At 43.3% G+C, this 72,089-nt stretch overlaps 2 protein-coding genes and 1 long non-coding RNA gene across 3 annotated transcripts in view; 2 read left to right on the top strand and 1 right to left on the bottom strand.

Moving 5' to 3' along the window:
• Positions 1 to 3,871, top strand: part of LOC103351871 (uncharacterized protein CXorf49 homolog) — a 5,387-nt gene extending 1,516 nt beyond the window's left edge. The window contains exons 2-7 of the mRNA XM_051826900.3: positions 476 to 632; positions 1,168 to 1,244; positions 1,529 to 1,574; positions 1,992 to 2,006; positions 2,167 to 2,208; positions 2,320 to 3,871. Of these exons, the coding sequence (XP_051682860.1) occupies positions 476 to 632; positions 1,168 to 1,244; positions 1,529 to 1,574; positions 1,992 to 2,006; positions 2,167 to 2,207 (336 nt within the window). The 3' untranslated portion in view covers position 2,208; positions 2,320 to 3,871. The remainder of the gene's footprint in view (positions 1 to 475; positions 633 to 1,167; positions 1,245 to 1,528; positions 1,575 to 1,991; positions 2,007 to 2,166; positions 2,209 to 2,319) is intronic.
• A 10,476-nt stretch (positions 3,872 to 14,347) lies between these two features.
• Positions 14,348 to 18,184, top strand: LOC103351870 (uncharacterized protein CXorf49C). Its single transcript, XM_089323940.1, has 2 exons — positions 14,348 to 15,530; positions 18,138 to 18,184. Exons 1-2 carry the CDS (start codon positions 14,348 to 14,350, stop codon positions 18,182 to 18,184), a joined length of 1,230 nt encoding a protein of 409 aa, XP_089180066.1.
• Positions 18,185 to 48,950: 30,766 nt separating this feature from the next.
• On the bottom strand, positions 48,951 to 62,056 carry LOC149119638 (uncharacterized). Its single transcript, XR_016228198.1, has 3 exons — positions 61,953 to 62,056; positions 60,506 to 60,645; positions 48,951 to 49,137 (listed from the first exon to the last, which is right to left on the bottom strand). It is a non-coding gene; the product is annotated as an uncharacterized LOC149119638 (long non-coding RNA).
• Positions 62,057 to 72,089: the final 10,033 nt, after the last annotated feature.

The following is a 72,089-nucleotide window of genomic DNA, read 5'->3' as shown; positions in this document are numbered from 1 at the left end:
CTCTCCACCTCTGCTACATATATCACTTATTCAGTTGTAGTTTGGGAGCCCTTGGTCATTATGATGCCAAAATTGGGTACTGAAGGTTGGAACAAAGTTTAGAGTACTCTTGGTATTCTGCAAGCCCTGTTCCTGACACTTGCATAATTCCTGCCTCTGCCCCAAGGAATAGATGGGATGGAAGGCAGAAAGCTGATTTTGCACGGGTCAGGTGACATCTGATGCACTCATCTGCAAAGCTTCAATGTTTGGTTTCCTTGGCTCCTTGCAACCCTGTTTTACAGGGGGCCTGGGCTTATTATCCCCATACTTCTCCCTGGCTCAGCTGTATCTCCTGGTCTTGAGCTCACTGAGTGACAAAGAGCTGATGAGATGAGATTCTAAATTGCCCTCCCTATTACAGAAATATCTCACCTCAGATCCAAATACACTGACTCCCACACACTAGCCTGATTATGAGAAATTTCTTTTTTAGCTTCCAGCTCGCAGGTCAGGGAGGCCTTGTTGGTATGTACCTCATGGAGAATTCAGCACTGGGGACTCTGACACCCAAGATCCACAAGTCGCAGCAAATTTTCAGCCTTTATCCCCAAGCCAGGGAGGTGCCACATCTAGAGGTCCTACAATCTCTGGTGAGTCCAGGGGGGTTTGATTCTAGTGAAGGGGCAGGGTGGAGGAGGAAAACCTCTGGATATGTCACTTTTGGGGGATCAGCCTTGCTCCCAGGATTCCCTGCCTACCCGGGCAGCTCACCCACTGGAAACAGATGTCATCAGTGTTTTCCTTAGGTCAAATCATTCTAACAGTATGGTTGTGAGGTAGGGGAAGGCTTTGGCAGTGCCCCAAGCTCCAAAATCAGTAGTGGGTCAATACAGCAGAGCATTTCCTACAATGACTTGTACAGCAATGTGGCTCCTCCCTGGAGCTGGCTGGAGCTGTGACTCTGCTAGCATGCAACCCATATTCACAGTCTTAGGGGTCCATAGTCACATGCACATTGACACTAGGGGAACATGGAAGGCAGGCCCAGAGAGAGGGCTGAAGTCCCTGGGCAGAGCTGGGGCAACAGGTTGCCAGGAGAGGATGAGGCTGCCTCACAATAGAACCGGCCTGGTCCTTTCCACCTCATGCCTGGTCTGGGAAGCTGGATTTTGCCTTCTCTTTCAGGTGAACAGGAGCCACCTGTCCCTCTTCAGAGACCAGAAATGGAGCAGTTACCACCTGGAATCGAGGGCTGTCCTCGGGTAATGCTGTCTCTGATTTCTAGAAATGCAGGTCCAAATTAGATGGTGGGATCTGTGTCCAGGTCAGGCTGATTCCAGGGTCCCCTACTCACCATCCCATACTCCATGGAGAAAGGGCAACTCTTTTTATTGAGGATTCCAATCCAGCATGGCCACTGAGCTGTGGGAGGTGCTAAATATAAGGGCCAGGGGCATGGATGGGGAGAGAGGAGGCCATAATATCCTCTCTCTCTCTCTCTCTCTCTCTCTCTCTCTCTCTCTCTCTCTCTCATTCGTTGTGCCAGTGTGCCGTGCTACAGCAGGAAATAGAAGACCTTAGAGAAGAAATAGGTATGACAAACCACAGGCAGGGGATTGGACTGGGGAAGACCAAGTAGTCGTTGTCAGCTGCCAAGCATCGGGTGGAGATGGGTTGCAGGTGTGGGCAGAATCACTGGGAACTTAGTTTCTGTGGGGAGGAGAACTAATCAGGCTTGCCTTGAAACCTAGTGTGCATTTGTTGCTAGGTGGTGCACAAGAAGTGCATTGTCTGAGCTGCACGTGCACTTCGCCAAAGAGTCCCAGAGATCTTTTTCTTTAGGACATTTAGAGCTACTACATGTGTTTGCCATGGAAGTGTTGCTTGCTATGGCTTCTGTACTTTTTTCTGTTGTTTGATTGTTTGCTTTTTTTTTTTTTAACATGTTCTGAATGGTTCTGATCTAACCCAACGTTTGAAAACAACTTTTACATTTTGTTCCTCTTTAGAAGACGCTACCACATGTAATTCAGGTGATGGGTGGGTGGGTCTGTCTCAGTGCTGTTTGGATGGGAGCGCAGCATTTGTAGCTGGAGGGGCAAGGTGAATCCTCTCCCCAGGGGCACAGGTGCAGGTTTCCATAGGCCTATGTCTGAAGTGCTGTGTTGTGTTTCTGTGTTTCAGTGCTGATACAGTCCTTCATAGAGAAGTTCCAGGGGCTATGAAGTGAGTGTTACACATACCATGCCCCTTTGCCACAATCCTAGCTGTTTAGGAGGGATGTGTGCAGGCCCTGGCTCTGTCATGGCTTTGACTTGACTCTGCTTTGCTTCATAGGTTGAACTGAACATCTTCTACCAGACAAGATATCAGTGGACCCCAGGAGCTGCGTTCCAGCTGCTTCCCTCCTCTTCCTCTTCACCAGAGCTTCTTTTTATAAGAACGTTTTATTGAAACACTGTGTACACAATAAGAAATACACAAAATTGTATAGATAAATGTGTTTTTATTTTCTGATTCCACTCACAAGCAACCCCCAAATTTATTAGAAAACATTAGGAGTACCCCAAGAATCTTCACTGTTCTCCCTCTACACTTTTTCTTTTAATGTGAGAAATTGTCATTTACATGGTATGATTCGGGGAAAAAATATTCATAACTATACCAAAGGATAAGATGTCAACACAATTTTTTTTTGGTTTCTTCTGTGTATTAACTACCACAGATGAGAGAAAACCTATGACATTCTTCCTTTTGGATCTGGTTTATTTAGCTTAGCATAATCTTCAGTTGCATCTGTTTTGTGTATATATACCATATTTTTTCCTTTTTGTTTTTTAAAGATTTATGTATTTATTTGAAAGTCAGGGAGAGAGAAAGAGAGAGAGAGAGAGATCCTCCATCAGCTGGTTCACTCTCCAAACAGCCGCAATGGCGGGGCCAAAGCCAGGAGCCAGGAGCTTTATCCAGTCTTCCACATGGGTGCAGAGGCTGAAGGACCTGGGTCATCCTCCACTACTTTCCCAGGTCATTATCAGGGAGCTGGATTGGAAGCGGAGCAGCCAGGACTTAAATCGGTACCTATATGGGATGATGGCACTACAGGTGGCAGCTTTACCCACTACCAGCTCCTCTTTCTTTTTTTAAAGATGTGTTTATTTATTTTGAAAGTCAGAGTTAAAGAGAGGGAAAGAGAGACAGAATTTTCAATCCACTAGTACACTACCCTGATGATTGCAATGGTGTGGCTGAGCCAGTCGAAGCCTGGAGCCTGGAGCTTCATCCAGATCTCCTCTGTGGGTGGCAGGAGCCCAAACACTTGAGTCATTATCCACTGCTTTCCCTGTCCATCAGCAAGGAGCTGGATTGGAAGTGGAGCATACGGGACAGAAACCAGGGCCCATGTGGAATGCCAGCATTGCAGGTGGTGGCTTTACCCACTGTGCCACAAACCTGGCCCCCATATTTTCTTTATCCAGTTATCAGTTGATGGACATCTAAGTTGGTTCCATATCATTGCTATTGGGAATGACCATAAACATGGAAGTGCAGGAAGCTCTTTGGTATGCTGATGTTACTTCATTTGGATATATTCCAAGAAATGGGATTGCTGGGTCATAGGGTTGATCTATTTTGAGAATTCTGAGTACTCTGCATAGAATCTTCCTTAATAGTTGTTTGTTCCAGTTTTCATTCCCAATAAGAGTGTATTAGGGGGGCCGGCACTGTGGTGTAACAGGTAAAGCTGACGCCTGCAGTGCTGGCATCCCATATGGAGGCTGGTTTGAGTCCCGACTGCTCCACTTTCAATCCAGCTCTCTGCTGTGGCCTGGGAAAGCAGTGGAAGATGGCCCAAGTGCTTGGGCCCCTGCACTCACATGGGAAACCTGAAAGAAGCTCCTGATTCCTGTGTTTGGATAGGCTCAGCTCCAGCCATTGCAGCCATTTGTGGAGTGAACCAGTGGATAGAAGATTTGTCTCTCTGTATCTCCCTCTCTCCTTCTGTGACTCTGCTTCTCAAATAAATCAGTTTTAATAAAAGACCTTGACTAAGTCTTTCTATTATCTCAACTTTAAAGTTTCTGATGAGAAGTCAGCTGTGAGTATAATTGGAGATCCTCTGAAAGTAATCTGATGTTTCTATTGTACACATTGTAGAATCTTTTCCTTATGTTTTACTGTGGAGAGATTGACTATAATGTGTTAAGGAGAAGACCTTTTCTGGTCATGTCCATTAGGAGTGCTATGTGCTTCCTGTATTTGGACATCTCTTTATTTTTCCCAATTCGGGAGTTCTCTGTAATTATTTAACTAAATAGTCCTTCTTATCCATTTTCTCTTTCCACACTTTCAGGAGCTCCTAAGACCCATATATTGGGTCGTTTTGATAGTACACCATAAATCTCCAACACTGTTTTTAATTTTTTCTAATTTCTTCTTTTTTTTTGAACTGACTGAAGAATATCCAAAGATTTTTCTTCTCTCTCAGATATTCTTTATTCTGCCTCTTCAAGTCTGTTGTTAAGGCTTTCCACCACATTTTTTTATATGATCTATTGATCTCTCCATTTTGAGTGTTTTAGTTTGATTTTTCTTTGAGACCTGAAATTCATAGAAAAATTTTTCATTCATTTCATGTATGGTTTTCTTGAATTCTTGGATTTACTTCTGATTGATTCTGAATTGTCCTATGATTAATTTTTTGAATTCCATTTCAGGAATTTCATCCATCTCTTCAACTTCACATTCTAATAGTGAAATATTATTGTGTTCCCTTTGGGGCATCATGTTGTCTTCCTTAATGTTGTTTCTTGAGTTCCTGCATTTTTTGACATTTGTGGAGTTATTTGTTGATTTTTTTCTCCGATGGCTTTTTTCTTTGATCTCTGCCTCTGTGGCTTAGTGGAATGTTTGCTCTTTCAGTGAATACTCAGAGGTGCGTGCTGGTTGCGGTCAGGGAGCTCTCGTTAGTGCTCCATGGTGGGGCAAGTATGGAGGGTGATACAGAAGTTGGGCATGGTAGATCTCCTCTTGTTAACAGAAGAGGTGGTATGTTCGCCTCTTTTGGTTTGACCATACCCTCTTCTCCTCTCTTCTACGATAATTAGTGCCGAGTGTTAGTCTATGGTGGGTGTAGTACTCAACTGTGCTTCCACATGGACTGCACCAAGGAACTGTGCAGTCCTCAGTGTGAGCCCAGATCTCATTCCATTGACCCACCCTAGGCAATCAGGGAGCTGTGAGGATATTTAGCGGGTCACAGTGATTGCCCTGTGCCCTCTCACACAGTCACAGTGTTTTCACATTCTCAGCACCCAGGGCTCCTATGCTCAAAGAGTGCAAGAAGATCCACTCCACCCCACTAACCTGTCCCATCCACAGAGTGACTGAGAGGCTCCCAGAGCTGCTGGCCATGTGTGTTCCACCAAGGTGGTTTGAGACTGATCCTTCTAGCTGGACTCAAAGTAGGGAACACAGATTTTATCCTATGGTAAAATCCCTGGATCACACGCATGCACAATGCCCACCGGCTTTAGCCCCACTCATTTCACAATTGTGTACCAGAGTCCTCACTGACAAGATGGAAACAGTTCCCACCAATTGCAACGAAATTGCTATGGTTGCCCCTGGCAACAGGATGGAGACTCTCGCTACTAGTTGCTGGGTTCACAAACAAGAGCTGCAGCAGCTGCTACCTGCTTATGTCCAAAATGGTACCAGCCCTCCCACAGCTGTCTGCAGGACAGTGCTGTGGAGGGGGCATGGAGAGAGAGAGAGAGATGTGCTGCTTTTTTATTCCCTCTGGGTGAGCAGTCACCCTGTTCTCCTCAGGGTTCTGGGCCAGACTCAAAGACAGTGTAGTCCACTAGGCTCTCCCTCCAACTGTTTCAAGAGTTGTGTGGGCCTGTGCAGTCTGACCTCACCATCTTTGCCAGAGCAGGCACCTTTCTGGATTTAGGCTGCTGAGTCCTTTGTTGTGTCTGCTCGTTGCTGTACTTCTGCACCTTCCACACAGGTCCAGGCCTTTGCCACTGCTTCCAGTGGACCTCTCCCTGCAGTTTTCCGAGCAGCTTTCCCCTGAGCATGCACTTTCTCCACTTTTTTTCTACTATCTTCTCTTAGCCTAGAGCAGAATGTCCCATCACTGCTCTGTCATATTGGAACCTCCCTTCTGCCTCTTAAAAGGCAGATCCGCTACTTTCTGATCCTGGGTTCCACCAGTTCCGATGGGAGGTGCTCCTTTATCTTGTTCCTGTGCCCCACTGGGTTCTTTGTATTTCAGGGATGTGTTCCCAGGCAAGCTGGGATGGGCTAGCCACCCACAGGGCAAGTTGTTCAGTGGCACCTTATGAGGCCACCTATCCTGAGATGTTCCAGGATGAAAAAGGAAGCAAAAATATCCATCTCTGAATCCCGGGCATGATACCACAGAAATGTAGCAAGAATATTGGATAGAGCCATGGGACACCAAGGATCTTAATAGGAAAACTACATTTATTTTTGCTTGCAATCCCAATCAATTTGGTATCCAGAGTATGGGCCCCAAACAAAACAGGGCATTGTCTTATATACCCTGGCGCAAATGACTTTAAGGTTTCTAATAATCAGTTATACAACATTTGATTGGCTATCTTAGAGGTACACATTACCCTCACAACCATCACACAAAGTCATACCTGCTTGCACCCAAATTTCTGCAGCTGACCTAACTCCATCACTTCAGTTGACCTAATTGCAATTGCAGTATTTCTCAGAAAGCTCTGTCAATCCCCTGTTCCGAGAAATCCCCCACTTAAAAGCCTCCAGCATTTTTGCCTTTAGTCAGTTTTTTCTTCCTCTACACACTGATACAAAAATTCCTAACTTATCATACCCCAAATCCTGTTACAAGATCACTTAGGGTTATACATTGTGGCACAGTGGGTTAAAGCACCACTTTGGAAGCTGGCAGCCCTTACCAGTGCCTGTTTCAAGTTCTAGTCACTCTTTGTTTCCCATCTAGTTTCTTCTGAATATTCTTGGAAATTCATAGATGGTGGCCCAAGTGCTTTATTTCCATTCACCTATGTGGGAGACCCAGATGGATTTCTGAGATCCTGGCTTCAGTGACTTAGCTGGGGCTGTTGTGAACATTTGGGGAATCAAGAACAGATGAATGATCTCTCTATCCCATATATATATATATATATATATATATATTTATATATATGTATAGTATATATACATATATATAATATATTCTGTTACATTGTCACTGTGGCTTTAAAATACATAAATAAATCTATTAAAAGTATCATTCACCATGATAAAGAGTGATTTAACCCAGTGATGAATGGATGGGTAACATATGCAAATAAATAAATGTAATATATCACATCAACAGAATGAAATTTAAAAATCATCTGGTGTAGAAAAGGCATTCAATAGCCTTCATCAGTAACATTCATCAGTAACATTTATAATAAGAAGGAAACAGTTGACAAAATTAGATATAGAGGGGAAGCACCTCAACATAATAATGACTATAAATGATAAACATACAGTCAATATTCTGCTGAGTAAAGAAAAGCTGTTATCATTTTCTGTAAGATTTGAACAAAATAGGGATGTCCATTCTCTCTGCTCTTATTCCATATGGCACTAGAAGTTTCATCCAGAGCCAATAGTCTAAGGCAGGAAATAATAGGTAGACAAATAAGAAAGGAGGAAATCAAATTATCTTTGTAGATTACATGACTGCATATATAAAGAAACCAAAAGGCTCCATGAAGAGACTGTAAAAACATAAAGTTGCAGAAAGCAAAAGCAATACACATAATTCAGTAGCATTTTTGTTGCAACCACAGGTACTTTAATTTTTAAAAACAAATCATATATTTAAAAATAAACAGATGGCAGGATTCTACTCTAAAGTTGATACAAGTAAAATAAGAGTTACAGTTCTGTCTTAGATAATCTCAATGTCTACATGCACTTCAAAGTCAGTGTTTTTGTAGGTAAAAACACTACTATCAAAGATAATATTCTACTGGTAAACTAATTTACCTGAAAAGGTTACACAACCCAGTTTAGTTTTATTTTCAAAAACAACATTACACAGCACACTTTTTCACAACAAAATTGCAGCACACAAGTCTGTGTTTCCTGACTCCTTAAATTGTCAATATAATGCCCCTGCTAACAGCAAAACAAAGGTATGCAATTCCTTAGGATTAGAGGTCATCAAGTTACACTGTCAGTGGTCTTGGGGAAACAAGAAAACTAGAGCAAGTATCTATTATCTTTGTATTTGGACCCAACTTTGCCACATAAAGTAAAGCCACGAATAAGATAAAATGTCTAGTCCCTGAAAACAGTCATTTACATAGAGAAACCCACCCAATGTAGACATACCAGTGTTAATATTTGTGGGAACAAGTTTACTTTATGTGAGCTATTAGGGGTAAGAAAGTACCCTTCCCCTCTGCCAAAATGTAGAGCTATAACACTGCATCTTTGCTCCCTTGCTGAGCGATCAGAAGGCAGGTGCAACTTATGTTACAAATAAATCATCAAGTTTAAGGTCGTAGAACAGCGGCACACTCCCGACATATCTGTCACATATGCCCAACATTAAGGAAAAAGTCAGTGTGGGGTCTCCTCCAGCTAACTAGTGTTGTGAGTGGCTGCAAAGGAGGAGGCCCCACCAGGCCACAACAGCTGGGGGTCAAGGCCAGGGAGGTGGAGGGACTGTTAGGAAACTGGCAGTTTTAGCCAGGTGGCTGCATGGCCCAGCTACCTGAGCCAGGCTCCACCCCCAACCTAATGGGATTCACTGCTCCAGCTTCCCTGCCCGCCCTCAGGCGAAGTTTTAAAAGGGCCTGTTCCTGCACAGGTGCTCTCTTGGTATCTTCTCTCCTTTGCTCTCTTGGCCTCTCTTGGCTTCTCTCCTCGCTCTTCTCCCTCCTCTGTCTCTCTCTCACAGTCTCCTTCTCTCTTTTTCCTTTGCCGCCCCTTCACTCTGGTCTGTAGGGTGTTCCCCAATAAACCCTTTCCCTTACTCTGCTGTCCGGTGTGTTTTGCGACGGCTAACAATATATAACAGGGATGGCTGGTCAGCGACCAACAGTTGGCAACAAGAAGATGTTGTGCCGGCAAGTGGTGGTTCCAGCCGCCAGGGAATCGTGCACCTTGAGGCAGTGCAAGTTCCGCCCTCCACACAGCCCCAGGAGAGCCAAGCGTGGGTCCATAGTGCAAGGAGAGGGCTCAGCTGGAGGCAACACGTGCCATGCAGTAGTATAAACATAAGAACTTATTCTGATAGAAATCACAATAGCAGTCTCATTCTCAATGGCTACTCACACACACACACACACACACACACATTTACCCAAGAATATGAAGACCTCTACAAATAAAATTACAAACTGTTGATGAAAGCAATTTAAGAAGAAAGCAGTGAAAAGACTTAGCATACAGATTAGTAAAATTAATAATGTAAATATGTCCCCAAGTTGACTTACAGATTCAGTGCAATCTCCATAAAAATACCAGTGACATCCTTCACAGAGAAAGGAAAACAATTATTGTTTTCATATGGAAGCACAAAAGATACCAGTTAATGAAAACTTGAGGGAAAAAACCTGCAGGGATCACAATATCTGATTTCAAGACATAGTACAGCAGCTACAGCAACCAGAACACCATGGAATTGGCATAAAAAGAGTCACAGAACAATGCAACAGAGATACCAAAATATATCCAAACATCAATAGGAAATGGGTTCTCAGCCAAGGCTCGAAAGATATACTTTAGGTAAATGAAAGCGTTGTCAATTATGGTGCTGAGGCATAGCAAGTAAAGGTGCCACCTGAAGCGCCGGCATCCCATATGGGAGCCTGTTCAAGGCCCAGCTGCTCCTCTTCTGATCCAGCCCTCTGCTATGGCCTGGGAAAGCAGTGGAGGATGGCCCAAGTCCTTGGGCCCCTGTACCCACGTGGGAGATCCGGAGGAGGTTCCTGGCTCCTGGCTTCATATTGGTGCAGCTCCTGCTGTTTCAGCCATCTGGGGAGTGAACCAGTGGATGGAAGAACTCTCTCTCTCTCTCTCTCTGCCTTTTAAATAAATAAATCTTTAAAAAACTGGTTCTAGAGAAAGTGGATCATCACATGTAATATTCATGTTTCCTTCTGTTGTGGGGAATGAATTTCTAACTTTTTATAAACCAGGTTCTTGTGTTTCACAGAGACAGAAATACTAAGTAGAAATTGGTATTGCATACAAATACAGTTTATTGGACAGTGAGGGACTAAATAAATACTCATTTTTGATTTTAACTTTATATTTGTATAAGGGGAACAAATTTCATATACACGAAGCATAATGATACTTCCCACCATATCCTTCCTTCTACCTATAATCCCACATGCCCTCCTCATTCCTTTCTTATTTTTCTCTTAATTCTTACAATGCCTTCAGTTTATTTTATAAATCACAAGATTAATCCTAGACATGTAAATGAATGGAACATGATAGAAACCCAAATATTAATCTACACATCTATAACCAACTAATAATTGACAAATGAGGTAAAATCAATCCCTGGAGAAAGGAAAGTCTGTTCAACAAATGGTGCTGTGAAAATCGGATCTATGCTTCAGAAACAATGGTAGGTATGAAACAATACCTCTACCTTACAATTTCTACAGAAATCAACTTTACATTCATCAGGGATCTAAATCTACATCCTGATGCCATCAATTAGTAGAGGAAAGCATAGGGGAAACTCTGCAACATACTGGCATAGGCAAAGACTTCTCAGAAAAAAACCCAGAAGCACAGGGAATAAAAGCCAGAACACACAAATCAGATTACATCAAGCTAAAAAGCTTCTTCACTGCAAATATACATTCTTGTGTGAGTGTGGCTGCTCTACATACAAAACTATAAAACATGAGTGTTTCAAAGTGTTGCCCACAATCTAGGGAGGAAATGAAAACAAAAAAATGGTACCCTGATAGGGAAAGTCTGTCTCTAAATAGGGAGGTGGGAATGAGTACATGTTCCACTGGAGTCTGGAAGTAACAACAACAACAACAAAAAAATCAAAAGTGAACGCTGAAATGACAAGCTCTGAAAAGACAGGCACCTTACCTTTGATGGAATACACAGTGAGGGATGGGAGGTAAGATCACTCTCTACCCATCACAAGGAGAACCAGGGGGGAGAAGATGAAAAGGAGGAAGCAAACTTGACCAAATGACAACAGGAAGTGAGTGCAGCTTAAAGGGGGTGGAGAGGTAGTGTGTGCTTGTTTCACTTGCCCTGAAGCTGTTCTGTGGGTCAGAAATTCTACAAAGTAAACTCTGGGGTAAACAACGATATGATGCGCCCTCCATTCGAATCTAGTTGAAAATGCAGACAAGGGTCACCAGTGTCTAGAAAAACAGAAGTTGTCAAAAGTGACACAAGAGTATCCAAAACAAATAACTGCATAACCATTGCAGAGAGATATAAGTCAAAATGCCTTCCACAAAAATCAGGCTTCTATACCAGATTCTGTCAAATATCCTAGAAATGCATAATATCAATTTGACACAAGCTGTTGCAGAAAGTTGAAATTTGGAAAACTACTCAACTCGTTTTCTGAGATTTGAATCATTTGTACATCAAATCCAGAAAAGGAAAATTTGAGAGAAAAATGGGGTGAAGCACACATTGATGGCATAGTAGCCAAAATCAGAAACAGCACATTAATACAGTGACTCTTACACAATATGAAAAGGAAAGTCCACAATTTTCTATGACTGAATTGGGTTCATCTCAGGAGTATGCACTGGGTGGAACTTGAGGAAATATATACAACACCACACTAGAAGTGAAACATACAATCCTCATACTGAGAAAAGCTAACTAGTAAATTTGACTTGTATGCCCTGGTCCAATTGCTGACAAAAAGTTGGGATGATGACAGGATAATGTCTGCACTTGCCTATGGACTTGGTACATGCCTACTGCTACGGATCCAGTACCACAATGCTGATACCTTTACATCACTCCCACAATTTACTTCTTACCATATGGTAGCTAACTCCTTCTCTCATGCCCTGAACCTAACAACTAGAGATCTACCTTTTGCTCAATAGTTTTCTCTTTTCAGCTTGTCATAAATGGAATCAGAGTTTGTAGCATTTTCCACATGGCTTCTTTTCCTGACAGAGGCACAGATGGCACTTCTGAAGGTGTAATGCACTGTCTCCTGGCTGGGGTAGTCGTAACCAGACTTGAACACATTGTAATTACTCTCTGAATTGTAGGCTCTTGTTTTATGCACTTGTACATGTAAATTGTATACAATGGATACAGTTTATGTTTAGCCTCATCTAATTAAATTTTATATCTCCATAAGGCGAATTTATTAATGAACAGTTGCTAATCCTTTAAAGAAAATGGGTAATGAATGTTGGAACGTCAGGTGACATCTGATAGGATTCGAGGGGCAGGTAGTTAGGGTGAGGCTGCTACACTTCGCACCTCGCCCTAAGTGGTGGTCACTAGACTTCAGCCCTGTGTAACTGCAAGGGAGCCAATCACACTGTGGTTATGCCAATGACAACCCTAAGATCTCAGAAGGATATCTCCCATGGCCACACTGGCAGTCAAAATACACAGGGTCTAGCTAAGCAAACAGGGCTGTTGGCTTTACCACTAGAGGAAATGGACAATGATGAAGCATGGAAGGGAAAGAAGGTGAGCTGATGAGCATCAGGATTGATTCCATATCTTAGCTATTGTGAATTGAGCTGAAAAAACGTGGGAGTATAGATCACTCTTTCATATGCTGATTTCATTTAATCTGAGTAAATTCCCAGGAATGGAATGGCTGGGTCATATGGTAGGTCTACATTCAGCTTTCTGAGGTATTTCCATATTGTCTTCCACAGTGGTTATACCAGTTTACATTCACACCAACAGTGGATTAGGGTATCTTTTCCCCCACATCCTCACCAGCAATTTTTTTATTTTTGGATGATAGCTATTCTAACTGGGGTGAGGTGGAACCTCACTGTGTTGTTTTATTTGAATTTCCCTGATGGCTAGTGATCCTGAGCGCCTTTTCAAGCATCTGTTGGCTGTTTTTATTTCATCCTTTGAAAAATGCCTGTTCATATCCTTAGCCCATTTCTTATCTGAATTACTTTCTTTGTAGTTGTTGAGTTTCTTAAGCTCCTTATATATTCTGGATATTATTCCTTTATCAGGCATAGAGTTGGCAAATATTTTCCCCTATTCTGTTGATTGCCTCTTCATTGATTGTTTCCTTTGCTGTGCAGAATCTTCTTAGCTTGATGTAATCTCATTTGTCTATTTTCACCTTTATTGCCTGTGTTTCTGGGTTCTTATCCAAGAAGTCTTTGCCTATGCCAATATATTGCAGCATTTTCCCTATGATTTGCTCTAGAACTTTGATGGTTTCAAGTCTTAGGTTTAGATCCCTTACCCATTATGAGTTGATTTCTTTAGAGGGTGTAAGATGGGGTAGTTTGTCAAACTTCAGCATGGAGAAATCCAATTTTCCCAATACCATGTGTTGAAGAGACTGTTTTCCCCAGGAAATAATTTCATCTCACTTGCCAAATATTAGTTGGTTTTATTGCGTGGGTTACTTTCTAATCTGTTCCATTGGTCCACACTATTTTTGCGCCAGTACCAAACTGTTTTAATTATAACTGTCCTGTAATATCCTGTAATATGTCTTGACACCTGGTATTGTGGTGCCTACAGCTATATTTTTGTTTGGGATTGCTTTAGCTATTCTGGATCTCTTTATGATTCCATATGAATTTTAGGGTCATTTTTCTAGATGCTTGCAATCCTTTCTTCTCTCGGATTCACAGTCATCATGACCTTAAATCTCCTATGACTTTGACTCAGATATTGTCATCTCCCCTAAACTCCTAGCTGCACAATGGGGAAACAGACTCCAATACCCGACTGTCCTTTGAAAGTGGGTGCTGAGACAGAGGCAGCTGGAAAGGAAGAGGTGCTACAAGGACTAGACACTCAATGTCCACTACCTGATTGGCTTGTGACCTCCCTGTCAGACACCATGCTTGGCAGTGCAGCCAGCAACTTTGTCCCTTTCAGGTGGAGGCTTGAGGGGTGGCCCAAGATGGCGGTCACTGATTGGCTGGGGCCGACCAATGAGAGGGCCACTATGTGCCGTGGAATGCACAGACGCAGTCCTTGTGTTTGAGGAGGTTCCTGTGGTAACGGCCTTTACCAGACTTTGCTGCTCCTATAACGTGCCTTCCCCCAGCTCTTGGCGCGGATATCATGACCAGGTGGAAGGCTCCCTTCTGCCGGTTCTGCCCAGACTCGAAGCATGAGCTCCAACAGTAAGGAATGTGGCTTTAGTGATGGTATCGGCCCAAAGATCAAGGAGCCGGCCGGCCCTGGTGGCCCTAGTGCCCCGTGGGCACCTGGGCTAGACTTGGATTTGGATCCTGTGGGAAGGGGTGAGGGCCAGAGTCAGGACCAGGACCAGGACCAGGGAGCAGATGGAGGGGAATGCAGGCCTTCAAGCCCACAGGCCCTCACGTGGCCATTGGAGTTGGACTCTGGCCCTGAGACCGATGTAGAAATGACCCAGGCAGAAACAAGGGTGCTTTGGGGCTGCCAGGCCTGGCGTGGCACTCCTGCCCTGGACGGGAAGCGCACTGCCAGTTCTGAGCCCCAGTTCGCTGAGGTGTGTGCGGCCTTCGGGCAGCCGCTGCGTGGCCCAGGTGAAGGGGCGGTGCCCCAATTGCCAAGCATAGAAAGCGGCAGCGCCCAAGCGGCTGGCATATGGGCGTGCCGCCAGGCAGACTGCACCTGTAGTGGTGCGCTGTGCTCACACAGTGTGGAGTCGCTGCAGGCTTATGCTGTTCCTCCGCACGTGAGTGCCCGGAAAGAAGGCTGGGTCTGGGGCCCCAGTAAGACAAGAGGCACCACGCAGGGCTTGAGTATTCGCACCGATATCCAGCGCAGCTGTGGAGAAGGCTTTCTCCTGCTGCCTTCTGACACTGAGTTCTCTGATGAGCTCAGGGACATGCATCCCATGAGTGTGAGTTTTCACCAAGAAGGAGGAGGCCAAGCCAAGGGCAGCAGCTCCGAAGAAGCAGCAGAAAGTTTTGGACACTCGACTTACCATGACAGGGCTGATTTCCCTCACATTTCAGACCCTCTGTTGACCTCTATTCTGCAGGGGCTCAGTTGGACCATGGAAGGGCAGCCAGTGGGGGAGATGGGTCCCTCTTCCTCTAAGACATTGCAGAGTGTGATTCCCTGCACAGGATGGGATAGGTCCAACCTCTCGGGTGTTGCTGCTGCTGCTGCACCTGCTAGTGCATGGTGCCTGCCCCAGGCCAATCCTGGGAGGAATCCAGGTGAGAAGAAGAAATCCCTAGGGGTTGACCCAGAAGTTCTCCTGAGGACAGCCTTTGCACCATGGGGGCACAGAGAGTCAGCAGCTCTCATGGAACCAGATAGCTTCCCTCCACTCTCTGTTTCACTGCTTGAGAAACCCAGTACGTCTTCCCCACTTCCTTGGGGAGCCAAACAGTCCAGGCAGGGAGGCACTGTGAAGAAATCTGGGGCCAGGAGGAAGAGGGAAGCCCAGCCCATGGCCAGAGGAGGTGGTGGCCCAAACAGAGATCCTGTTCCAAGGACCCAAGTGAGTAGGCCTTCCTCTTCCTCTCCCTCTCCCTCTTATTCCTCTTTGCCCCCATTTTCCCCATTCTCAATCCACATCCCTCTAGGCCACCTCCCTCCATCCCTTACCCTCTCATAGTCATTGGGAGTCCCTAGTAACTAGGATGCAAAGTTGACATCTTCAGGTAAGATATAAAGGTTTAGAGAGCACTGGGTATGTGTCAGGCACTGTTCTTGACAAGTTTCCTGCTTCCTACTAGAGAAGAACTGGTTGGAAGACAGGACTACCAGTTGATTTTTAAAAGATCAGGGGACCCCCTTGCAGATTAGGCTGCAGAGCCTTTATGTTTATTTCTGTCAGGCTCCTGATTACTCTCTCCCAGCTGTTCACCAATACTGTCTGTCATGGGCTGTGCTTCTTACAAAACCCTCCCCTTCTCCCTGGCTCAACTCTGCCTCCTGTCCTGTGGCTGAATGAGAGAGAAAGAGCTGATGAGATGAGCCTACAGTTCTCTTGTTAACTCATGATCTCACCTCACCATGGTGCTGCACACACAACCCACACTGGCACTGACACCCTACCCAAACTCTGAGAATATTTCTGTTTTAGTTTCCAGCATATAGACCACGGATGCCTTCTCAGTACAGTCATCACAAAGAATTCATCAGCGGGGACCCTAATATGAGAGAACACCAAGTTGGGGCAAACTGGCTATCTTTGTCCCCAAGCCAGCGAGATATCATACCCAGAGACCCTGCACACTCCCGTAAGTTCAGTGGGTTAGATTCAATGGAGGGGAGAGGAGTTGAGGAGAGAAACCTTTGACTCTGTCACTTTTTGTGGCTCAGGCTTGTTCCCAGGTTTCCCTTCCTGTCCAGGTCAATCTTCATAGGAAACTGGGCATAAACAGGGCTGGTATTAGTCCACATCACCCTCTGAGTGGGGTTTATGAGGTGAGGGTGGTTTGTGACAGTGCCCCAAGCTCAAAACCAGAAGTAGATGATCAGTGGAAGAGAACTTTTCCCTTTGTGTCCTGCACAGCCGTGTTGCTTCTCCTTTGATCTGGCTGTGCCTGTGGCTCTTGTAGTGTTTAACCAAGAGCCATAGCCTTAGGGAGGTACTATGGCACATTAGCTGAAACTTTTCTAGCTCAGAGAGCGGTTTGGAGCTCCTGGGCAGAGTAGGGGCAACTTGTTGTCAGAGGGGTTGAGACAGACTCATATTAGTCCCTGCAAGGCCCTTTCCACCTCATTCCCAGGCTGGGAATTTCGCATTCTGTTTCAGGTGACCTGGAACCACCTGTCCGTCCTTGGAGATCAGAAAGGTAGCACTTGCCAAGTGCAATAGAGGGCTGTCCTTGGGTAGTGCTCTCTGGCTCTTAGAAAGGCAAGCCCAAACAAGATGGTGGAATACATGTCCAGGTCAAACTGACGCCCATGACCCTTACTCACCATCCCACACCACAGGAGAGAGGCCGCCTGCTTTCCAGTTAGGATTCCAAGCCAGTCTGGGTACTGGGCTATGGGAAGTGTCAGATGAAAAGGATGGGGGCATGAATGGGTGGGAGGAAGCCAATATATACTCACCATTCTGCGCTCTCTCTCTCTCTCTCTCTGGTGACTACTGGGCTATTGTCTTGTGCTACAGAACGAAACAGAAGATCTACGAGAGCAACCAGGTTTGTTGAATTCTAAGCTGGGCTGAGGTTGGGACTGGAGCAGTCCATGGAGAATTTGTGCAGGTGCCATGACACGGGACAGTGGTAGGCTGCAGCTGTGGGTGGCATCATTAGGACCCACATTCTTGTGAGGAGGAAAACCAAAGAGGCCTACCTCTGGACACTTAACTGCATTTACAGCAGTGGTGGGGAAACTTTTTTATGCCAAAGGCCATTTGGATATTTACAAAATCAATCACAGGCCATACAAAATTATCAACTAAAAAATGAACCTGCTATACATTTATTGAATTTAAAATCCTGCCTCTGTTGCCTTGGCAGGACTGGACCAAATGATTTCACTGGCTTTATACAGCCCATGGGCAAGAGGTTCCCCAGCCATGATTTATTATCTGTCAGTGAACACAAGGGGAAATGCATTGTCTGAATTGTGCCTGCACTTTGCCAAAGAGCCCCAGGGATCACATTCTTTACCATGTTTAGAAATATTGCATGTGTTATCACTTCAAATGCTGTTTGCTGTGATTTGTGTGGTTTCTCTTGTTGTTTGATTATTTGCTTTTTAACATGTTCTGGATGGTTCTGATATGACCCAACGTTTGAGAATGGTCCATTTTGTTCCTGTTTAGAAGATTTTTCCACATATAATTCAGGTGATGGGTTGGTATGCCTGTCCCAGTGCTGTTGGAATATGAATGGAGGGGTTGCAGGTGGCATGGCTAAGTGATCACTTTCCCCTCCCTGAGGGCATGGATCCAGGCTTCCATAGGCCTATTTTATATTGCCTTGTTCTGTCTGTTTCAGTGGTGATGCAGTCCTTTACTGAGAAGTTCCAGACCCTTTCAAGTTAGTGTTATACACACCACACCCCTTGCCAGCATCCTGTTTAGGAGGGATGTGGGTAGATCCTTGTTTGGGCATGACCTTGTCCTGACTCTGCTCTGCTTCACAGGTGGAATCCAACATCTTCTACCAGAAAAGCAGCTACTACCTGTGGAGTCCAGGAGCTGAGACCCAGCTGCTTTCCTCCAGTTTCTCTGCAGCCAGTGCCCCCTCTCTACCCATACATTTGTCTCCTTTCCTATCCCAGTTCACAGCAGTTTCAAATTAAATTGCCTCTCATGTTTTGTGTTTCGCTCTCTCTGAAGGGTGTGAGGTTCCTCCCTGTCAGAGAATTTTAAGAACAGTTCCCTTGCTTAATTCATGCAACAATAAAGTCATCTTTTAATTCCATTTTCCATCACCTTTATGTAGTGTTTCTAGAGTTTGGCTCATCCCATCCACCGACCCCCCACCCCCTGCCAAGTATGATCCTATTGATGAATAACTGATCTCCCTCTGGTGGCACTATTCACAGGGACAGCTCGTGCAGAAGCTGTGTGTCATTCTTAGTTCCTTCTAAGCCCTCAACTTTTAAAGTTACTTACCAAAATTTTAAAGGCATAACCACCAGATGCTGGTGGTTCTCTCTCCTTACTTTCTGTGGAAGGTTGGAAAGAGGAGTCACAGTTCAGCATGGGGTGGGGGAAAGGGCAGGTGCTGGACACACAGGACAAAAGAGCAGGTTCTTCTTTGGGTTAGAGGTAGAGAAACTGATTCTGTTCTGGTTCCTGTGAGCAATCCTGTGTGACCTTCACCCTGGAAACTGGAGTGGATGCTCTGCTCTCAGAGCTCCCCCATGCTTTGCATTCTGGCCTTTTCTCAGTGATGAGCTCCATATTCCTCATTGCTAAGCGGTCAGTGTTAGAATCATAGGCCTCAGCGTCAACAAAGAACTCAGTGGGGACAAAACCATGCATGTAAAAGTTCTCACTTGACCCAGGAGGCCTAGAGTCCTTCAGCTGAGGGTTTAACACTGACCAGTAGGCCATTTCTTGGAGATAGAGTAACACAGTGGGCTGGTGTCTGAATGAAAACATTCCGTACGGACTTTACATCTGGGGTTTCTGTCATGAGAGACATCTTAGATCAGTTCTGCTTGTGGTGAATTCTAGCACCATGCACTGCCCTGGGAGGCATAGCATCCTCAATTCTTATAATTACATGAGGCCTCAGCTGGTAGGAAGAGAGGAGGGGTAGAGAGGGAGCTGAAATAGTGAGGGAGCTGCATGTGTGTGGGGGGCAGAATCATGGTCCCCAAGATGTGCATGGCCTCATTCCTGGAATCTGCCACTGTGGCACAAAGCCTGGCAGTGACAGTGCTCACCCCTAACTCAGAACCAGCCCTTGTCTATGTATATTCCCCCTGCCTTATCTATGATAGTCGCTAACACCCTCCTCCCCCCAGAGAAACAAAGGCAAGTTTGGGAATGGGCTAGGCAGGCTCCAAGCCCTGGCCCTCCAACTGGTCTTTGCCCCTCCCCTTCCTGATTCAATTTTACCATAAGAACAGCAAGGGAGTGTAATTCTGTCCATTTGAACTCACAGTTTACTGTAAACAAGTTACCTATCCCACCTTTCTGATAGCTCTTTGTTCTATCAATCTTTGTTCTGAGCAAGTTCTATCTTTGTTCTGAGCAAGTCAGGCAGGACGAAGCATTGCAAATCACATCTTTTGATGGGTTTTGTTCCATCCTTGTAACTGAATGTCAAGCTGACTTCAGCAGGTCTCCTCAATTCCTACAAACTCGATTTCCTTGTCCCATTAGTAAGCATTTCCTAGATATTTCATTCGTTAGCTCTGGGTTAATGTCTAATTATCCTGTTTGCAGACGGGCAGTTTTTTGACCCAGACTCTCATTAGATAGAGTCTGTACTTCACCTGAACTTGTGTAGACAAGTTTCAGCATGTCTCTGGTATCCCTTGTCTTCCTTCTTAAGTTCCCTCTTTTGGGTTACTTCTGTCTGGTCCTCCCTATGTAGTACATACCTGAGAAGAGGTTTACTGGGGAGAATTTTACTCCTTGTACTATGCTTCTTTGTAACTTCACCTGCCTAGTCACCAATCTAGATAGTAACAAGAGCTGGCACTCTCTAGTTTAAAAACACCTTTGCTAAGGCTCTCACCATGAAAGCCCATTGTGGAAATCAGGTCTATTAGATATGACACAAGTTTAAAACACATAGGACAATTTTTCTTCATGTAGGGGAACAGAGCAACAGTATATTTGACCAGACAGAGGCCCAGTCTAGCACACCACTGGTAAAGGGAACTGATCACTTCCCTGCATGTGCTATTCTGACAAATATATACCCAAGGTTACAGGCGTGGAAGGCTGAGTGGACATAATACATGCTAATCCCACCCTCACCTTCTTCCCTTCCCTGTCAGCTTCAGTGCATGTCTGGACGCCACAGGCAGTGAGAGAGTTTTGAGAGACATCTTGACCCTTGAGCTTAAAGAAAAATGCTTCGTCTTTTTCTACACCACCATTTGGCCTGGTTCATATATCGTTCAGTAGCTCTGGGTTAACAGTCAAAACTGCCTCTCTCTCTCTCCCTAGACCTTCCTCCTCCATTCTGCCACTCCCTCTCTTTTAACCTAGCCACTTTGGCATCTGTTCTGCCCTGCACCAAGGGGACCACAGAGCCCTGAGATAAATTTCAGAAATTCTACACCCATATATCTCTCTCAACCTATGTGAAGTAATGATCAAGACTACTGGCCCTTCAAACCAGAAGACTCACTGGGTTCATTACTATTTCCAGACATATCTTCTTTTCCATAATTGCCCCTTATTCGATCACCTATCAGATTCTACTTAGGAATCTCCAGAGGGACACCCATCTGCTCTGATGGATGCTCTCTCCCTTTAAACCTAACATAATGGTAAACAATAACTTGCCAAACTTATTGTACAATTTGTCTTACTAGCTTTCCAATGATCTAGCAATGGGTAACAGTACTTGATAAAACAGCAATGGGTAACTAATACTTGTTATAATCCCTAAGGTAGATTTTGTAATCTCTAGATTATTGTCACTGTTTTATAGTTAGAGTCTTATAAAAGGAGTAGAATCCCATATGAATGCAATTTTGACCTTAATTCAGATACAGTATAATACCACTATCTTTACTCATCTAGGTGTTATTACTAAATGTAAATTGGGTAAAAGCAGATGAGATGAATGTGTCTAAATGTAAACATTGGTACTCTTAACACCTTATATTCTTTTTTTAAAGATTTTATTTATTTATTTGACATGCAAAGTTACAAACAGAGAGAGAGACAGAGAGAAAGGTCCTCCCTCCATTGGTTCACTCCCCAAATGGCCACTATGGCTGATGCTGTGCCGATCCGAAGCCAGGAGCCAGGTGCTTCCTCCTGGTTTCTCACGTGGGTGCAGGGTCCATCCTCTACTGCTATCCCAGGCCACAGCAGAGAGCTGGACCAGAAGAGGAGTAACCAGAACTAGAGCCGGCGCTCATATGAGATGCCGGCGCTGCAGGCGGAGGATTGACCTAGTGTGCCAGGGCGCCGGCCCCAACACCTTATATTCTATAGAAAAATTGTGTTTGCTAATATGTTTTCATAAATTGTCCATATGAAAATAGTTCGACACCACTTGAAAGTAGCTAAGGTTGGAATTTGATGTGTTATCTTATTTAGAAAATGTTATCTTAATTTGGAGAATTCTAAAGGGTTATTTAAAAATGTAAATCAAGAAAAACAGCAGGTAGAAAGCAAAAGCTATTATTTGACATAGAGCTAGAATCTGATCTTCTGTTAAAGCAATGAGATTTTTACAATATTTTGAAATCATCTTAAATTCTGTTTAAAACCTGTAGCATCTCTTTTTAATAGTTTTGATTAATTGGTGACTCTCAGATTTCTAGCCAGCTCCAGTAAGCTATTTTCTCTTCCCTAGTTCTGATTCTGTTGAAACTGTTCCAAGTTATGGGATGTGATTCCATGCACTAGCTCTTAAATTTAAGGTTTTATTCCTGATTTTTGGAATGACCAAAGAGACACAGATTTTGTGTTCTGTTAATCTATTATGTTCTCTTAATGTATCTGTTTAAGTTCTGATTGTTTAAAACAGCTGAGTTTCTATTAAGAGCTATGGTTTGTTTAAATATATGTTTATTCTAAAACATGTGAATAATCACCTTGTAACAATGGTCAGATCGGGTCTATATTATGTCATGATGTTAAGGGATCTTATTTCAACCAGATATTTTAGGCTTTCTTGGCATCTTTGACATACATTTTAAAAATCACATTAAAAAATAAAAGTTTATAATTCTCTGGACTTTGATATTTCCAGTTGGGACCCTGGAAATAGCAAAGGATATATGTCTCTAATCCTGTAAAAACACCAACTAATCAGGCTATTTGGATTATATTACAGGTACTGTCAAGATGTGAAGTGGTGCTTAATTTTAAGTTATGATAATGTAAAATGCTACTGATACAAATGTCTGAAAGTTAAAAAGTCTAATAATCTTGTGTTACCAGGCATGATGGTTATTTTAATGAGAAAGGCCCAGAGGCCTAAAGGGGATAAATGTTGTGTAAAATCCTACACGTGCTTTAAAAAATACTGTATGGAGTAAGAAAATAAATACCTCTTGTTGGTTAATGAGTTTATAACTTTAAACATGGCTATTTGTCATCCATAGTTTTGAATACCTGCTCATAAAACTAAACACTGTTGGTTCTGTGTTTGGCTGTCCTCCTATAGGTTCTGATGGAATTTTTCCAGCCAAATCTATTGTATTCAGCACTTTTGGGTGGCTCTGTAAGCAGATGAAGCCAATAATGAACTACAAGTTCCAACTGAGAGAAAGTATGGTTAATCAAGGCTACTAAGAGCAGAAAATAATTTGAATCAATTGGTAAATTAAGAATTGAACAGTTAAAAATTTTAAGAAGCTATTGCTAAAATTGCTTTATTGTTCTATCTTGTATGTTATGTTATATGTATATACATACTGTATATCTGCATGAGAAAATTTATTAAGAACTCTGTTCTAATTGACTTATAAAGGATTCCTCATAAATTTAAACTGCTAAAATTAATTGAAGATACATTTTGATTCATGTGACCTGAATTTCTATATCAGATGTTTTAAATTTGTTGGTAGAAAGAAACTAAAAATGTTTTTACATGTTTGTGCTTGAGTTTGCTGGTCAATCAAGCTACATTGTGTTAGATATTTAAGAGATGTTTCCAATTACATATATTCTTTAAATTTATTGAAGGCATTGGACCTTTCAGTACATGTTTTCATAAGTTGTTATTTAATGGTTGAAATTGCTTGTTAAGTTTTCACCTGATACGGTTGTTGTCGGTAAGTGATCTGGGAAGCTGGCTTGTTCCCTCATTTCTCTATTCTCTCTTTTTTGTGAAAAAAGATTTATTTTATTTATTTGAAAGACAAAGTTACAAAGGGAGGTAGAGACATAGAGAGAGGTCTTACATCCACTGGTTCACTCCCCAGATGACTGCAATGGCCTGAGCTGCGCTGATCCGAAGCTAGGAGCAAGGAGGTTCTTCTGGGTCTCCCATGTGGGTGCAGGGGCCCAAGGACTTGGGCCATCTTCCTCTGTCATCCCAGGCCATAGCAGAGAGCTAGATCAGAAGAGGAGCAGCCGGGACTAGAACCAGTGCCCATATGGGATGCCAGCACTACAGGCCAGGGTGTTAACCTGCTGCACCACAGCGCTGTCCCCTTTATTCTCTTTAAAATGGGAAGCTGACTCTATACTGAAGGACACTCCAGGATATGGGGTTTCATCTTTAGCTCTTATAAAAGGGATGGCTAACATTTACTGTAATAATAGCATAGCCAAAAGGAGAGCTTAAGTTGTAATTTCACAGCTAGATTTACTTCGGCACGGGCACAGTAAACAGATAAAACCTCCCTTTCAGACCAAACAATGGGAAAGAAGGGACGGGCGCCATGGCTCACTTGGTTAATCTAGTCCCGGTTGCTCCTCTTCTAGTCCAGCTCTCTGCTGTGGCCTGGGAGTGCAGTGGGGGATGGCCCAAGTGCTTGGGCCCCTGCACCCGCATGGGAGACCAGGAGGAGGCACCTGGCTCCTGGCTTCAGATCGGTGCAGCCATTTGGGGAGTGAACCAATGGAGGGAGGACCTTTCTCTCTGTCTCTGTCTCTCTCTCTCTCTGTCTGTAACTCTACCTGTCAAATAAATAAAGAAAATAAGTTTAAAAAAAGGGAAAGAAAGCTTTAAAGTGAAGACATAGCTTTCCTCATGGGCATTGTCTACCTCACAGAAAAAACCACTATCAGAACATGCCTGTGACTATAGACTTCTAGTTTAGGCCACCAAAGATCTGAGATGGGACTGAGCGCCCCTTGACTTGCATCCTCTTAAAGGTTTCCTCTGGTCTGCTTTAACAAAAGTCCAGAGGAAGAGAAATCTAGTCAGCAGAAACAATGTAAAGATAGGTGGCAAGCCAATTAAGACTGCTCTATACAATGATCTGCCATCAAGGAGATCCAACTGGCCAGTCTACTGCATTGCTTTATATGGAAATCTAGGACTTCAGAGGAAAGCAGCTTATGAAGAGCCCTGGCAGCTCTGCCAGACAAAAGTTGGGTCACTGGAAACAGAACTGCCCTGAATTTGAAGGATGCCCAGGTCAGAGACACAGACTTTGTTGGCTCTAAGCTGAAAAGCCCTTCACTTGGCCCAGCTTCCAAAGTAACCACTGCTGCTCAGTGGGCAGCCAAGTAGGGCCAGCAACATTGCAGGCAGAACTGTAAATTTCCTGTTAGAGATGCCACCTGCCTTTACCTGACCATCTCTCCTTCCAGGCCAGCTAGGTAATGGAAGTCAACAAGGTGCCTTCCTCAAGGAGGTTCTCACCTCCCTCATGATGTATCCCATGTGAAGAGGTAGACAGGTCCGGGCCTCATAACTGGCAATGCATTAAAGCACCTGATTATCGTCAAGCCCCTTCTTTCAGTTTCTTTTTGCCTCTCAATGGGAAAACTTACTTGTGGATTAAACAACACCTTTCTTAGGTCCTTTAATAATGACTCTGTCCTATGTTCTAGACCCTGCCTAGCCCACTTGGGGCCTCATTCCTTTGTAATCACACCCTCTACTCTTACATCAATGGCTCAACTCCAGACCTGTGTGTATTGATAGTCCTCTTCCCCCCACCACTTAACATTGTATGATTATTTGGAAATTTTTCTACAAACTCTTCCTCTCTCCCTCCCTATGGAGCCCCTCATCACTTGGCTAATGCCACGCCTAGGATCATTGGCTGCTATTCTCACCCTGGATTTTATACTACATTGTCTGTTTAAGGGTTTACAGGAAGTGATAATGGAATGAACCAAACCCTTCATCAGCCAGGCTATCAACAAAATACAGGGGTATACTCAGCTCCCCACCCAGGACATCATGACTTTAGACATCGCCCCACGCCACTGAGAGTAACTATTTGCCCCATGTCAGCAGGAAGCATCTCTAAAAGATAGATAAATGGCCCTCTACCCCTCCTGGACTTTTGGAGCTGATGTAATTCATACAACACTTGCTTTATAAAAAAGGGGGGGGGAATGTTAGTAAAATGGTATCATCTTCCTAAGCCCAGTCTGGCTTACTAGAACTCAGGTGACCAAATGGCCCAATCACAAGCATCAGCTCCACGCCCACCCTAACGGTATTTGTTGCCCCCACTTCCTTACCTCTGCAAAGCTATGTAAGACCTGTTCTCCCAGTACAGGCTGCTGTACTCTCATGCACAGGGGGGCCGCCTTTTGGGTTTCCCCCACCTGACAATAAACCTTTCTCTTAAAAAAAAAAGACAGTAATGCTTGAGATTGCTAATCTGCTATTTTTTCAAATGTTTTATTTATGTACTTACTTATTTGAAAGGCAGAATTACAGAAGCAGAGGCAGAGTGAGAAAGAGGGAGGTCTTCCAACCATTGGTTCACTCCCTAAATGGCTGCAACAAACAGAGCTGTGCTGATCTGAAGCCAGGAGCTAGGAACTTCTTCTGGGTCTCCCACATGGGTGCAGGGGCCCAAGCACTTGGGCCATTTTCTACTGCATTTCCAAGCCATAGCAGAGAGCTAGATTGGAAATGCAACAGCTGGGACTCAAACTGGTGCCCATATGGGACGCCAGCACTGCATGAGGTGACTTCACCAGCTATGCCACAGCGCTGGCCCTCCGAATTCTTTCTATGAAGTCAGCATCACCTTAATTCCTAAAACAGAAAAAAGATACAACAGAGTAAGAGAACTATAGACCAATATCCCTGAGGAACATAGATGCAAAAAACCCTCAACTTGATACTAGCTAATCTAATCCAACAACACAACAGAAAGATCATTCACCAGATCCATGTATGATTTATCCTTGGTATGTGGATATGGTTCAACATTCGCAAATCAAAAAATGTGATAAATCACATTAACAAACTGAAGAACAAAAAACATATGATAAACTCAATAGATGCACAGAAAGCATCTGAATACGACATCTTTTCATGATAAAAGCCTTAAGCAAATTGGGAATAGAAGAAACATTTTTCGACAAAATCAAGATAATTTAAGACAAACACAAAGTCAGCTTCTTATTGAATGGGACATAGTTTGAAGCATTCCCACTGAGATCCAGAACCAGAAAAGGATGCCCACTCCCACTATTGCTATAAAATATAGTCCTGGAAGCTTTATCCAGAGAAATTAGGCAACAAAAAGAAAGCAAAGGGATGCAAATTGGAAAGAAGGAAGTCATACTATCCCTATTTGCTGATGACATGATTCTATACATAGGGGATCCAAAATACTCCACTAATAGACTGTTGGAACTCAGAAAAGAGCTTGGTAAAGAGGCAAGATATAAAATCAACACACAAAATGAACAGTCTTTGTATACACAGACAATGCCATGACTGAGAAAGAATTTCTAAGATCAACCCCATTCACAATGCTTTTAAAAAGTAAACATCGTCAATTAAATTTAACCAAGGATGTCAAATGTCTACAATGAAAATCACAAAATATTGAAGAAAGAAATAGAAGCTACAAAAAAATGAGAAAACTATTCATGTTCATGGATTAAAAGAATTAATATCACCAAAATGTCCATTCTACTGAAGGAAATTTACAGATTCAGTGTTAATCCAATCAAAACACCAATGACATTCTCATCAGATCTAGAAAAAAATGTTAAAATTTATATAGAAACACAAGGGACCCCAAATAGCTAAAGAGTCTTATTTAACAAAAAGAAAGTCAGAGGCATCACAATACCAGATTTCAAGACATACTACAGGGCAGCTATAATCAAAACAGCCTGGTAATGGCAAAAAATAGACGTGTAGTCCAATGGAACATAATAGAAACTCCAGAAATCAATCCATGCATCACTACTAATTTTTCTTTGAAAAAAGGAACTAAAATAAATCTCTTCAACAGATGGTGCTGGGAAAACTGGGTCTTGGCGTGAAGTAGTATGTAGCAAGACCCCTAACAAAAATCCACTCAAGGGACTGGCACTGTTATTAGTGGGTAAAGCCACTGCATGCAGTGCTGGCATCCCATATGGATGCCAGCTGGAGTCCCGGTTGCTCCACTTCCAATCCAGCTCTCTGCTATGGCCTGGGAAAGCAACAGAAGATGGCCCAAGTCCCTGGGCCCCTGCACCCTCATGAGAGACCTAGAAGTTCCTGGCTCCTGGCTTCAGATCAGCACAACTTCGGCAATTGCACCCAATTGGGGGGTGAACCATCAGATGGAAGACCCCCCCCACCGCCTCTTATAAGGTGTTTTAATATCTGGGAGAATCTGAGTCAAGAAATGGTTTATAAGAAAGCTACGACTGTCAGGTGACTCTGGGTCTAGTTGGTATATCAGAGGAGAGACTGTGTAAGGCTTTCTACAAAAACAGAAGGTTTTTTTTGCCTTGAATGATCTCTCCCAATTTGTCATAAGGGCGTTATAAACCCAATTTGGATCTTGTTTGGGGACCACATTTGCCCCTATGGGATGGGTAGGGTTAGTTTGATGGATCGCATAAGCATGGATTCAGGCCATTTCCAAACTCATCTTTGCTTCTCTGGGAGAGGATCGTAAAGATATTGTGAAAAGTCTGATCACAGGACTTGGTTAGATATTGGAACTCTTTAATCTACGATGCTGGGTTAGAGGTGAAGGAACCCAGTTTTTGTTTGATTTGTGATAGATCAGCAAGTGAGAAAGGATCACGGACCCTGACTATGCCCTCTGCTCCTGCCAACTCTTGAAGGGGCAACATGGAAGCAGGTTCCCCAGCTGCTATAAGAGAGTGAGTGACTTGGGGACTGTGGGAAGAAGGGAGTCGAGGGTTTGAAGCAGTGGTGACGGGGCTGGAAGAGTATGCTGGTTCAATGGAATGGGGGAGGGAGAAAGTTGGAGCAGAGGGTTTGAGATAAGGCAGGGGGAGAAGAAATAGACAAGGGCTGGTTTTGAGATAAAGGCGATCAGGAGATAGGTGGAATAGAAACAGATACTACCTCTTGGAATTTTTGGATGAGAGGGGGAGGGGGAGGTGTCAATGAGACAGTGAGAGCCAGGGAGGACAGTGCCAGAGTGGATAGTGGGCTTTGAGGCTGTTGTGTGGGAAGTGAACTGTGCCAGGCCTAAGTAGGAAGGGGCTGAGCCAGTGTGTGTGATGGGGGGGGGGAAGTAAAATGGGGACTAATTTGCAGGATCGAATGTAAAACAATGGGGCTTTGACTCTGGTTCTGGATCTTTAGTAGGAGCCTTAGTGGGCAGGAGGACTCGAGCTGGGGAACATGAGGTGCATAAAGGTTTAGGCCGGAGATAGGAGAAAGCTTTAACATAGGGAATCTCTTTCTACTTTTCCAAATGCTCACAGAAATGGTAGAGATCCTGAATAATGTCGGGGCTCAAACGTGCTGTTAAATGGCCATTTGGACTGGTTGTCAAGGTCATATGTAGACCATGCCTGATTACAAAGAAATATGAGGTGATGGCGTTTGAGATCTGGGGCCAGTTGGAGAGGAACAATATTATTTAGGAGACAATCGAGGAGAGAGTCAGATGGAACATGGGACGAGGAAGCACTCATGGTGGGTGACCTGAGGTGTAGGACTGGAGGACAGCAGGTGTCCCTGAGGTCATGGCAGTCTGATTAGAAGAGCAAGGGAGCAGGGAGTGTGGTTATCACCTGCACACACTGCCACCATGGGTGTAAATGCTGAAAGAGTTGTGGTGCCTTGTACCAGGACTTTGAGATGAAGCAGAGCAGAACCACAACCCAAAGGAGAGGTCACAGTGAGAGAATTCACCATTCCCCATTTTACCCCAGGATTTGGACGGCTGGTGTGTGGACGGGAATAAAGTGCATTCTGTGGCAAAAGAGGAGGTCCAGGGGTGGTTCTGTAGTTCACAGAAATCCAAGATCCCAAAGCAGCTCACATCCCTGAAGGGAGAGCATGGTCGAGGCAGAGCCTGGATCTGAGTCATGGCGCCAGTGGAAAACCATCACAAAACCCACCAAACACAGAGCAAAAGGAAAGGTTTTATTGTCAGAGGCAACAGGCTGCCTCCCGACAGGCTGCCTCCCCGTGCACAAGAGAGCAGCAGCCTGCACTGGAGAAACAATGCTTATAATAGCCTTGCAGAGATAAGGAAGTGGGAGCAGCAAATCTCATTATGAGTAGGGCATGAAGTTGACACTTGCTGTTGGGCCATCTGGACACCTGATTTCTGGAAAAGCAGGCCCGATTCTGAGAAAACCAAAACCTATCTTGTATAGTGGTGCAGGGTGGCACTTTGGACAAGAAGGTACCAGTCTTGCTAATACTCACAGTTGAGAGATTTTTTGGTTCCCAAATGATGTCTTTGATTTTGGTAAGAATTCCTTGTTTCCTGTCTCATCATCCAATTCACCCTGTGGCTGGCTCAGTTACCCAAAGACATAGGAAGGCAGTCAGGCCGCCACCTCTGGGACAGCAACATTATTGCCTGGAGTGGTCCTGTCAGGAGTTACTGTAGCCTCCCTAAGAGTTACTGTAGCCTTCCTAGGAATTCACAGTCAGGAGTTACTGTAGCCTCCCTAAGAGTTACTGTAGCCTTCCTAGGAATACACAGTCAGGAGTTACTGTAGCCTCCCTGAGAGTTACTGTAGCCTTCCTAGGAATTCACAGTCAGGAGTTACTGTAGCCTCCCTGAGAGTTACTGTAGCCTTCCTAGGAATTCACAGTCAGGAGTTACTGTAGCCTCCCTGAGAGTTACTGTAGCCTTCCTAGGAATTCACAGTCAGGAGTTACTGTAGCCTCCCTGAGAGTTACTGTAGCCTTCCTAGGAATTCACAGTCAGGAGTTACTGTAGCCTCCCTAGGAGTTACTGTAGCCTTCCAAGGAGTTACTGTAGCCTTCTTAGGAGTCCACCTGTGCACTGACACTTTCATCAAACTGCACTTCAGTAGGAAAATGCTCCCACACCAGGATGGTTTCACCCACCCCTTTGCTTCTCTTCTCAGAGCAACTCTGCAATTCCTGTAGTTAACAAAAGGATTTATTATAGAGAAATCCAGATTCTGCTTCAGGTGGTCACACTTTTTTTTTTGACAGGCAGAGTTAGACAGTGAGAGAGAGAGAGACAGAGAGAAATGTCTTCCTTTTTCCGTTGGTTCAACCCCCAAATGGACGCCATGGCCGGTGCGCTGCGCCAGTCCGAAGCTGGGAGGCAGGTGCTTCCTCCTGGTCTCCAAGTGGGTGCAGGGCCCAAGCACTTGGGCCATCCTCCACTGCCTTCCTGGGCCACAGCAGAGAGCTGGACTGGAAGAGGAGCAAGCGGGACAGAATCTGGCTCCCCAACCGGGACTAGAATGCAGGGTGCCGGCGCCACAAGTGGAGGATTAGCCAAATGAGCTGCAGTGCCAGCCAACATTCCACTTTGAAATATTTCTATTCAACAAATGATAGAAATCTAGGCATTTTCCACTCTATCTCAGTCAGTGGGTAGAAACTTTTTAGTAATCCTGGGTAGCTTCCTTAAGTCCCTGTAAAGGAGTTAAAACTACTGGATGTGTCAAACTTGTAATTATTAAAACATAAGAGCTACAAAATCTGTGTTTCACCTCACTCTCCAAATTATCAGCATACATACAGAGGACAACGTGCGTAATGGAGCCAGTTGGGACAATAATTGCATCTGTAGGGTGTCCAATAGCTTACAAATTTGGGAAGATGCATGTAAGGACTTCTTACCAGAAAGCATGCAATATTCATGAAACTTAAATAGGATTCAGATGAGCTTTTGCTCTTCTTGCTTTGGACAGAACAGTGACTCCCTTCACCTGAGCAGAAACCACACTCTCCCCCAGCTGCTTACCCCACAATCAGACCTGTTTCACAAGAACCTTTATCAGCACCTGAAAGAGCCTCCATGATCCACTGCCATTTACAAACATGATTTGGTTCTGCTACAGGGATTGGCAAATCATGACACATTTCCAAGTCTAATGAATATTTCAGGTAATTTACCTAACCAAAACATACACTGTGTCAAAAAATATATTCCAACTTAAAGCAAAAAATGCCTTAATGTGGCACACAAGAAAAGCCCTATGCAAATTAAAAAATTCTCAAAGAAACAATATTGTCCCCTGCGTCTTGTTCCCATTTTTGGACCCAAGTATGGTTGTTAATATGTGGTTACCTTAGAATACAAGTGCAAGTTTAAATAGGAAGCACAGCCCTGCACAGTCCTGCACAGCAGGTCTTCTGAGAGTGGTACCTTCGAGGAAGTCGAACGTGGCCACACCTGCTCCAGAGTGTCCCTTATGGGTGGTGCGCAGGACAGGTAAATGACGGTCACTTCAGATCAGAAACCAGACAACTGACTCTCTGCTGGCTTCAGTGTGCACATCAGACCCAACAGCTGTTAGCTTCCTATGCAGACGTGAGCCACATGAAGTCCACAATGAGGACGGCAAATCTGAGGCAGTCAGCCCTAGGAAAGCTTAGTATTTCTGCTGTCCACATGCATGGCTGTGCCCTGCAAGGCTCTGACCCGTGTCTGCTGTGTATGGCTGGTCATCATTTTGTTTACCTGGCTGAGGTTAAGCCGGCTCCAAGTATCTGTACAACCAGTAGTTCTGGAGTTTCCATAAGAATAGTGGAGCAGGAGGGGCTTGCCCTAGAGCTGCTTCACTCCAGGGACCTGAAGAATTTTCTGCTCCAGGTGGGCTCTGTGCTCATGCTGGCAGGCGTGGCACCTTCCCAGCCCCGCGGGCTGGTGGATGCCTGAGCAGTGAGGTGCGAGGCTCCTGCAGTGTGCCAGGGAGTGGTGGTTCCAGCCACCTGGGAATCATGCCCTGAGGCAATGCAAGATCCACCCTCCCCACGGACAGTGGAGAGCCAGGCGCAGGCCCACGGTGCAGGGAGATAGCTCAGCTGGAGGCAGTGGGTGCCATGCAGTCGTATAAAAATAAGAACCTGTCTCCATGGTTATACACACACACACACACACACACACACACATTTACCGAAGAGTATGAAGACTTCCACAATGAAAATTACAAACTGCTGATGAAAGCAATTCTAGAATAAGGCAACTGAAAATAAATCATTGTGAAAATTAAGAGTGGGAATGTGAGAGGGAGGAGGAAAAAGGGTTGGAGACTGGTTCGTGGTGGAGGAGGTATTACTATGTTCCTAAATCTGTATATATGAAATACATAAAACTTGTATAACGTAAATAAAATTTTAAAGAAAATAAGGCAGTGAAAAGACTAGTAAGTTTAGTGCTGGTGCTGTGGTGTAGTTTGTAAAGCCTTTGCCTGCAGTGCCTACATCCCATATGGGTGCCTATTTGAGTCCAGGCTGCTCCTATTCCAATCCAGCTCTATCTTAATGGCCTGGGAAAGCAATGGAAAACGGCCCAAGTGCTTTGGCCCCTGCACTCTGATGGAAGACCCAAAAACAACTCCTGGCTCCTGGCTTCTGATCAGCTCAGTTCCAGCCATTGTGGCCATTTGGGGAGTGAACCAGCAGATGGAATATCTGTAACAGAAGATCTGTCCCTCTCCCTCTCTTTTTCTATAACTCTGCCTCTCAAATAAATAAATAAATCTTTAAAAAAAAACTTACAAAGTTAATCTTGTTCATATGTCTCTACTACCCAAATTGACTACAAATTCAGTGCAATCGTCATCAAAATTCCAGTGACATCCTTCACACAACTAGAAGAACTATTGGGATTACATCAAACTGAGAAGTTTCTGCACTGCAACAGAAACACCAGCAAAGTGAAGAGACAACCAACAGAATGAGAAAATATGTGCAAACTATGCAACTGACAAAGGATTAATTTCCTGAATCTGTAAAGAGCTCAAAAAACTCAATAACAAAGCAAACAATTCAGTTAAGAAATGGACAAAGGACCTAAACAGATATTTTCAAGATAGAAAATCTAAATGGCCAACAGAAACAGGAAAAAATGCTCCGGATCACTAGCCATCAGGGAGATGCAATTCAAAACCACAGTGAGGTTTCACCTCACCCCAGTTAGATTGGCTTTCATACAGAAATCAACAAACAACAAATGCTGGTGAGGATGTGGGGGAAAACATATCCTGGTCCTCTGTTGTTGGGAATATGAACTGATGCAGCCACTATAGAAAACAGTATGGAGATACCTCAGAAAGCTGAATGTAGGTCTACCATTTGACCCAGCTGAAGAACCTTAAAAATCAAACCAAGATGGAGTGACCGAAGCCAATACCATTAAAAACAAGAAGTCACCTTTGCCCCAAATAAAATTAAAGTTTAAAATTACAGCCCTAAACTTTTTCCCCTAAAGCTAAAATTAGGTGCAGCTATAAAATAAGGGACCCTATGCTTAGCTAGCTTCGACACTTGTGCCTGGCTGTGCTAAGACCTAACCCAGTTTGTATACCTCCTAATACTCAAATAACGGTGTGGGAAGCAGGACGCCGCTCTCCCACAAGGGGAACAAAGGGAGCGAGAAGTCGTCCCCCCTCAGGGTGAACAAGATGGCACTGGCAGGGAAAGGAACTACTAAAGAAGTAAACAACAAAATGGCGACGAGGTGCATGCCTCCCATGTGATCTCATAGCTGATTGGATAGACGACGCATGCCCTTCACATGATCAGCTTGCAGATTGGACTGCTGTGTGCATGGACTCTATAGTGCTTTTGATTGGTCACTGCGCTGCAGGTATATAAACCGTGTGGCTTGTACTGGGGGCACTCTCCGACTCCCAAGTTCAGGAGGCCCATCTGCGCAGACGCCAAATAAATCCTCTTGCTTTTGCATCAGCTGGTCTGGAGTCTGAGTCTCTGGGGTGTGCCTCTCGATGTGTTAGCATCCTCACTCTGAGGGTCTAACACCAGCCATCCCACTCCTGCGAATTTACTCAAAGGAAACGAAATCAGCATATGAAAGAGTGATCAGTACTCCTATGTTTATTGAAGCTCAATTCACAATAGCTAAGGTATGGAATCAACATAGATGTCTATCAATGAAAGACTGGATGAAGAAATAATGGGATATATACACTATGGAATACTACAATAAATTAAAAATGAAATCCTGTCATTTAAAAAAAATGGATGCAATTGCAATGGTGAGAGTGAGCATCCTTGTCTGTTACTGGATCTCAGTGGGGATGCTTCCAACTTTTCCCATTCAATAGGAGGCTGGCCATGAGTTTGTCATAAATTGCCTTGATTTTAGTTAAGGAATGTTCATTCTAAATCCAATTTGCTTAGAGTTTTCATCATGAAAGGGTGTTGTATTTTGTCAAATGCTTTCTCTGCATCTATTGAGATAATCATATTGTTTTTATTCTTCAATTTGTTAATGTGATATATCACATTAATTGATTTGTGAATGATGGACCATTCCTGAATACCAGGGATAAATCCTACTTGGTCCAGGTGAATGATCTTCTTGATGTGTTGTTGGATTCGATGGGCCAGATTTTATTGAGAATTTTTGTGTCTATGTTCATCAGGGAAATTGGTCTGTAGTTCTTTTTCTCTGTTGCATCTTTTCTGTATTTAGGAATTAAGGTGATGCTGGCATCACTGAAATAATTTGGGAGGATTCCCTCCCTTTCAATTGTTTTGAACAACTTGAGAAGTATTGGAGTTAGTTCTTTAAATGTATGGTAGAATTCAGGAGTGAAGCCATCCAGTCCTGGGCTTTTCTTGTTAGGGTCTTTATTACTGATTAAATTTATTTCTTGCTTATTGGTCTATTTCCATTTTCTATGTCTTCATGACTCAGTCTAGGTAAGTTGTGTGTGTCTAGGAATCTATCCATTTCTTCTAGGTTTCCTAGTTTGTTGGCATACAGCTCTTTGTAGTAATTTCTGATGATTCTTTCTGTGATGTCTGTTGTTACATTTCCTTTTTCATCTCTAATTTTATTGATTTGGGTTTTCTCTCTCCTTTTTTGGTTAGTTGGGGCAATAGTGTATCAATTTTGTTTATTTTTTTCAAAAATCCAGCTCTTCATTTTGCTGATCTTTTGTAATTTTTGTTTCAATTTTGTTGATTTCTTCTCTAATTTTATTTATGTATTTTCTTCTACTGGTTTTGTGTTTGGTTTGCTGTTGTTTTTCTAGATCCTTGAAGTGCATAGATAGTTCATTTATTTGGCACTTTTCCAGTTTCTTGGTGTAGGCACCAATTGCTATAAACTTTTCTCTTAGCTCTGCTTTTGCTGTATCCCACAAATTTTGATTTTTTAATTTATTTGACAGGTAGAGTTACAGAGATTGAAAGAGGGAGACAGAAAGAAATGTCTTCTTTCTGTTGGTTCACTCCCCCAAATGGCCACCACAGCCGGCACTGCGCCGATCCGAAGCCAGGAGCCAGGCACTTCCTCCTGGTCCCATGTGGGTGCAGGCACCCAAGCACTTGGGCCATCCTCCACTGCCCTCATGGGCCACAGCAGAGAGCTGGACTGGAAGAGGAGCAACTGGGACTAGAACCCGGTGCCCATATAGGATGCCAGAGCCATAGGCGGAGGACTAACCAAGTGAGCCATGGTGCTGTCCCGATATGTTTTATTGTCATCTTCATTTGTTTCCTAAAATTTTTTGATTTCTCTTGATTTCCTCTATGATGCACCATTTATTCAGGAATATGTTGTTCATTCTCCATGTGTTTGCATATGATGTAGAGATTCTTGAGTTGTTGATTTCAAGCTTCATGGGATTGTGGTCAGAGAAGATGCATGGTATGATTTTGAATTTTTTTAATTTGCTGAGACTTGCCTTATGGCCTAACATGTGGTCAGTCCTAGAGAATGTTACATGTACCAGAGAGAAAAATATGTACTCTGTGGTTGTAGGGTAGAAAGCTCTGTAGATACTTGCTAGATCTATTTGGTCTATGGTATTGATTAACTCTGTTGTTTCCTTGTTTAATTTACTGTCTTGTTGATCTGTACATTGCTGAAAGTAGGCTATTGAAGTCCCCCTTTACTATTTTATGTGAGTCTATTAAATCCCTTAACATTTTGTTTAAATAGCCAGGTGCCCTGTAATTAGGTGCATATATATTTATAATACATCTTCCTGTTTAAATGATCCTTTAATCATTATATAATGCCCTTCTTTGTCTCTTTCAATACTTTTTGTGTTAAAGTCTATTTTGTCTGATATTGGGATGGCCGCACCAGCTCTTTTTGGGTTTCTGTTGGCATGGAATATCATTTTCCATCCTTTCACTTTCAGTCTGCATGTGTTTCTTGTAGGCAGCAAATAGGTGGGTTTTAACTTGGGAGTTGAGACCATTTACATCCAGTGTGACTATTGTTAAGTACCAACTTTGCCCTTCCATGCTTCCATAAATAGTTCTTTTTATGTATTTTGGATTTCATTTGTATTTTTTCTGGGTCATTTCCTGAGTTCATCTACTTTTGTAGTGATGTTCCTGTTTCTGTGTTTCTGTATGTAACATATCCTTGAGCATCTTTTAAAGGGCAGCATGAGTAGTTACAAATTCTCTCAAATTCTGTTTGTTGTGGAAGGTCTTTATTTTTCCTTCATTCACAAATGAGAGTTTTGCAGGGTACAGTATTCTGGGTTGACGGTTTTTCTCTTAGGACTTGCAGTATGTCTTGTCATTGTCTCCTTGCCTGTAGGGTTTGTGATGAGAAGTCTAGAGTGAGTCTAATTGTGTTTCCTCTGAATGTGATTTGTCGTTTCTCTTGTGCACATTTTAAGATCTTTTCTTTATGTATTACTGATGAGAGCTTTGCTACAATGTGTTGAGGTGAAGATCTTTTCTAGCTGTGTCTGTTGGGAGTTCTGTGTACTTGTACTTGGATGCTTCTTTCTTTCTCCAGATTCGAGAAGTTCTCTGTAATTATTTCATTAAGGAGGTCTTCTAATCCTTCCTCTCTTTCCATGCCTTCTGGAATTCCTAGAATCCATATATTGGGCCATTTGATAGAATCTTGTAGCTCCATAACTGTTTTATAATTTCCTAATTTCTTCTTCCTGTGTTGGTTTCTAGTATTATTTCCAAAATTTTGTCTTCTAGTTCTGATATTCTTTCTTCTGTCTCACTTATTCTATTGTTAAAACATTCCTCTGCAGTTTTTATTTGATCTATTGAATTCATCATTTCTAATATTTCATTCTGACTTCTCTTTAATATCTCAGTTTCTTGGGAACATTTTCATTTAGATCGTGAATTTGTTTCTGATTGCTTCTAAGGAATCTGATGATTAATTTTCTTAATTCCATTTCTGCATTATTCTTATCTCTTCTTCTTCAGTTTCTATTATTGAAGAGTTGTAGCGTTCCTTTGGTGGGCTCATAGTGTCTTCCTTATTCTTATTAAGGTTTTTTCTTTTTTTTTTTTGGCATTTCTGGTTGATTTTCTCTTTAATATGTCTTGGTGCTTGTGATGAGATTTCCCTCTGTTATAAGCTGCTACATGCCTGTGCGTTCCAAGAGGAGGCATGCAGCCCTTCCGCTGGGAGTTCTGGTCACTTCTTGATCATGATGGGGGCAGGTGCAATAGTGCTGGTGCACAAAGCCCCGCCTACTGGGGACTGCGCTTGCTTCTCACTGGTGCGTGAAACGAGCTCCAGCTCCAGATTTCTATGTTAAGGACTTCTCCTTGTTGTACAGCTTGTGTGGGAAGGGGGGATTACTCTGAAATATTGTGATCCTCATTCCTGGGTGGGGGATGTTTTGAAGTGACCTCCTCAATTGATGGGCGCGTGCACGGGAGGCAAATGCAGTAGCCCCCTGCTTACATTTGAAGATGTAAACAAACAATATAGCTTCTCCTAGCTGGCTACAGGTCCGGCTGGGGGGGGGGAGACATAGATGGAGAGGGGCATGCCCAACCTCTCCGTTTGTTCCCCTATTCTTCCCTCTTGGAATTTGAAATGCAGTTCACCAGGCTCCCCTGCCCACTGCTATCTCCATCTCCATGGATTCCTGACCTCATGTCTCACCTGGTCCACTGGGGAGGGGTTGGCGTCAGTCTCCCCATTTGGCTTCTCCATTGCACCTCTCTTCCCTTTCTTTTTTGCTCCCTTAACGAGGACCTGCCCAGTCCCTATTGTGTTCCTGGACTTCTCTGTGAGAAATTCTCACGGCTCTGTTGCCGGCTTGTTCCCTTTATCCTTATTAACTATCTATTTTGCCCACATAACTCAGAACGTCCTGTTGCTATACCGCCATCTTGCCCCTCCACCCACATTCTTTCATAATGATGGCTATCGTTTTTTGTTTCTTTGTGAAGTGCATGATTAAGCACCTTTTGTAACACTGGATGATTGGTGACAAATTGTTATGGAAAGCCTTTATTTTGTTTTCATTCATATATGCATATATGAGAACTTAGCAGGGTATAGGTTTTTTTCTTTCTTAAGACTTGGACAGGGTCTCTCCATGCTCTCCTAGCCTGTAGGGTTTCTGATCAGAAGTCAGCTGTGAGTCTAATTTGAGATTCTCTGAAAATAACTTGACATTTCTCTTGTGCACATTATAGAATCTTCTCTTTATGATTTACTGTTGAAAGTTTGACTACAATGTATTGTGGCGAATATTTTCTAGTCATGTGTATAAATTGTTTTATGTGCCTCGTGTACTTGAACATCACTTTCTCCAAATTAGGGAAGTTTTCTGTAATATTTCACTGGATACTCCTAATCCATTCTCTCTTTCCACACCTTCAGCAACTCCTAAGATCCATATGTTCAGTCATTTGATAGTGTCTCATAAATCTCCATCACTGTTTTTTAAGTTTTCTAACTCCTTCTCCTCCTCCTCCCCCTCCTCCCCCTCCTTCTTCTGCTGCTGCTTCTTCTGCTTCTTCTTCTTCTTCTTCTTCTTATTCTTATTATTATTCTCCTTTACTCTCACTCTTGCTCTCACTCTCTCTTTTGGTCTGACTGAAAAATTTCCAAAGATTTGTCTTCTAGCTTGGATATTCTTTCTTCTGCCTCACCAAGTCTTTTGTTAAGGCTTTCCACTGTATTTTTATTTAACATATTGAATTCTTCACTTCTAATATTATTTTCATTTCTCTTCAAAATCTCAATTTCATGGGTGAATTTTTCATGTAGCGGATGGATTTCTTTAACTCATCCATTTGCTTATCAGTGCTTCTGAGTAATCTTGTGATTAATCTTTTGAATTTTTCAGGCATTTCATCAATCTCTTCATCTACACATTATAATATTGAAGTGTTTTTGTGTTCTTTTGGGGAGGTCATGTTATCTTCCTTATTCTTGTTTCTTCAATCTCTGCATTTATTTTTAGATATTTGAGGAGATCTTTGTTGGTTGTTTTCCTCTGATGCTTTTTATCTTTGAACTATGCCTCTGTGGCTTATCAGAGTGTCTTCTCTTTCAATGAATACCCAGAGGTGTATACTGGGTGTGGCCAAGGGGTCTGGTCCATGCTCCAGGATGGCATGAGTATCCAGAGTGACACCCAATTTGGACATAACAGATCTCTTCTTACAAGAAAAGAGGATATGATCACCTCTGTTAGCACAATCACACTTTCACCTCCTCCTTCCAAGGTGATCAATGCCTGGGTGTTAGCCCTCAGTGGCTGCAGTGCTCATCTGTGCTGCTAAATGACCCACACAAAGAATCTGTGTAGTCCTCAGTGTGAGCATAGATCCTGCTTCAATGACCCACCCTAGGCAACCAGGGAGCTCTGAGTATGTTGAGCTGCACACCGTGATTGACCAGAGACCCAGATACACCTTGTGCCCTCTAGTACAGTCACAGTTCTCACAGTCTCAGCACACAGGGTCCCACAGTCAGAGGGTACAGAGGATCCACTCCACCCTGCTAGCCTGTCTTGTCCTTGGAGAGGCTAAGAGGTTCCCCATAGCCAGCAGTCTGTGGGTTCTCCACCTAGCCAGTTTGAAGCCCACAGCCTGTGATATGTGGAGACTCTGGGGTACCTCACAGTCTTACATGATTCTTCAGCCCCCTGTACTCCTCCCAGCCTGACTCAAAGTCAGTGAGGAATGCAGATTCTTTTCTCCAGTAAAATTCCTGGATCACACACATGCACAAGAGCCACTGGCCACAGCCCCAAATTATTTCACAATGCTGCCTTCTCCCCACTGATTCCACAGCGCACACAAGAGCCTCTGCAGCTGATGCTAGGTGCATGCCCAAGCAGCTGCCACTGCTACAGCTGTCAAGATGGCATCTCGTCTCCACCAGTTGCTAGGCATACGCACAAGATCTGCCAAAGCTTCTACCTACTTATGTTCAAAATGGCGATCACCCCCTCTCAGCTGATTGCCAGGCACTGTTGTGGGGAGGGGGGGGGAGCGAAACGTGCCCCTTTTTACCACTGATTTGTTGGGCACCCTGTTTCCTTCAGGGCTACAGGCCAGACTCAAAGACAGCGAAGTCTGTTAGTTCTGCCTTCGGCTACATTACTAGTGGCATGGGCTACTACAGTCTATTCTCACCTTGCTCTCCAAAGCTACTGTTTCTCCGGCTCTGGGCTGCTGGGGTCATGTGTTGTGCCTGTGTTCATTGCTGCATGTCTGCACCATCCATACAATCCACTGCATCCATTTTCCTTCCTAGAAATCTCCACTAGAGCTTTCTCTTTCTGTGAATGTTCTTTCTCCACTTTTTAAACTCTTTTTCCCTAACCTAGAGCAGTATGACCTTTCCCTATTCCATCATCTTGAAATAGTTTCCCCTAAGAGTTTTAAAATTTCATTTATCCTTTCAAAGTACCAGCTCAGCATTTTACTAATTGTTTAGTTTTTGCTGTGTTTATAATCTATTTGTGCTCTGAGTTATTTTTTATTTCTATGAAGTATTTATCAAGACACTGATCCTTCATGAGTTGAGGAACATTTGTATTTGGAAATGAACATGTGGGAGCCCTGGCACCGGCACAGGTGGAGTTTTCTCAGGGCTGCACTACTGCAGCTGTACCAAGGGCAGTCACACAATTGAGCACATCTCCATGGGTCCCTCTGGACTGAGTAGCAACAGATAGAACTTCTTCCCCAAGGTATAACTTTACTATTGCTCTGCAACACGGGACTACCAGCTGAGTAACTTAAACAACACAAGGATATTAGCTTGTACTTCCAGAATACAGAAATTGCATATAAGGGTCACTGGGTAAAACCAGGTGTTCCCAGGGCAGCATTCCCTGCTGGAGGCCCTGAAGATGATAAAATTCCTTGGCTTTCCAATGTCTAGAGGTTGCCTGCATTCCTTGCTTCATTTCATCCTTCATTCCACTTCTGAACCAGCAACACATTCCTTCTAGGTAGCACCCTGATTGTTTCCTCTGCTGTTTCTCTCTTCCACTGTTAAGGACCCTGGTGATTACAGTGAGCCCACCAAGATAGTTCAGAAGAATCTCCCTACCCTGAGGTAACCTGAACCTGAATAGCAACCCTCATTACATCTGCCACTTTAGCACTATTCCCAACCGCCTACCGCACCCACCATGCATTTTAACACAGCAATAGATTCTAGGAATTAAGCCACACATATCTTGGGGACCATGATTCTGCCACTCTCCCAGTGCAGCTCACTCACCATTTCAACTCCCTCTCCAGCACTTCATGATTCCTACCATCTGAGGCCACATAAATTATAAGACTTGATAACACTATGCTTTCCAAGGCAGGGCAGTGCATGGTGCTAGAATTTACCACAAGCAGAACTGACTTAAGCAGTATCTGAAAACAGAAACCCCAGCTGAACAGTCCATACCAACTGTTTTTTACCAGATAATAGCCCACTGTGTTACTGTAACTCCAAGAAATGACCACTTGGGTCATGGTTAAACACTTAGCTGAAGGACTCCAGGCCTCCTTTCCAAGTAAGTACATTTTTGTGCATGATTTAGTCTCTAATGATGTTTTTTGAAGCCATGAGGCCAGTGATTCCACATGTGTGATGGCCCAGCATGGAGACATAGTAATAATACAGGCAGGACTACTGACAGAGAGGAAACAGAATGACAAAGTGGACCAGCATTCAAGTGCAGCCTGCCTCTCCTTTCTGCCTCACTCGTTCTGCACATGTCTTGGTTAGCTCAGGCTATAGCTGACTCCCCAAAAGCTCCTTTTGTCAGATATGAGGACCATCTCTGCTCTTCTGGGGCAGTCAGTACTCATGTACTCATGAGACCATTCAATCCAAATATTAGGGATTGCTGAGACATCATATTCATCAGAGTAGGTTTGAAAACCTCCTCCATGAAATCCACCATTATGAGAGCCCTGACTCCCTGCTATTGTGATCAGTGCCCCGTGTGTATTAGGATTTTGAACACTACTATAAATGGGAAATCCCACCCTTGTATTAGCTCATTTGACCCCTTTCACATTGATAACCCGAAACTGGACTACCTTACTCCCTGAGTCAGATTTCTCTCCCTCAAGAAATATTATCTCAATTAATTTGATTCACAAATGCATACACAACTATTGAATGCTCTGCATACATACATCACTTTATGCTTGGTATTTATCAAGAGTAATGCATCTTTAGGCAACTGTAGCAAGCAAGGACTGTGGAGTGTACTTATACAAGCCATCGTGGTATAGGCCAGTCACTAGGAAAGACTCCTTGACAAAGTCAAGAGTTGCTGTAACAGATGTGTGAGGTTGCTGCTAGTGTTAACACTACACTTGTTTAAACTTTTTATTATATAAGCAGGAATGACATCTAAAATAATGAAAAATAGTGAATAAACCAGGTAACATCCACTTGTTATCAAGTAATATGGCAATAGTTTTTAAAAATGGCAGAGTAGGTTTACACCAGCATAACCCCAAACAAGTGAATCAAGTAAATCATGCTTTGTGCTATCATATCATGGCTACCAAGTCTCTGAGTAATAGGAAGGCTTTGGCCCCAATTTAATATCATGGCACTACCACAATGCATGCATTCTGTCCTTAGCCACAATGTCAATTCTGATGCCCTGACTGTATCTTTATTCATCTGCTTTTTTTCTGGAGAACATACAATTATTTCAGTAACAGGAAATGACAGAGGTTACACTTGTGTCACTCAAGCATGAAATGTGGCCCCTTGAGTCTCATATCTGCCCCACTCTAGATCCTGACTGAAGGAAGAAAGCCAAACCAACACCCAGGGAGGGTAAAACTGGAACACAAAGAATGGGCAAATCTCGAGATACTTGAAGAGGTGGCCTGTAAGATTTATCTGGGACACCCAAATACCTTGTCTAGGAATATTGGTGTCATGTGTCAAGATTGAACAACATTGGCCGGCACCGCTGCTCAATAGGCTAATCCTCCACCTGCGGCACTAGCACACTAGGTTCTAATTCTGGTTGGGGCACTGGATTCTGTCCCGGTTGCTCCTCTTCCAGTCCAGCTCTCTGCTGTGGCCCGGGAAGGCAGTGGAGGATGGCCTAAGTGCTTTGGCCCTGCACCCGCATGGGAGACCAGGAGAAGCACCTGGCTCCTGTCTTTGGATCAGCACGGTGCACTGGCCACAGCATGCTGGCCGCAGCGGCCACTGGGGGGGGGGGTGAACCAACGGCAAAGGAAGACCTTTCTCTCTCTCTCTCTCTCTCTCTCACTGTCCACTCTGCCTGTAAAAAAATTTTTAAAAAAGATTGAACAACACTAATTGGGGACCATTCGGGATATTCAGCCCAAGGATCCACACTTGCTTTAGAACCAACCATGCAATTACCCAATCAAGGACATGGAGCTCATAAACAGATAAGAAGCAGATGGTTGGGTAGGATATGAAGGATGTGGAAGCTCCAGCTTCAAGGGCTAAGGTCACCAAGGTTGGCCCACATGTACCAGAATAGAATCATTTTCTCCACCTCCAAACCAGAGATGAAACTTCTCTTTTCTCCTGTGTGTCCAGCACCTACCCACTCCTTCACCGTTCACTGGGATGTGACTTATGCCTCCACCCTTCCACTGAAACAGCCAGCACCTGGTAACTGACTTCCAAGTTGAGAAATGAGGAGGAATGAATAATGGCATGAGGATTCAGGATGAGCTGTCCCTGTCACCACCAGAAGGAGATCTGAACTTCAGAAATAGGATCACACTTGGTAGGGGGAAGATGAACCCAACAGTAGAAAAATCATAAAGTTGGTGGAAAACACAAATAAAAGTAACTTTCTTGGGCTGCAAATTAAACATGAGAACAGTGTTTAAAATGCTCTGACATGGAGGAGCCCCAGGCTGCCCATCTGAAGAAAGGACAGAGCACAGAACATGAGAGGTAATTTATTTTGAAATTGTTGCAAACTGGGGTGGAGGAGGAGACAAAAGAGGGGACAGAGAGGAAGCTTTAGCTGAAGAGAAACTGGAGGGAAGCAGCTGGGACACAGCTCCTGGAATCCAGAGGTACCGGCTGCTCAATTGGTAGAAGATTCTGGGTTCAACCTGTGAGTGGAGAAGAGTCAGGGCAACGTCATGCCTGAGCCAGGGCATGCCTACATCCCTCCCAAACAGCAAGGATCCTGGCAAGGGGCATGGTATATGTAGCACTCATTTCAAAGGGTCTGATGCAGTAAGGGACTGCATCATTGCTGAGAGAGACAACAAGGCAGTCCAGACATTGTCCTATGGATATCTGAATTTACGTCCCTGGGGAGTGAGGAAGGGATCACCTAGCCCTGCCACCTGCAACCCTTTCAATCCCATCCATACAACCCTGGGACACACCCACCCACCCATCACCTGAATTACATGAGGGAATGTCTTCTAAACAGGAACAAAATGGACTAGTCGGTCTCAAACGTTGGGTCATATCAGAAACATTCAGAATATATTAAAAAGCAAATAATCAAACAATAGGAAAAAAAAACACACAAATCATAGCAAGCAACACTTGCAGTGATAACACATGAAGTAGCTCTAAACATGCTAAAGAAGGAGATCCCTGGGGTTCTTAGGCAAAGTGCAGGTGCAATTCAGACAATGTGTTTCCCTTTGTGTTCACCCCTCAATGTAAATCAGGGGTTGGGAACCTTTGGCCAATGGGATGTGTAAGGACAGCAAAATCATTTGGTCTGGTCCTGCCAAGGCAACTGAAGGTGGAAACTGAAATTTAATAATTCTACAGCAGGCTTAGTTTTAAGTTGATAATTTTGTATCACCCATAAATGACATTGGAAATATCCAAATGGGCCTTGGAAGACAAGAGTTTCCCCACCCCTGCTGTAAATTCACAGAAGCATCCAGAGCTAAGAATGTGAGTCCCACTGATGCCACCCACAACTGCAGCCTATTGCTGCCCCACACCCTGAGACCCGAACAAATTCTCCCTGCTCTGCTCCAGCTCCAACCCCTGCCCTAGCCTCAGCCCCAGCACAGCCCAGGGTTCCACATACCTATTTGCTCTCTTACATCTTCTACTTACTTCTGTGACACGACACATTGGCCCAGCAGACAGCAGAGAGAGAGAGAGAGGAATTCAGTGAATATGTCATGCCTTCCTCCATCCCCATCCATACCTCTGGCCTTTTCATCTGTCACCTTCCACAGTCCTATGTCCACACTTGCTTGGAATACTAAATGGAAAGCAAGATCCCTCTCTCTTGTGGTGTGGGATGGTAAGCCAAGGGACACAGGAGTCAGTTTGACCTAGACATGGATCCCACCAGTTTGGGACTACATTTCCACAAACCAGAGACAGCATTACCGGAAGACAGCCCTCTGTTACAGATTGTGTCTGGTTTTGTCCTGGTCTTTGAGGATGGACAGTTGGTTCTAGGTCATCTGGAAGAGAACCCAAAAATCCAGCTTCCCAGCATAGGAAAGAGGTGAAAAGGGACTACCTGGGTCTAACACAAGGCAGCCTCACCCTCTGCTGGCACAATTTGCCCCTGCTCTGCCCAGAGCCTCCAACCCTATCTTCAGGGCTGCCCTCCTTGTCCCCTAGTGTCAGCTCATGTACCCTTGTGGCTGCATAGGATTGTGGTTCTGGGATGTACTCTAGGAAAGCTATAGGCATGGCTAGCAAGTTCCTGGGAGAAGCAACATGGCCATGCAGGACACAACAGCAAAGGCTGTGCTCCAGTGACCATCTACTTCTGGTTTTCAAGCTTGGGTCACTGCCACAAATTGCCCCCACCTCACAAGCCCCACTCAGTGGATGAAGTGACCTTAGGCCAGTCCTGCTGACACTCAGTCTCCTGTGGGAGAGCTGCATGTCAGGCAGAGAATCCTGGGAATAAGCCCGAGCCACTAAAAGTGACAGAGTCAGAGTTCTTTCAGAACAAGTTCTTATGTTTATACTACTTCTTGGCATGTGGTGCCTCCAGATGAGCCTTCTCCCTTCACCATGGGCCAGCTCGTGGCTCTCCCAGGGCTGTGGGGAGGGCAGACCCTGCACTACCTCAAGGTACACGATTGTCAGGCAGTTGGAACCACCACGCGCCCCACCACTCAGGCATCAGCCAGCAATCAGGTATAGAGGAAAAACACCTCAACATACATTATAGATAAACTTATAGCCGTCATATGGAATGAATAAAAGCTGAAATAATTTTCTGTAAGATTTGAACCAAAGATGTTCATTTTCACTGCTCTTATTCTATGTAGTACTGTACTTTCATCTGGAACCATTAGCTAAGAGCAAGAAATGATAGGCAGACAAATCAGAAAGGAGGAAATCAAATTATCCTCGTGAATATGCAGCATGATTCCATCTATATAGAAAACGTAAAGGCTACACTAAGAGACTATAAGAACTGATAAGCAAATTTCATAGTTGCAAAATCAACATAAAACTCAGTAGAATTTTATTGTTATATTTATTTTTAAAATTTGTTAATGTTACAGAGTTCTTCCACAAGCAAATCATTTCAAGAAGAAATGGTACAATGGACAGTCCCATCTACGTATACAGTAATGAAAATTTGATTTGCGAGCATTTTGATAATTTTCCAATCCTCTAAAAGTTTATAATAACAGCTATAATTTAAATCTGCAGCAGGTTGGAAGATTTCTAATACAGTAAATAAAACCCCCATATATTCTTCTCAGTTAATTTCTCAGTCATAATAAATCCCAATGCAAATTTACTGGAAAATGCAAAAATCTCAGGGAAAGTACGTGGCTCTTGGTCCAAGAGACTACTTTTTAAGCATTTTTATCCAAATGATGCCTTCAGTTTATCTAAGAATTCCTTGCTTCTTGTTTCATCATCCAGCTCCCTCTGTGGTTGGGTCAGCTTCCCAAACACATGGGAAGGCAGGCAGACCACCACCTTGGATAATGGCAACATTATCGCCAAGAGTGGTTGGCAGGTCCTGTAAGGAATTGTTACTGTAGCCCTCCTAGGAAACCACTCCTGCATGGTCATTTTCTTCAACATTGAACTGTACGAAAATGCTCCCACACTAGGATAGTTTCACTTACCCATTTGCTTCTCTTATGCCAGTAGCAAGTCTGCAACTCCTGCACTTAGCAAAATGATTTATTATAGAGAATCCCAGACTCGGTATCAAGTGGTCACATACCATTTTGAAATATTTCTGGCTGGCGCCGCAGCTCAATAGGCTAATCCTCCGCTTGCGGCGCCAGCATACCGGGTTCTAGTCCCGGTCGGGGCGCCAGATTCTGTCCCGGTTGCTCTTCTTCCAGTCCAGCTCTCTGCTGTGGCCCTGGAGGGCAATGGAGGATGGTCCAAGTCCTTGGACTCTGCACCCGCATGGGAGACCAGGAGGAAGCACCTGGCTCCTGGCTTCAGATCAGCACGGTGTGCCGGCCGCAGCGTGCCGACCGCAGTGGCCATTGGGGGGTGAACCAATGGAAAAAAAGGAAGACCTTTCTCTCTGTCTCTCTCTCTCACTGTCCACTCTGCCTGTCAAAAAATAAAAAATAAATTAAAAAAATAAAAAAGAAATATTTCTATTGAATGAAATGTACAAAACTGGGAAATTTCCAGATTCTATCTCATTCAGTGGAACAGAACTTTTCAGTAATCCTGGGTAGCTTCCCCAAGTCCTTTTTAAGTACCAAAACTTCTGGATGTGTCAAGCTGTAATTATTAAAAAAGAGCTACATCACATGTCTTTCTCCATGATTCTCCAAATTATCAACATACAGACACACCACAACATGGATAATGGAGCCAGTTCAGACAATCAGTGACTCCATAGAGTGTTCAATAGCTTAAAAATTTGGAAATAAGTATGTAAGGATTTCTTACCAGAGGTCATGCAAGACTCATGATACTTAAATGATTTTCAGGTGATCTTTGGTTCTTATTGCTTTGAATGTCTTTGGACAGATCAGTGACTTGTTCTGTAGCAGGAATCTCAGAGAGGAAGGACACAAAGGCTTTAGGAGGAAGCAGATTTATTACCTATGCCAGAAGTACCAGAAGATTTTTATCCAGAGTCTGAGCACCAAAAAAAAAAAAAAAAATAGGTTATTGTCTTATAAACCCTGGCACAAACAACTGTAAGTTACCCTTTATATATACATCTGATTATGCACATTTTGATTGAATATTTTAAAGCTAAGAGCACTGCTTACATAATTGTTACAAGGCTGCACATGCATATACTAAAACTGTTTATGTCACCAGGTGGCTTTTCTTGGAAAGTACCCTTTACCCTTTAGTTCTTGGAAAGCCCCTGATGAAAAGCCCCTACCATATCTGCCCATAGCCAGTTTCCCCTTACAGCTTAACTTTTCATTTTTTTTAAATTTTGGGTGGGGTTCCTGCCACATTCCCCCCTTTGATGCATGGATCCCCTCAGGGTCAGAGGGCATCATCTCGACTCAGAGCATCATCTTGTCTCAAGTGTGGGCTCCTCCTGAGAGGCCCACACTGTTGGGATGGTGGGACCATGGCGTTCTTCAACAAGAAGCACCGGAAACAGTTTTGGTGAACATGTCCATTTATTAATAATCAGGCACAAGCTTTTATGGGGAAGGCAAAGGACCATAGCTAGTTCAGGAAAGCAACACTCATTCTATAGGATAAAGCCGATACTGGCGCCTCTATGCTTCTCCAGTAAGCTTGAAGGTGACATAGCCTACATAGCCTTCTGGGTGGTCTTATGAGTCTGGGCCACACCCAGGTGCTATTTACCTAGTCAACAATCACAAGGCCCCTCAACAGGATGTGGGGGTGGGGGAAATGTGCCTGGGATCCCTGCCGCCTGCCAGCAGTCAGGTCATGTGTGGGTCTCAGTGTGCTGAGCCCCCTACCAAAGTATTTTCCCTGCCAGCAGTCAGGTCATGTGTGGGTCTCAGTGTGCTGAGCCCCCTACCAAGGTCTTTCCCAGGAGACATGGTGTGCTATGCCCTCTTAACCTCCTACATGGACTAGGCAGGCAGTCTCCCAGCCAGGCACAGGATCACCCCTACTCAAGGACTTGTATTCATTCCCACATCATTGTGACATGAGTGGCTATTTTTTTCTCAACTTCATGAAGCTAGAGACAGGTCTTATTACCAGGGGCAACAGGCAAGGTAGAATCAGACAGCTTCCTAAAATTATAACTACACTGCCTATGATGGTTTGGAACCCTTCTCCTCCAAAGGATGGAAGCTCTTCTGTGAACAACTGCTGGGATTCTAGCCTTTCCAGGTTTGGACAGGAACTTGGGCAATTTTCTCATCCTATCAGCAATATCTTTTCCCAAATCATCTATTTATAAGCAGCAGTTAGGTTGAATTTTTCACACACTCCTCCCTAGAAGGCAAGCAAATAATATGAATCCAAGAGATTCCGATAGATGGGATTGCACATCTGAGTAATTTGGTGAGCATAGAGAAGCTCTTGAAGTTTCATTTGTTATAATATTAACTGGCGGAGCCAAGATGGCAGAATAGTGAGGGCGCGCACCAATAGTCCGGGAAAATTTAGTTTAATAAAAGGGGAGTTACGGTAGCCTCAGAAAAAAAGAACCAGGAAAATATTGCAGAGGAAACTCTTCTGGATCGAGTGGCCGTGAATCGGAGGACCTACTGGGAGAACAAGGTCGCCCACCGCGCGGAAGCCGAGCCGCGGGACTGAGCCGCGGAAGCCGAGCTGCGGGACTGAGCTGCGGAAGCCGCAGGGTCTGCGCGCCAGTGCTCGAAGGGGAGTGCGTGCCACACAGACAACAGTGGGGAGACTTGGGACGTCCAGGGCTCTGAGTCCACACATCGGTGCTGGAAGGGGAGCGGACCTGTGTGGAGAGCGTGGGAGCCCACAGTTCAGGACACCAGCGGCAGACTCAACACACCAGCGCTGGAACGCGAGGTGAGCCGAACCTCAATAGCCCGAGACACCGGCAGGCAAGCAGAGAGAGGAGACTAGAGGGAACGACCCCCGGGGGGGGGGGAAGTTCACCAGGCTAACTGGAAGAGAGAGAGAGAGAGAAAAAAAAAAGGTGACTGGTACGGACACGGGTTTCTCTCTCTCCGCTCACCTCTCAAGGGCGAGCAAGACAAAGAGCAGCCACCATCTTGGACATACGTCATAAGCAGAGCGACCTCAGGTCTGCACCGGCCCTGAGCCTAGCAGAAAAACCTGACTCTGGGCGGGGCGAATTAACAGGAGATTAGGACCTAGTAAATTTGTGGTGCTACTGAACTGAGACTGTGAAAAAAGAGACGGTGGGGGAGAGAACTCACGGAATTCACATGAGCACTCTCCAGAGACGCTACAATTCCGTAACTTTGGCAACCCAGTGGGAGACTGAAGGAGAATTTGAGCCCACTCTGAGGGCCGAACAGATTCCCTGTGTGGTCCTTGGGAAAGAGCTTCCGATCCCTGGCTCCTGTGGGTATATCATTTGCCTGCTAACTACCTCCAACTTCGTTCAGCTGTGCAGAATTACTTCCCTTTTGAATCAAAAAAAAAGAAAGAGAGAGAGAGAGAGAGGTTTACCACGCCTAACCTGGGAGTGTCACCTTTGGCACACCAAACAGAGCTCTCAGGCCACACCCATCTCAAGCCCTAAGGCTCCATCAAAAACAGATAGTCCACTTAATCTAGAGTCATAGTATAACAAGAAAAAGCACCACAGTGAACAAACCAAATATCTCCAATATGCCAAATAACAAACGCAAAAACCGAGGTAATAAAAACAAGGAAGTCACCATGACTCCCTCAAATGAAAAAGACACCCCAATTCAAGATTATGAAGATGATGACATAGAAGAAATGCAAGAAGCAGATCTCAAAAAATTGATAAGAACATTAAGAAGTTCTCAAAAACAAATTCTTGAACTACAGAAATCCTTAATGGACAAGATAGAAAAATCTCTCTCGTGAAAATGAAATATTAAGGAGGAATCAAAATGAAATGAAACAACTAGTACAACAGGAAACTGTGATAGTGACTGAAGTGAAGAATTCAATAGATCAAATGAAAAACACAATAGAGAGCCTTACAAACAGAATGGGTGAAGCAGAAGAGAGAATATCGGACTTAGAAGACAGAGAACAGGAAAGGATACAGTCAGACCAAAGAAAAGAAGAGGAAATTAGAAATCTAAAACATATTGTCGGGAATCTTCAGGATACTATTAAAAAACCCAACATTCGGGTTCTAGGAGTTCCTGAAGGCATGGAGAGGGAGAAAGGATTAGAAGGCCTTTTTAGTGAGATATTAGCAGAAAATTTCCCAGGGTTGGAGAAGGACAGAGAAATCCTAGTACAGGAAGCTCACAGAACCCCTAATAAACACGACCAAAAGAGATCCTCACCACGACACGTTGTAATTAAACTCTCCACAGTGAAACATAAAGAAAAGATCCTAAAATGTGCAAGAGAGAAACGTCAGATTACTCTCAGAGGATCTCCAATCAGACTCACAGCTGACTTCTCATCAGAAACCCTACAAGCTAGGAGGGAATGGCGAGATATAGCCCAGGTACTAAGAGAGAAAAACTGCCAGCCCAGAATATTATATCCTGCAAAGCTATCATTTGTGAATGAAGGTGAAAAAAAGACTTTTCATAGCAAACAGAAATTGAAAGAATTTGTTGCCACTCGTCCAGCCCTGCAAAAGATGCTTAAAGATGTGTTACACACAGAAACACAGAAACACGGTCATCAATATGAAAGAAGGTAAAGGAAGGAAACCAAGGAAGGAAACCTCACAGAAAAAGATCACAGGGAATTCAAAGCATATATTAGAACTTATCTTTGGCAAATGGCAGGGCAAAGTTACCACTTATCATTAGTCACATTGAACGTGAATGGCCTGAACTGTCCAGTTAAAAGACACCGATTGGCTGATAGGGTTAAGGAACAAAACCCATCTATTTGCTGCTTACAAGAAACACATCTTTCCAACAAAGATCCATACAGACTGAAAGTGAAAGGCTGGAAAAAGATATACCATGCCAACAGAAATGAAAAAATAGCGGGCGTAGCCATCTTAATATCGGACAACATAAACTTTACCACAAAAACTGTTAAGAGAGACAAAGAGGGACACTATATCATGATTAAGGGATCAATTCAACAGGAAGATATAACAATTATCAATGTATATGCACCTAACTACAGGGCACCAGTTTATCTAAAAGATTTATTAACGGACCCCAATACAGTAGTACTGGGGGACTTCAATACTCCACTCTCAGAAATAGACAGATCATCCGGTCAGAAGATCAACAAGGATACAGTAGATTTAAACGACACTATAGCCCAAATGGATCTAACAGATATATACAGAACTTTCAATCCTACAGCTAAAGATTTTACATTCTTCTCAGCAGTACATGGAACCTTCTCTAGGATTGACCACATACTAGGCCATAAAGCAAGTCTAAGTAAATTCAAAAGAATTAGAATCATACCATGCAGCTTCTCAGACCATAAAGGAATGAAGTTGGAAATTAGCAACTCAGGAATCCCTAGAGTATATGCAAACACATGGAGATTGAACAACATGCTCCTGAATGAACAATGGGTTATAGAAGAAATCAAAAGAGAAATCAAAAACTTTCTGGAAGTAAATGAAGATAACAGCACAACTTACCAAAACTTATGGGACGTAGCAAAAGCAGTGTTAAGAGGAAAGTTTATATCAATAGGTGCCTACATCAAGAAATTGGAAAGGCACCAAATAGATGAGCTTTCAATTCACCTCAAGGATCTAGAAAACCTACAGCAAACCAGACCCAAATCTAGAAGGAGAAGAGAAATAATTAAAATCAGAGAAGAAATCAACAGGATTGAATCAAGAAAAACATTACAAAAAATCAGCCAAACGAGGAGCTGGTTTTTTGAAAAAATAAACAAAATTGACACCCCATTGGCCCAACTAACTAAAAAAAGAAGAGAAAAGACCCAAATCAATAAAATCAGAGATGAAAAAGGAAACGTAACAACAGACACCACAGAAATAAAAAGAATCATCAGAAATTACTACAAGGACTTGTATGCCAGCAAACAGGGAAACCTATCAGAAATGGATAGATTCCTGGACACATGCAACCTACCTAAATTGAACCAGGAAGACATCGAAAACCTAAACAGACCCATAACTGAGACAGAAATTGATACAGTAATAAAGGCCCTCCCAACAAAGAAAAGCCCAGGACCAGATGGATTCACTGCTGAATTCTACCAGACATTTAAAGAAGAACTAACTCCAATTCTTCTCAAACTATTCAGAACAATAGAAGAAGAGGGAATCCTCCCAAATTCTTTCTATGAAGCCAGCATCACCTTAATCCCTAAGCCGGAAAAAGATGCAGCACTGAAAGAGAATTACAGACCAATATCCCTGATGAACATAGACGCAAAAATCCTCAATAAAATTCTCGCCAATAGAATGCAACAACACATCAGAAAGATCATCCACCCAGACCAAGTGGGATTTATCCCTGGTATGCAGGGATGGTTTAATGTGCGCAAGACAATCAATGTGATACACCACATTAACAGACTGCAGAAGAAAAACCATATGATTATCTCAATAGATGCCGAGAAAGCATTTGATAAAATACAACACCCGTTCATGATGAAAACTCTAAGCAAACTGGGTTTGGAAGGAACATTCCTCAATACAATCAAAGCAATCTATGAAAAACCCACAGCCAACATCCTATTGAATGGGGAAAAGTTGGAAGCATTTCCACTGAGATCTGGGACCAGACAGGGATGTCCACTCTCACCACTGCTATTCAATATAGTTCTGGAGGTTCTAGCCAGAGCTATTAGGCAAGAAAAAGAAATTAAAGGGATACAAATTGGGAAGGAAGAACTCAAACTATCCCTCTTTGCAGATGACATGATTCTTTATTTAGGGGACCCAAAGAACTCTACTAAGAGACTATTGGAACTCATAGAAGATTTTGGCAAAGTAGCAGGGTATAAAATCAATGCACAAAAATCAACAGCCTTTGTATACACAGACAATGCCATGGCTGAGGAAGAACTTCTAAGATCAATCCGATTCACAATAGCTACAAAAACAATCAAATACCTTGGAATAAACTTAACCAAGGACGTTCAAGATCTCTACGATGAAAATTACAAAACCTTAAAGAAAGAAATAGAAGAGGATACCAAAAAATGGAAAAATCTTCCATGCTCATGGATTGGAAGAATCAATATCATCAAAATGTCCATTCTCCCAAAAGCAATTTATAGATTCAATGCAATACCAATCAAGATACCGAAGACCTTCTCCTCAGATCTGGAAAAATTGGTGCTGAAATTTATATGGAGGCACAAGAGACCTCGAATAGCTAAAGCAATCTTGTACAACAAAAACAAAGCCGGAGGCATCACAATACCAGATTTCAGGACATACTACAGGGCAGTTGTAATCAAAACAGCATGGTACTGGTACAGAAACAGATGGATAGACCAATGGAACAGAATTGAAACACCAGAAATCAACCCAAACATCTACAGCCAACTTATATTTGATCAAGGATCTAAAACTAATTCCTGGAGCAAGGACAGTCTATTCAATAAATGGTGCTGGGAAAACTGGATTTCCACGTGCAGAAGCATGAAGCAAGACCCCTACCTTACACCTTACACAAAAATCCACTCAACATGGATTAAAGACCTAAATCTACGACCTGACACCATCAAGTTACTAGAGAACATTGGAGAAACCCTTCAAGATATTGGCACAGGCAAAGAGTTTCTGGAAAAAACCCGGGAGGCACAGGCAGTCAAAGCCAAAATCAACTATTGGGATTGCATCAAATTGAGAAGTTTCTGTACTGCAAAAGAAACAGTCAGGAGAGTGAAGAGACAACCGACAGAATGGGAAAAAATATTTGCAAACTATGCAACAGATAAAGGGTTAATAACCAGAATCTACAAAGAGATCAAGAAACTCCACAAAAACAAAACCAACAACCCAATTAAGAGATGGGCCAAGGACCTCAATAGACATTTTTCAAAAGAGGAAATCCTAATGGCCAACAGGCACATGAAAAAATGTTCAAGGTCACTAGCAATCAGGGAAATGCAAATCAAAAGCACAATGAGGTTTCACCTCACCCCGGTTAGAATGGCTCACATTCAGAAATCTACCAACAACAGATGCTGGCGAGGATGTGGGGAAAAAGGGACACTAACCCACTGTTGGTGGGAATGCAAACTGGTCAAGCCACTATGGAAGTCAGTCTGGAGATTCCTCAGAAACCTGAAGATAACCCTACCGTTCGACCCAGCCACCCCACTCCTTGGAATTTACCCAAAGGAATTTAAATTGGCAAACAAAAAAGCGGTCTGCAGCCTAATGTTTATTGCAGCTCAATTCACAATAGCTAAGACCTGGAACCAACCTAAATGCCCATCAACGGTAGACTGGATAAAGAAATTATGGGATATGTACTCTTTAGAATACTATACTGCAGTAAGAAACAATGAAATCCAGTCATTTGCATCAAAATGGAGGAATCTGGAACACATCATGCTGAGTGAAATAAGCCAATCCCAAAGGGACAAATACCATATGTTCTCCCTGATCGGTGACAACTGACTGAACACCAAAAAGGAAACCTCCTGAAGTGAAATGGACACTATGGGAAACGGTGACTTGATCAGCATAGCCCTGACTGTTAATGAACAACTTAAGACATTATCCCTCTTAGTAGGTTTTTTGTCTGTTCTACTTATTATGACTGGTTTAATTCTGTAATTATCACACAGTTATTCTTAAGTGTTTAAAATTAACTGAAATGTGATCCCTGTTAAACATAAGAGTGGGAATAAGAGAGGGAAGAGATGTATAATTTGGGACATGCTCAAGCTGACTTGCCCCAAATGGTAGAGTTAGAAACATACCAGGGTATTCCAATTCAATCCCATCAAGGTGGCATGTACCAATGCCATCTCACTATTCCAAGTGATCAATTTCAGTTCACAATTGATCATAATGAAAGGACTAAGAGTCAAAGGGAGCACATAAACAAGTCTAGTACCTGCTAACACTAACCGATAGAATAAATAAAGGGGAGAGTGATCCAACATGGGAACTGAGATACTCAGCAGACTCATAGAATGGCAGATGTCCTAAATAGCACTCTGGCCTCAGAATCAGCCCTAAAGGCATTCGAATCTGGCTGAAAAGCCCATGAGAGTATTTCAGGCATGGAAAGCCAAGACACTCTGGCAAAAGATCTCTGCGAGTGAGATCCCAGTGGAAAGAACAGGTCTTCAAAGAAGGAGGTACCTTTCTCTGAAAGGAGGAGAGAACCTCCACTTTGACTATGACCTTGTCTAAACAAGATAAGAGTCGGAGAACTCAAGGGGCTTCCATAGCCTTGGAAACTCATGACTGGAGCATAGGGAGACTACTGATGCCATAGACAGGAGTGTCAATTGGTAAAGTCAACAACAGGAGTCACTGTGCACTTACTCCTCATGTAGGATCTCTGTCCTTAATGTGCTGTGCATTGAGATTTAATGCTGTAACGAGTACTCAAACAAAATATTTCACTTTGTGTTTCTATGGGGGTGCAAACTGTTGAAATCTTTACTTAATGTATACTAAACTGATCCTCTGTAAAAAAAAAAAAGAAATTATCAACTCCCAACTTGACTCTCACTGGGATTAAACATGACAATAGGTCTGATCTGATTTCATCATCATTTAAAAAAATCATCTATTATTTTTCACTTTATGTTTCTGTGTGGGAGCAAACTGTTGAAATCCTTACTTAATGTATACTAAGCTGATCTTCTGTATATTAAGATAATCGAAAATGAATCTTGATGTGAATGGAAGGGGAGAGGGAGTGGGAAAGGGGAGGGTTGTGGGTGGGAGGGACGGTATGTGGGGGAAGCCATTGTAATCCATAAATCGTACTTTGGAAATTTATATGCATTAAATAAAAGTTAAAAAAAAAGAAAAGAAAAAACAATATTAACTATAGCCTGTAACCTAATGATGCAGTTTAGCAGATAAATAGGAGTATGGTAACCCCAGAGGCCATCCTCTTCCCGGGCAGCAGGGCCATAATACTGGATTACCCACTCAGGGGACCAGCCCTCATCTGTCCAGTGGCCAATTTTTACAGGCATGGCACACTTTGATTTCTGGCCCCCCAGGCTTTGAGATACAGGGACTCCCAATTATTTATCTTGAGCTGGTGGAAGCAAAAGGAAGGAGGGGCAGATGGTATCCATTACACATGATCCTGACTAGTACAGGGGCAGCTTGTAGGCAATTTTCCACATTTCCGGTTTTGCCCTCCTGGGGCCTGTCATTCTACATTTTCAGTAAGATTATGCCAGGCCTTTTTAATGCTGGCTGGAGAAATTTGATAAGGGATCAGGATTTGGCTCTGTGTAGTTAGTAGGCCCCCACCATTGAGTTTCTTTTTGTTGTGGCATTGTGGAACCTTTGACATAGGCACGTGGTACTTCTCACTGGAGTATTAAACTGTTTCCCTCACCAGATGAGACAGCATTTTCTAATAATTGAGTTTTTCAGTGTCCACACCCCAGTAAATGCAGGGAGGCATTTAGTCTCATTATAGGGTACATGAGAGTCTAATATTTTAGCCTCCCAAGACATTGATCTCTCATATCTCTCATATCAATTTCTCCACAGGAAAAAAAATTAAGGCTTGAGCTGTAGTTTCTGCCAGGACCAGGAATAGATTTTTACTTGTAACAGATAAGGGAGGGAGCTTTTGTTAATTTTTCATAAGGTTCCTAAAAAGCAGTTTGATGGAGTAACACTTTTTTTTGTAGGTGAGTGGCAATGTTTCTGGTTACATGTATCAAAAAGGAACAATTTGGACTTTGTCAGGTAATCAGCACTGGCCTTCTTTGTAAGTGACAAAACTCCAATTCTCTATGCACTCTCTTTAATAGAGAAGTTATGGATCAAAGCAAATAGACTGGCCTTGATATTGGCAGATGGAATAGGTAGTACTGCTGTATGTATAAGCCCTTAAAACAGTTCCCTCACAGGCATAATGGGTACAACAAAGCAGAGTGGTAGTAGTATGCTCATCAGATCTAATCATATGGAGACATGAATCACAAGAGTCTGGAGTCACAAGGAGGGGCCAAATAGAAACAACAAGCATCCTGTCCAAAAGAGGTAGAACAATTTTTTTGCCCTAGATTCAGTCAGCTGAGGTGGTCTCTGCCAGGCTTATGGCAGAGATCAGGTTGACAATCACAACAACCATACAAACCAAGGGCTACAATGCATTATAACCAGGATGGATTAACAGAAAAAAGAACAATCTATACAGTCCACCAGATCACCAGATGGCTTCCTCAAGCTTCTCCTGTGTGTAGGTTAGTCAGCTTCTGGAGTGACTAAGGCAGGGCTGTTGTCTTTGGGGATCTCTTGAGAAATGGCTTGTTGGTTTCAGGTGGTTGACTTGTGTGGTGTCATTGGATTGGAGATGCACTTGCAGCTGCCTTTTAATGCTGGCTTTACACTGTGGTCCCCTTTTCAGTATTTACTGTGTGGAGTCCTAATAAACACAGGCCTTTTTGCACCTCCAGAGCTGAGAAACACAAACTTTGAGTTGTTGTTGTTTTTGTTTTGTTTTGTTTTGTTTTTGCATTACAAAGACCCAAAATTTCAGGGGGCTATCAAGTAGCAGGGCACCTCAAAATTTACCAGAAGTTCCAATGTCTTTTGTAAATTTTAAGACTATAGTACATGTATTTGGAAACATGGATCTTTTACATGACCAACTTAATTTTTTAACAGCTATGCTTAAATTACCTACAATACTAAAATATTATGAAAGTATGGCCATTTTTTATTTATTTATTTATTTATTTATTTATTTGAAACAGGCAGTGGGAGAGGGAGAGAAAGAGAGAGGGAAGGGGAGAGAGAGAGAGAGGTCTTCCATCTGCTGGTTCCCTCCTCTAATGGCTGCAATGGTTGGAGCTGCACCTATCTGAAGCCAGGAGCCAGGAGCTTCTTCCATGGCTCCCATGTGGGTGCAGGGACCCAACTTGGGACATCTTCTACTGCTTTCTCAGGCCATAGCAGAGGGCTGGATCAGAAGTGGAGGAGCTGGGATTTGAACCGGCGCCCATATGGGATGATGATACTGCAGGTGGTGTCTTTACCCATTGTGTCACAGCATCAGTGCTAAGCATGGTTATTCTCTTAAATCATGATCTTACCAAAAAGCAACCCTAGAAGCTAAATTGGACTTTATAGGGAGTAATGTGCATTGTAACATATCTTTATGACTGTAAACATCTAACATAACATTATAGGACAAATCAATAAAGCAGTATTGATAACAGCGCTTTAAAATCTTTGTTTTTTTACTTATCATCAAGAAATTAGACTTACTTTTTGTTCTTAATAAACTGAATTAACCATGATTTTTCAGTTTGAACCTGTAGTTCATTGTTAGACTTCAACTTCATTTGTTTACAGAGCTGTTTTAAAGTACTGAAACAATAGAAGTCACAGAAACTGTCCTTAGGAACCTAGAAGAGGAAACATTTAAACACAGAACCAACAATGTTTTTAATTTTTATGAGCAGTTTGTCTTATATTTTTGAATGCCTGTCAAAATGTCAAGAAGGCTAAAAATATCTAATTGAAATAGGCTTTCTTAACATCATGATATAATATAGATTAGATTTAATTATCATCATAACGTGACCAATTAAATACTTTAAAATAAATGCATAGTTAAACTATAATTCTCTTAAAATTTATCTGTTTAATCAATCAGAACGTTAAAGAGGACAGAGAACATTAAGATTTCTCAATAGGATACCAAATCAATGTCTCTTTGTTCTGTCACCAAAATAGGAAATGAAACACTTGAATCTAAGAATTAGCACATGAAATCATCCCATATTCTGAAACAATTTAACAGAGTCAGGACCAGAAAAGAGATTTCATAACCTGACTCAAAAATTGACAGAGAACAACTAATTAAGAAGAAAATTATTCTCTCTCTCTCACTATCCACTCTGCCTGTACAAAAAAAAAAAAAAGAAGAAGAAGAAGAAGAAGAAGAAAATTATTTAAAGGAGATATTACAGTCATTTGTAAAAACACATTTTAAAATTTCAGATTGAGACTACTTTTAGGTAGTACACTAATATACATATAATTGAAAACATACTACTATACATATAATATACTAATATACATATAATTGAAAATATACTAATGTAATTGAAAACTTCATTGCTTTAACAGATTAGACTCTAACCTTGATTTAATAGTTTAGTTTTTAAACAACCCAGTAAATAATATTTTAAGAACTACAGTTAATTTCATCACAGAGAGAAATATTTATTTTGGGGGCCGACATTGTAGCATAGTAAGCTAAGCTTCCACCTGCAGTGCCAGTATCCCATATGGATGCTGGTTTGAGTCCCAGCTGTTCCACTTCCAATCCAGCTCTCTGCTATGGCCTGGGAAAGCAGTGGAAGATGTCCCAAGTCCTTGAGCCCCTGCATCTACGTGGGAGACCCAGAAGAAGCTCCTGGCTCCTGGTCCAAGCCTGACTGTTGTGACCATTAGAGAAGTAAACCAGCAGATGGAAGATATCTTTCTCTCTCTCTCTCTCTCTCCCCCCCCACCTCTGTCACTCTGCCTCTCAAATACATAAATAAATAAATACATAAATATTTTTTTAAAAAGAAATGCTTCTTTTATGACTTGGTCACACCTTTTGTAACTTATTTACACCTTCAGGTATTTTTACATTTTTCAATAATCTTGTAAAAAATTCTAAATTAACATTTTTAAAATAGAAGAACAGCTTGTATCCTACCCTTATATCCAGGAGACTTCTGAGTATTACCACCACATTCTAAGAGACAACTGGCCTTCTTCCTCCCCTCTTCCAGCAAAACGGTAGAGCTAACATATAACCAGAGACAAAAAAGGGCTCAAACTGTCTCTCTGTCTCTGCTTTTTTTTTTTTGTAACTGCAACCACAGAGGAGGGGAGGGAGTGGAACTTAACCCTTTAGGTCCCCTTTTTAGGTCTTCAGAGAGGCACAACAGAAGTTTGACTTCACAACACAGTTATGCATTTTAGGTTAATAAAAATATGATGTCAATTCCATGCTGTATTTTAGTCTCTTCATTTGAGAGTTTCAGGGATCCAGCTGGAAGTTCCAAGGTTGGAGAGTACATTTAGAGTTGAGACAATCCTTTTAACATTTCAGAGATAATTTCCCTAAGACTCTTTACTTTTTAAATTTAGTGTCTCCCTGAGTTGATATTTAAATCAAGATCTGAGGGTCAAAAAATTTTACAGCATCGTGGAGCCCACTATGGGCGTCTTTTTCTTACTGGAAATATTCTAGCCCTGGGCTGTGGGAAATGTAGGTGGTAGCAGAAGACAGAATGGTGACAAGGTGAGAGGACCTTCTCTGGCTCCCAGATACGAGGTGCTGGTCGCCATTTTGAAGGTTTTTTGACCAGTAAACCCAAGCATAAACATTTTTTAAACAAATTTAAAACAACTTATTTCCCCGCTAACCAAAAATATATTTTGGGTTAATTTAACAGTACACACACACACACACACACATACACTTTGTAAGCCAATAAAAACAGAGCTCTTAAAAATTTTTCCCATAGACAACATATATACACATAAAACATGGATAACATACATTATCTGGGAGTCTTTGTTACACCATAGTTTCCTGAATAATTCTTTTCAAATGTGTTTATTATGCACTCAAACAACCTCTAACCCACCTCTCAGTTCCTAATAATTGCAACTTTCGTCTCAGTGGAGCCTTCCCACATTGATAACCCTTCCAACCTATGAACAATTCTGGGAGGTGATCAAGCTCCCCTTCTACCTTTTATGAGGCAGGTCTTCCACTTTGTGAACCCTGGTTCCTACTAGTCTTACCAATCTGTTTGATGATAGCTACCTTCACTGGTTCCTGCACCTCACTGACTGGGTTCTTTTGTGCTCCTTGGTCCCTGTCTTGGCACACTGAGCCAGCTAGTCCCCTGTGGATCAACTGCTCCACTGGCACTGGCAGGTGTGGGGATACCTTTCTCAGTATCCCAGGGGTTTGTGCTCCAGTGACAAAGGAGATGAAAACACCATCTCTGAATCCTGGACCTGAACCACAAGAAAGGTAGTGGGAATCTCGGATAAAGAGACAGAACATCAAAGCTTTAATAGGAAGCAGATTTACTCCCTATGCTTGAAGGCTCAGGGGATTTATATCCAGAGTCTGAGCCCTGGAGAAAACAGGGCTTTGTCTTATATACCCTGGAAAAACATTTGCAAGTTTACCTTTACATAATTTATACATGTTTTGACTGGATATTTTAGAACCAGAGCATTGCTTACATAACTGTTGTAAAGCTGCACATGTACATACTAAAACTGTTTAGGCGTGAGGTGGCCTTTCTTGGAAAGTCCCATTTATACCCTCATTCTCGGAAAGACCCTGCTGAAAAGCCCCTACCACATAGGTTCCTACCCATTTTCCCTTTACAGTTTTTCATTATTCCCCCTAATTTTGGAAGGGGTGACTGACATGTCTTCTCTGAGCAGAAACCATACTCTTTTCCCAGCTGTTTACACCAAAGTAAGACCTGATTTAAAGAAGCCATTATAGTACCAAAAAGCAGCCTCTGCCATTTACAAAGGTGGTTTGGTTCCACTCCAGGGATTGGCAAATCATGACACATTTCCCAAGTCTAATGAGTATTTCAGGTAATTTATTTAACTAAAACATACACTGTGTCAAAAAACTTATTCCAACATAAAGCAAAAAATGCCTTAATGTGGCACACAAGAAAAGCACTATGCAAATAAAAAAAATCTCAAAGAAACAATATTGTCCCGGCCGGCGCCGCGGCTCACTAGGCTAATCCTCTGCCTTGCGGCGCCGGCACACCGGGTTCTAGTCCCGGTCGGGGCACCGGATTCTGTCCCGGTTGCCCCTCTTCCAGGCCAGCTCTCTGCTGTGGCCAAGGAGTGCAGTGGAGGATGGCCCAAGTACTTGGGCCCTGTACCCCATGGGAGACCAGGATAAGTACCTGGCTCCTGCCATCGGCTCAGTGTGGTGCGCCGGCTGCAGCGCGCCAGCCGCGGCGGCCATTGGAGGGTGAACCAAGGCAAAAGAAGACCTTTCTCTCTGTTTCTCTCTCTCACTGTCCACTCTGCCTGTCAAAAAAAAAAAAAAACACCAATATTGTCCCTTGCATCCTGTTTCCCATTTTTGGACCCAAGTTTGGATGTTAATGTGTGGTTACCTTAGAATACAAGTGCAAGTTTAAATAGGAAGCACAGCCCTGCACAGATGATCTGAACACAGCAGGTCTTCTGAGAGTGCACCTTTCAGGAAGTCGAACGTGGCCACACCTGCTCCATAGAGTGTCCCTAATGGCTGGTGGGCAGGACAGGTACATGAAGGTCATCTCAGATCCGAATCCAGGCGGCTAACTCTGCTGGCTTCAGTGTGCACATCAGACCCAACAGCTATTAGTTTCTTGTGCAGACGTTGTGAGCCACATGAAGTCTACAACGAGGAGCGCAAATCTGAGGCAGTCAGCCATGAGGAAAACTCAGTATTTCGGCTATCTACATGCATGGCTGTGCCTTGCAAGGCTGGGACCCATGTCTGCTGTGTATGGCCTGTGGTCCCTGTGGTTAAGCGGCTCCAAGTGCCCATACACACCAGTAGTCATCGTGGTTCTGGAGTTTCAATAATAATTAGTACAGCAGGAGGGGCTTGCCCTGGAGCTGCTTCGCTCCAGGGACCTGAAGAATTTTCTGCACCAGCACGGCCACCTCCACCCTCCTCCCAGTTTCACCTGGCTCTTCTCTCCTTTCATTATCCTCTTCCTCCTCTTCCCTTCCTTGCAATGCCTGACCAGGCCTCCACAATCCACCTCCGTCTTTTTGCCCAATCCTCTCATCTTCGTCCTTTGGAGCGGCCTTCCTAATGGTCTTGGAGCCTGGGGCCCCTGGGCCCCCGACGCCAGTGCCACGCACCCTGCCCGTGGTGTGGGCCTACCTGCTGCTCAGCTCCTTCTTGTCCCTCTTAGCGAAGACATTCCCAGCCTTCACTAGTCCACGTCGGTCATGGCCGCAGCCTCTTTGGCCAGGATGATGGGGCTGGTCCGGGTGTGGACCGCAGGGTTTTGACCTAGGGCTCTAGGTGGGCTCTGTGCTCATGAAAGCAGGCTCAGCGCCATCCCAGCCCTGCGGGCAGGCCGAGGCCTGATTTTGTTGTTGTTGTTGTTGTTGTTTTTGTCAGGCAGAGTGGACAGTGAGAGAGAAAGACAGAGAAAGGTCTTCCTTTGCCGTTGGTTCACCCTCCAATGGCCGCCGCGGCCGGCACACTGCGCTGATCTGATGGCAGGAGCCAGGTGCTTCTCCTGGTCTCCCATGGGGTGCAGGGCCCAAGCACTTGGGCCATCCTCCACTGCACTGCCTGGCCACAGCAGAGAGCTGGCCTGGAAGAGGGGCAACCGGGACAGAATCCGGCGCCCCGACCGGGACTAGAACCCAGTGTGCCAGCGCCGCAAGGCAGAGGATTAGCCTAGTGAGCCGCGGCGCTGGCAGCTTCTGGCTTCTGATCAGCTCAGCTCCAGCCATTGTGGCCATTTGGGGAGTGTATCAGCAGGTGCAATATCTCTTACAGAAGATCTGTCTCTTCCTCTCCTTCTCTCTATAACTCTCTCTCTCAAATAAATAAATCTTTAAAAAAAAACTTGTAAAGTTAATATTGTTCATATGTTCCTACTACCCAAACTGACATGCAGATTCAGTGGAATTGCCATCAAAATTTCAATGACATCTTTCACACAACTAGGAAAATAATTCTAGGGGTCGGCTCTATGGTGCAGTAGCTTAATCCTCCACCTGCGGCGCCGGCATCCCATATGGGTGCCGGTTTGAGTCCCGGCTGCTCCTCTTCAAGTCCAGCTCTCTGCTATGGCCTGCGAAAGTAGTAGAATATGGCTCAAGTCCTTGGGCCCCCGCACCCGTGTGGGAGGCCTGGAAGAAGCTCCTGGCTTCGGATCGGCGCAGCTCTGGCCATTGCGGCCAATTGGGGAGTGAACTAGTGGATGGAAGATCTCTCTCTCTCTGCCTCTCACTGTCTGTAACTCTACCTCTCAAATAAATAAATAAAATCTTTAAAAAAATAATTCTAATACTTATATGGAAGCACAAAATATCCCAAATAGTTCATGAAATCTTGAGTAAAAAGAACAAAGCTGCAGGTATCACAGTATCTGATTTGAAGACATAATGCAGCTCTACAGTAACAACAACTGCATGGAATTTTCATAAAAAGAGACACAGAACCATGCAACAGAAAACGGATACCAAAATATATCCACACATCAATAGGCAACTTGTTCTTCGCAGAGGCACTAAACACTCACATTAGAGAAAAGAAAGCCTTGCTGACAAATGAGTGCAAGGGCAAGTGCATAACCACATGTAAGATTCATGCTTCCTTGTGTTTGGGGCAATGAACTTATTAATTTTTTAAACCAGGCTCTTGTCTCCCATAGAGAGAAATACTAAACAGAGACTGGTATTTTGTGCAAACAAGAACAGTTTATTCAGCACTGAAGGAACAAATATACATTCTTGGGCGAGTGTGGCTGCCCTACACACAGAACTATACAACATGAGTAAGACAGAGTTGCCCACAAGTAGGGAGGATAGGGAAACCAGAAGTGGTACCTGCAATAGGGAAGGTCTGTCTGAAATATAGGCAGGCTGGAAAGTGGAAACTTTCTATTGGGGTGTGGAAGAAAAACAAAACAAAACAAAATGAGCACTGAAATGAGAAACACCAATAAGACAGGCCTTTTACTTTCAATTAAGTCCAAGGAGGGAAAAAGGAACAACTTCCCATCTTCATCGCTGTTTTTCCACTCCTTTTATCTCAACTGAGCAGGTCCAAGATGTTATATGTGCATTACAGCAAGGCAGACATTTTGATTGACATGTAGCAAGTGGAGCAGCAGTAGCAATTTATGACATAGGGCTCTAAAGACCAAACTAGATGTTTGCCTATCTGGATCTGAAGACCAAACTAGCTGCTTGCCTATCTGGCTCTGCAGCCCTAACTAGTTGCATGCCTATCTGGCTCTGCAGCCCTAACTAGCTGCTTGCCTATGCAGCTCCACAGGCATACTAGCTGCTTTCCCATCTTGCTTTGCAGACCCAACTAGTTACCCACTGTTATCCCACAGCAATGCTTTCCCTCCCACCTTATACAAAGCCAACTCAAATTGAAACAAACATCTAAATTTAAGGCCTGAAATGATGCAACTATTAGAAAAAACATAACGGAGGAGCACTGCAAAACCTTGGTATATGCAGGGGCTACTGGATAAGACACTGATGGCATATTAAAATAAAGTAAATATGGCCGGCGCCGTGGCTCACTAGGCTAATCCTCTGCCTTGCGGCGCTGGCACACTGGGTTCTAGTCCCGGTCGGGGCGCCGGATTCTGTCCCGGTTGCCCCTCTTCCAGGCCAGCTCTCTGCTGTGGCCAGGCAGTGCAGTGGAGGATGGCCCAAGTGCTTGGGCCCTGCACCCCATGGGAGACCAGGAGAAGCACCTGGCTCCTGCCATCGGATCAGCGGGGTGCGCCAGCCGCGGCAGCCATTAGAGGGTGAACCAACAGTAAAGGAAGACCTTTCTCTCTGTCTCTCTCACTGTCCACTCTGCCTGTCCAAAAAATTTTTTTTCAAAAATTAAAAAAAATAAAGTAAATATAGACAAATGGGATTATGTAAATCAAGAATTCTCTGCACAGTAAAATAAAAAAGCAGTGGAAAGAGAAGCAAATGAAAAGGGAAAACATTTTTCCACTTATTACTCTAACAAAGTGTTAACATCCAGAGTATATTATGAACTCAAAGAACAGAGTAATAACAAGCAAATAATCTAATTAAAAATGGGCAAAGGATATGAATAGGCACTTCTCAAAGGAAGAAATTTGAATATCTGAGAAATTTATAAAAGCTTGCTGAACATCACATACTCTGAGAGAAAAACAAATTAAAGGTACTAGTAGATAATAACTCACTTCAGTTAGAATATCTGTTATCAAAAAGACAAAAACAGGCCAGCGCCGCGGCTCACTAGGCTAATCCTCCGCCTTGCGGCGCCAGCACACCGGGTTCTAGTCCCGGTCGGGGTGCTGGATTCTGTCCCGGTTGCCCCTCTTCCAGGCCAGCTCTCTGCTGTGGCCCGGGAGTGCAGTGGAGGATGGCCCAAGTGCTTGGGCCCTGCACCCGCATGGGAGACCAGGAGAAGCACCTGGCTCCTGCCATCAGATCAGCGCAGTGCACCGGCTGCAGCGTGCCGGCCATGGCGGCCATTGGAGGGTGAACCAATGGAAAAAGGATGACCTTTCTCTCTGTCTCTCTCTCTCACTGTCCACTTGACCTGTCAAAAAAAAAAAGACAAAAACAAATGCTGGACAGGACATAGATAAAAGCTAAATCATACAGACTGTTGGTAGGAATGCAAATTAGTACAACCATTATGGAGAACACTACAGAGGTTCCTCGATCTACTCAAAATACATCTATGTGATGCAGCTGCCCCCTTTCTGGGTGTATAACCAAAGGAAATTTAATCAGAATATCAGTTAGATAGTTGCACTCCCATGTTTATTGCTGCACCATTCATAACAACCAAGACATGGCATCAATTTGGATGCCCATCAAGGAAAGAACACATAACGAGAATGTGGCATATCTACACAACGGAATATTACTCAGCAATGAAATGAAAGATAAACTGTCATTTTCAGCAAAAGGGGTGGAACCAGATGACACAATATTAAGTAAAATAAGTAAAACACAGAAAGACAAATACCACATGTGGAAGCTAATAAAAAAGATTAATCTAAACTTAAAGTGTTGATTATGAGAGGCTTGGGAATGGTTCGGGAAGCATATTAGGAGATTGAGCAGCGAATGGCAAAACAGAGGCAGAAGTCATCCATTCCAGTATTCTCCAGCACAGTGGTAGCTGTAGTTCAAAATTCACTACAATATACTTTATGAGTAAAAACAATGGAGGAGCCAAAGACCCAAACATGAAGTAACAAAAAGGAGAGAAAAAGTTACCCTGATTTGATAACTAAACTTCATATCTGTTGCTTGAAATATCACACAATAAATATGTGCAATTACAACTAAGTGTCAATCATAATTTTTACAAAGGTTTGAGATGGAAATGCAAAAGCAATTTTATTATCACAGATTGAATATATGCATAAATTACCACACATTACCGCATAAATATGTAAAACTAAAATACTAATTACAACAATAAAAAGGATACCAGGAGGGGCCGACACTGTGGCATAGCAGACCGCATAAATATGTAAAACTAAAATACTAATTACAACAATAAAAAGGATACCAGGAGGGGCCGACACTGTGGCATAGCAGGTAAAGCCACCCCCTGCAGTTCTGGCATCCCATATGAGCACAGGTACGAGTCCTGGCTGCTCCACTTCCGATCCAGCTCTCTGCTATGGCCTGGGAAAGCAGTGGAAGATGACCCAAGTCTTTGGGTCCCTGCACCCGTGTGGGATACCTGGAAGAAGCTCCTGGCTCCTGGCTTCAGATCGGCCCAGCTCTGGCCATTGCAGCCAGTTGGGGAGTGAACGAGTGGACGGAAGACCATTATCCAGATAGTGCCAAATATTTCCTGTGATCATATAGTAGAAAACTGCTTCATTGTTCAATTTCCTCCATGTGGTAACTGAATTAAGATGGTATAGAAGATCATTCTTAGGACAGAGGGTGAAGTACTTAAGGATGCTGTATTATAATGTCTCCAAGAAACTGCACTGACTCAAGAAAACAATGAAACTTTCATGCATGTGAACATATACCCCTCCTCCTACACACTCCCAAAGTGGGGGGGGGGGTGTGGGAGGGAGGAAGCAAACATGACCAAATAGCAACAGGAAGTGATTGCAGCTTAAAGTGGGGTAGGTGTTTGTTTCACTTGCCCAGCAGCTGCTTTGTGGGTCAGAAATTCTACAAAGTAAACTCTAGGGTAAAGGGAGACAAGATGGGCCCTTTCATTCCAATCTAGTTGAAAATTCAGACAAGGGTTACCAGTTTCTAGAAAACCAAAAGTTTCCAAAAGTGGCACGGCAAGAGTATCCAAAATGAATCATTGCATAACCTTTACACAGATATAGCAGTAGTCAAAATGTCTTCCATAAAATTCAGGTTTCCACACTCAATTTTGTCAAACATCCTATAAATAAATAACATGTATTTGACACAAGCTCTTGCAGAAAATTGAGAAGAAGAAAACTCAACTAATGAATCACGCACATACCACATCCAGACAAGGAAAGTTTGAGAGTAAAAAATGGGAGATGAAGCACACACTGATGGCATAGAAGCAAAAATCAGAAACAAAACATTAGCAAACTGACTCCTACAGGATATGAAAAGGAAAGTCTACAAGTTACTATGATTGAATTGGGTTGATCCCAAGAGTATGCACTGGGTGGAACTTAAGGAAATAAATATATACAACAAACACACTAGAAGTAAAAAATACAATCCCCATATTAAGAAAAACTAATGAGTAAATTTCATATTCTTTTTGGGATTTCTCAGTCCAATTTCCTATAAAAATTTGGAATTATGGAAGAATAATGTCTGTACTGGCTTGTGGGTTTGATACAATCCTACTTCTATGGACCCACCAACACAATGCTGATGCCTTTACATCATTCTAACAATTTCCTTCGTGCCATATGGTAGTTAACTCCTCTCCATCCCTGACCCTAGCAACTAGAGATCCATATTCTATACCTAAAGTTTTCACATTCCAGCTTGACATAAATGTAATCAAACAGTTTGTAGCCTTTTGTGCATAGCTTCCTTTCCTGACAGGGACACAAATTGGGCTTCTGAATGGGCAATGCACTGTCTTGTGGCCTGTGTAGTATTTTCTAGGCTCAAACACATTATAATTAATTTTATGAATTGTACACTCATGTTTTCAGCACTTGTCCATATAAATTCTCTGCATAAAATAGATTATGTTTAACCTCAGCTAATTAAATTTTTGTATCTTGGTAAGGCTTATTTATTAAAGAGCAGCTGGCAATCCTTTAAAAAAAACGTGAGTGAGTGTTGGCAAGTCAGGAGGGCGGTGAACTGAGGAGAGATGGTAGGGGCAGGTGATTGGGGTGGGGATGCCAGTTCTGTGCTCCTCACACTGAGTTTTGTTCACTGGGATTTCAACACTGTGTAACTGCAGGGAAAACAGTCATGCTGTGATCATAACAATAGCACACCTGGGGTCTTACAGGGATAGCACCCATGGTCACGCTGGCAGTCACAGGGCACAGGGCCAAGCAGGCAAACAGGGATGTTGGCTTCACCACTCGAGGAAATGAACAATGAGAAAACATGGAATGGAAAGGAGGGGAGTTCCGCCTAACATTTAGGCAGATATGATCAAAGTTATCTAAATTCACTCTGCAGTTTGTGACAGCCTGGAATGGAATCCATTGTGATTCCTCTTTCAGTGTCAGGGTCATCTCCTATTCTGATTACAGTGTGCCCAACATCCTAAGCAGCCAAAGACAGCCACCCTTGTTACATACATTCAGTGGTTGCTCATTCAAGCAACTGGAGCCCTGTTTATGTTGGAGAAGGACCCAATCTTCCTTGCCAACAAAACAAAAGGTCACACAGAGGTCTTTGGTTTCTAAGGGTTCCACTTAGTAGTCTCCAGTTTTACATTGGTGCTAAAGCAATATGCATTCAGTAGAAAGCATACTTACATTTTTGAATTTGAATTATTTCCCATGCTAGTCATTTGTAGAATAGTGATGCCTTGCAGTGTTGGGTAGCCAATTGTCCTGGAAAGTAAACATGATCCAGTCTAAAGAGCAAGTGT

This window comes from Oryctolagus cuniculus, chromosome X (assembly GCF_051225735.1).
Source record: "Oryctolagus cuniculus isolate XC-2025 breed Fujian yellow rabbit chromosome X, ASM5122573v1, whole genome shotgun sequence".
NCBI classification, from domain to species: domain Eukaryota; kingdom Metazoa; phylum Chordata; class Mammalia; order Lagomorpha; family Leporidae; genus Oryctolagus; species Oryctolagus cuniculus.
The sequence above is the reverse complement of the archived record's forward strand: the minus strand, read 5'-3'. Positions and strand labels throughout refer to the sequence as shown.

Excerpts from the sequence above, each read along its gene's own strand:
- LOC103351870 (XM_089323940.1), top strand. The coding sequence starts at position 14,348 with ATGAGCTCCAACAGTAAGGAATGTGGCTTTAGTGATGGTATCGGCCCA. Across the intron at positions 15,531-18,137 it reads TTCACTGCTTGAGAAACCCA|TGGTGATGCAGTCCTTTACT; the intron begins GTACGTCTTCCC and ends TGTCTGTTTCAG.